This window comes from Melitaea cinxia, chromosome 17 (assembly GCF_905220565.1).
Source record: "Melitaea cinxia chromosome 17, ilMelCinx1.1, whole genome shotgun sequence".
NCBI classification, from domain to species: domain Eukaryota; kingdom Metazoa; phylum Arthropoda; class Insecta; order Lepidoptera; family Nymphalidae; genus Melitaea; species Melitaea cinxia.
In genome coordinates, this window is record NC_059410.1 from 5,836,888 (window position 1) to 5,908,976 (window position 72,089).

Below are 72,089 nucleotides of genomic sequence, written 5' to 3' on the forward strand. Positions count from 1 at the left end.
ATTATAATTAGTAGAGGTAATATAAAAAATAAAAAAATGTGCATATAGAAAATTACGAAAAAAACTTAAAACTAATTTAAACTTTAAATTGACTCATGTAATAATAATAATACAATCTAAAATAAATTGTTCAAGAATGTATTAGGAGATAATAAATTTTTTAGAGATTATTATCAACAGTTGCTATACTTATTAATGGGGTGATAATAAAATTTTCCCGCTTCAATGAATCATCATCAACGAGTGGGTAATTTTCCACTGAAATTAATGAAAGGAATTTTAGCTACATATGCCTATGCTATGTGCTATTATCCCCTCATTGTGCTATTGTTCCCTCATTAGTGCGAATATAGAACGCTATTTTTACCTACCACAGAGTGCGTGGGAACAGGAATCAGAAAAATTGTCTTCGTTGCTAAGCAACGAGGAACTATGTATGTAATCAAAGGTGGCAGTAATCGAGATCAATGCATTTTATGCATTTTTATTATTCAATATAATATGCATTTATTTTTATATAGGTCGACAAACAGGAATATGGCTCAGCTAATGGTAAGTGAGTACCATAGCTTATATACGTCTGCAACATCTGAAACATCGCAAGCGCTTAGCCGAACCTACTCCCAATCCCCTTCAGAAGCTCTGGTCACCTTACTCACCATAGGAACACAATACTGCTTGAAAGAAGTTTTATTTTGCTGTGACTTCTCTAAAGTCGAGGTACTCCCCCAGTTGGGCTGCTCCAGATTTTGAGCAGGATATTTCCTTCTGTGCCCTTCCTCAGTTAAATGTATATGTCTTCTGACCTCAATGTCTTGTGTACCTATTCATTTTCGATTAACAAGGTTCAAGAATTATATTGCAGGAAATTGGCAACCCTAATTATTCATGACGTAATATCGTTAAATAAGCACGAGGTTACGTGTAGCACAAGAGCATTCTAAGCCGTCTAGTTAATACGTCGGACACGAAGTAAACTTGAAATCTAGACGACCAATAGCGTTGTTAGTTATAGACAATACTATAAAGTAGAGATTTTTTTGTAATATTTGTAGCTGTTGGTCCTTTGTCTTTATAACGTCACTCGGTGTGGTAGCCGGTTGCTGAGATCCTGCCGTGAAAGAAGAAGGAGAGCCCTTTAGGACGGCTCAGGGTGAAAGTGGACAGTGGTCTGTTACTTTATTTTATAGTCTACTAGCTTTTAGCCGCGGCTTCGCTCTCATTGAATTTTTTTAAATAAAAAGTATCCAGTGTTATTTCAATACCTCTAAGAATATGTAAACAAAGTTTCATGATCATCGGTTAAGTAGTTTTCACGTGTAAGCGTAACAAACAAATTTACATTCACATATAATATAAGTAGGAATTCAAGAAGGTTATCTCTATAAAATAGCATACCCAAACAAAATGATTCATTACTGAAAGCTAGTAAGGAATTAAATAATTAATGATTAATTATCGCCGAACGTAAACTACTCGTATTGTACTACTATGTTAGTTAATTGAAATTGAATAACTACAATAAGAACTAATACGAGATTTTTCGGAATCCCACTCCCAAGGTAGTATGAGATAAAATATAGACTAATTTGTTTAAAAATCACTGATTTTTAAAATTCGAGATATAAAGTTTTCTTTTAATTTATTTAAAATAAGAATTAAAAAATTTACGTTGAAGCGTTTGTATAAATACACATTCAATTCATCATTACACTCTCAAGGTGTAGTAAGAAATTAAAAAATATAGAATTTTTTCTAGTTTCTATTAGAGGTTTATATCAGCGTATTTATATATATATATTACTATTGAGGTAATGGAATATATATTTATGTAGAGTATAGTATACTACTGTATATACTATACTGGTGCGTGCGAACAATGTCGCGGGAATCACCTAGTATCATACATCTAATAGGTCATAAAACAAAAAATTCGATAAACTAATTATTGTTTTACGACTCACAAGAAAGCATTGTAGAGCTGTAATCATAACAACGCTTACTAAAGGCCGGGTCCTTCTTCATAGCAAGACACAAAAAAAAAACGCCATCACGTTGTACTAAAGATAAATATTTGTCAATTTATTCGAGCATAATCTGAAAATTAATCTTGTTGCTTAGGATATGCCCGAGAGGTATTTTCAAGGAGATCACGATATATACAAACGGCGAAAGTAGTATGCCTATATATTCAACTATGTTTTTCTCGATAATTGGTAACGTCCTAGGTGACAGTATTTGTACACTTCCCTACCGATTTCTCTAGGCCGTGTCCTCTATGCCCAAAGGTTGTCTGGAAGAGATCGTTCTTCTAGCGATAAGACCGCCTTTGTACATTCTTCTTTATTAATAATTAGTTATTGTGTTGAATTTTGTTGTGTACAATAAAGAGTACAATTAAACTTAATTAAATTATGTAAAAGAATCATCTTTAATTTTAAATATAATATTTTTATTATAAATCCTACAAATATTACAAATCGAAAGTTTATGAACATTTTTTTAATTTTCAACCAAAAATACTAAACCTATTGTAACGAACTTTTGTACGTAGATAGTTGGAGATCCTTAATAACACATAGGGTACTTCTCATCCCAGCTTTCTTACGGGTTCGGAAATTACGCGAGTGAAACTGCGGGCGCATCTAGTAAAACATAATGAAGTGATAGCTGTTTGTCACGGAATTGTTTTATAAAAAAAAATAATCAACAAGATATAGTTTTATTTTAAACACGTTTCGATGTCGACGACAAGCTACGTAGCGTGACGTCACAATCTTGATGAATTGTATTCGCGATCTTATCAGTGTTTACGTCACGTCTTACGGAATACGGAATTTGGAGATAATTTATAAGGATTACTTAGTGACACAACTATCACGGGCATTGAGCGCTGGGCGAACGTGGGTATCGCTTTGCGCATTGTGTAGAGATAGCAAAAATAAAATACTTTTGTTCCGTACAAAAGTGAATAAAATCCATCTATAAAATGTTGAAGTAAAGTTGAAGGTTAGGGCTATTTAGCGGATATTTATCCATGTCGAAAAGAGTATAAATATAAAATATGTGTACAATATATATATGCATGCAAATATATGTTAGTGTATGTAGTGATTTTTTTATTTATTTAATGTGTTTTATGCATAATTAAAAAAAATATATGAGTATTCTGCACTCCTCTATATAAACTATAAGTGTGCGAAATTTCACACTCCTCCGTTTGCGCAATCTTCGTAAAATGGAGTACAAAATTTTTGGATATTTATTCGACTACCTGTATTGTACTTACTGGTCGATAAAACCAAAGTCTTTTTTCGTTTGTAAGTAAACACATTTACTCATAACAGCTTCGCCGTGCTGATTCTCTACAGATTACACAAAACTGAGCAGTTGAAAGCTCATCGATGCTAGTTTTAATTTCCACACCTGACAACTTATTTTGCTGAAACTATAACATTACAATTCATTTATATAAAATAAATAAATAGCTAAATGTGTTGCTAAGCGTAAAACTTGAGTACGACTCGATAAGTTCTAGTGAAATTTTGTATTAAAGTTTTTCATATATTTTGTATAGTCCTTAATGTTCTTACGGAATGTAAAACTGTAAAAAGAACGCAGAAAATTAATTTTTTTTAGAAAATGTTACGATTATTTAAAATGCAAACGTTTGACAGTTCGCGAGACAGGATGACGTCTGTCAGGTCAACTAGTTTCATAGCAAATTTAATGTATTTATTATTAAAAGCTTGTATCCCGCCCCGGCTTCGCACAAAAATTAAAAAAGAACCCTAATTTTTTTTTTTTTAATATAACAATGAAAGAATTTTTTAAATCGGTTCAATTCAATGCAAATAAACTAACAATTAAGAGCCATTTCACAATTTTACGCTCTGCAAGTTTAGGTAAATTTGGTCGCATCGCGCGAGTCGTACGAGCCGCGCGATCTTTGTGCTAGTACGTATAGTGTGACAACCAAAAGACCATCGTGATCATTTTCTGATGTATAATAAAAATTATAACTATGGTATAAAATGTTTTTTACATAATTAATTTGTTAAAAATTTCAAGTATGTTATATAACAACAGTCAATAAATTTAAAATAAAATTAAAAAAATCAATTTTATGAAACAATTTTTTTAAATTGATTTAGTTTTTTCAGTTTACGAATGAATCTAATATTTACGATATGAATAAAAAAGCATTTAATGACATCGACACCGACAAACATATTAATTAACAAATAACAAGACAAACAGATTGAAATGCCTATTTGTATTGATAGTGTGAGAAAAGAAAATTAAATTATACATTTGTTTACAGAAATTATCATTATATTATTTTACAGTCATTTTCGTAATATGTTTATTTTATTTATATTTTATTATGAAAGTATCAAATGCGTTTTATCCGCTATAACAACAGGCGCTTGGCGCGTGTAAGCGAAAGAGACGGCTGCGCAGAATTTGGCATGGACCTTACCTCTAAGAGCGCTAGCGCTCGACTGATTTACCGGGCTTGATGCGTGGCAATATATACCATCTTTTTATTATTTAATATAAAATGTATTAAAAATAATTACATCTTTTAATTATTTTTTTTGTATTCCTTAATGATGTAAGTTTACTTTGATGAAGATAGTTCGTTAAAATTTCTTAGTTTTCTAAGAGAAATATCGCATTTAAAATTGTACTTATTTGGAAAATATTCGTAACTTTAAATTTTTTTTATCGTTTAATAGAGATACAAATGGAATAAAAATCTATGATAGTGGACAACAAAATTATATTCCACATATTATGATATTTTTTTAAAATGGTTTCAACGTAGAGGTTATTGAAAAGTAGGACTTCAAAGTATACATTGCGACCGTTTACCCAGGGAGGAGGCTGATGAAAAGGTTAATAATTTTATACACATAATATAAATCAAAATTCTGATCTGACTATGGACTACAACAAAGGTTGCTCTATTATATTTCAAGAATATAAATTACATTATTGCATCCAACACTGAGATTAACGACGTCAAAATATTACAATTTCGCGGATTGTTACCGATTTTTGTGAAATGGCTCTTAAATCTTTCCTCTTTATAATATTAGTATATATAAATACTATTTTGTAGCGTCTTGAATGTACAAAGAGTAAATTCAAAGATTATCATCAAATCAAACTGATTTTACAATTGCAATATAGAGTTGATTTTTTTATCTAATATGGTGTTAAATTATTTTCGGCATTTTATAAGTATACGAAATTGATTTTGGCCTCAAATTTTAAAGATTCAAATATTATGTTTTGTTTTTAGTGATTTTGTTCATTTAAGAGTATTTAACACATACATATTGAATGGATATCTAGGAATAAGATAATTTTACAAATTTAAGGTAGTTAAATAAATTATATTTTTAAAATATTATTAGGGCAACTCATAGAAAGTGGTAGATAATTGAGTGGCAGTATTCCCTCTTGAATCGCTACTCTATCTGGACAAAAATGATACCAGCGAAGGCAGTAAGTGGTAGATCAATAGTTAATATAGCGTCGCTGCTAAAAAATTTAAGTGATTTGACTACAAATGGCACTAATATATAATTAGGGATCAGTGACTGATTATTTGCAACTCTTAGCTGAGTCAGCTTTTTCCGCAGCGGATTAGATAGCTTTATAAAGCTAATTACTTCTGAACTCTGTCTTTTGGAGCAAGTGTGTTCGACGTAGATGGCGTCGAAAAAAATCAATGAATGAGAGCAAACATTTCGAGTTCATTGCGGGAAAGCCTACCTGAATTTCTGTAACAAAAAAAGCCGTGAAGCCCGAAGGAATCGACTTCCTTCTCGCAAGGACATCCGTGCTCAAAGCACAGGGGTGCTCCGACCCAGAGACCTACAGAGTGACACGAAAATATTGATTAATATAAGTTTAAGTTGTATATCTAAAAGCTCTATGATAGTTTTTATTGTACTGCCGACAAATCTACGGCATTATAACGTGTTTAGAGATTACCCAAAATATATACAATAAAGCGTAATAAAAAGGTGAAATATTTTTTTTCTGGGAAACAATGTTTGTTTTGTTTTGATTTTGTAAAATGTGCAACTGTTTAAATATTCGTCGATACAATAGAACCTTGCTGGTCGAATATTGCTGGTCAATAACATTATTTAGGTCTACGAATTCAGAATTAGTGGTTTATTGGTTACGTTTTTACTAACGTGATGAAAATCAGTGAGCCGATTGATTCAAATAGAAACATTTTAGTAAGATTAATATAAGATTTATTTAATAGCTTATGTAGTTGGAAAGTTAGTGTTATGCCATTCAATCAAAATTTCCTTAATCAAGTAAACTTGATAAGCATTTTTGAATTTTAATTAATAGTTAGCGTCACAAATATTATATATATATATATATATATATATATATATATATATATATATATATATATGTCCTCAACGACACCCTGGGGCTTAATTTAAACCCCAAAATTCTTTTTATCATGGTTTATTACAATTTTTACAATAATTTTTGTGCAAGCTAATGTTATGCTTTACTTAACGATTTAGTGACGAAACAATGTAGGTAACTTAAAAAATATATTATTAATCTATTGAAGCAACCGACGAACGAATTACTCGCGGCGCTGTAATTCGGAACATATTATATATATATAGGTAAGATGTACATTTATTAGCATTAAAACCACTTAGCACCTCTGCGTTTGTACTGCTATTTTTTCAGTCATGTACTCGTAGACTATATTTTAAAGGTGAAAAACAGAATCACCAAAATCGCGAAATCAACGTCAGAAATAAAAGCGTGTTTTTCTTATATAACATTGATCGATATAACATAAAAGAATTTTTAAAGTCAAGATTTACGATAAAATTTCAGAATATTTTTAGAGCGACGTTCTTATTATATAAAGGAAACGTTAAATGCGTCAAAGAGCGTTAAAAAGCTCGAATAATGATAAAAGATTAACTCGTTTACTCCACCGCTGTCACCTTGGCTTGAAGAGTGAACTGATATTTTATTAACTTTCTTTTTAAAAGTAAAGGTAATTGGATTTGTCATGGATAAACTCAATTCAACTGTATCTGCTTGGCCTTTTCTAAAGCTTATTGTGTATTCATTTAAGGCAATTTAACGTTCCTTGCTAACTGTTTCGTATTTTTATAAAAATCTTTCTTTATTTTAAAAAACGTTTTTTTTTAAATGGAAAATAAGTGAACGCATTAAGCCGGTGGCTTTGTTATGAAAGTTCGTTTTTAATGGTTTTGTTATGAAATGAAGGAAATTTATATTATATCGTTAGACTAAGGGGTTTTAAGACTTTATTGTGTTTTTATATTTCTTGTATTATAAAAGAAAATAACTTAGCTATTGTTAGTAAAAAGCATTATCACTATATTTATGAATATATTTTTGTTGTAAATCGTTACACAACGAAAAAAAAAACATAAAGTAGTATTGCGAGTAATAAAGAAATTAAGTAGCCATAACGCCGATAGTCCTGGGGTTGATTGCCGCTCAGGTAGATACTTGTACATGTACATTCATTTCTGGTGTGGAGAAGTAATAGACATCTAAAACCATATCGTTTAAGTAAAATATATAAAGCTACATAAAAATATATTATAGTAATGGTAATAGTATAGGAGCTTTATTAACCTGTATCTGAACTGAAGCACAAAATTAAATTCACATACAAAGTAATAATTTTAATGAAATTTAGTAGATATCGGTCTTTTTGAAGGACTTTATTAATCTGAATATGCGTATTTAATCTGTACATAATTCAATTATCTATTTAATAAAACAAGTTTTAAGTCTAGAGATTAGAATGTTAAACATTTCGAGAAAACGATTACTTAGATTAAATATGTAATTGTTAATCCGATTGTTGACTATGAATCTATTTACATTGATATTTTACGATAAAAAATTCGTAACGCTTGTATTTCCTGAAAAAAAGAAGGCTTTTACCCTTGTAAAGTTTGTGTCAAAATATTCAATTTTTAACTCTATTATGTACCCTGTTTATAATCTAAATATAAGAAGGAAACTCTCTTATCCTTGGAATAATCACATTATTTTAAAAAATTCTAAGGATGTGAAATTGTGATCGTGTATGAAATTAGATTTTATTAATAGATGTCAGGTAAGAAAGAAGTTTAGGGAACTTCAGTGTTGTCAGTGGCAGTGTCGTTTCAGGGTTTGAATGTACAAAAATTGGTGTTTTGCAGTAATTATTAAACATTTTCAATTTCGAATCATCTGGTTAGTTATTTTAGAAACATGCCGTTGGAAATATTTGGCGTAAGAATTCACGCTTGAGAGTTAACGAAAGAAAAAAAATTATCACTCACAGACACGTACAACTATTATGTTTTCTTATTTAACGTGTCATTTTATACGATTTCTGAAGTAAAACTTACGCATGTTGCGCGCTTGGGGCTGAAGCTGGGAATGCGTAACGGAGCGTTATGAAAAGTGTGATCAGGTGAGGCGAACGGAAGTTGGGAGGAAGATATAAGTTAGAGAACATAGAAAGAGAGAGAGTTACGTTTCGTATGAGTTGTAGGAAATAAAAAAGTTTTACTTCAGTCGTGTGGTCTAAAGTGTGGTATTAATTCTGACACAAACCTTTAATCTGCGTAATAAAAAAGTCCCAAAGAATAATAACAATCAACAACAATATTAACTAATATAACTATTAACTTGGAGTAGCAGTGCTAAAATTTTTTTTAATGAGATAACACCTCGCCTTATTGCCTCCACTGGTGACAAGAGGGCTGGTGCATTTTTTGCCCAGAGAATCGGCATAGCGATACAACGGGGAAATGCTGCCAGCATTCTTGGCACAATTCCACGCGGACATGATTTATACCTATACTATCTGTAAATATAGTTCTTAAGTTGTGAATTGTAAATATGTATAATATTTTACATAGCTGAAAAAAACTAATAAAATACTATTAATAGTACAACAAATATTTTATCTAAGAGATGAAAGTAAAATTTTTAGTAACACAAGTACCTATTATACATATTTATTTTGTGTTAGATTTAGATCAAGTTATTGCCCCATCGGGGTCGACGTACAAGTGCTCTCGGGAATAACTCGTGACGCATCTCCGAACGGCTTGGAATCTAGAATTTAATAAGCCATAATCATTTGTATGATATATTGTTAAATGAATAATAAATAATAATAATATTAATAATAATAATATTAATAATAATAATATTAAAAATTATTAAAGAAAAAAAATATTATTATTATTATTTTATTTTATTTTATTTATATTAATATTATTATTTTATTTTATTTAAATGAAAAACGATATGCACATGGACGTTGTTGCAGTTGATAGGGGCTTTACTCCGCTGTCCTTAGGCAAAGAGAAATGGCGTAAGCCTATAGTAATGCGTACCGTTGACCGCGTGGCCGTATGGAAGAGCAAGGAATTACATGGCCGGTTCTACAAAGTTCTGACAGACCCAGATGTAGACCAGCCCAGCTCTATATCCTGGTTACAACACGGGAACCTCTTCGGAGAAACCGAAGGTTTTGTCTGTGCAATTATGGACGAAGTTATTAAGACGAATAACTACCGGAAACATATCATGAAAGATGGAACTCCAGACATATGCCGAGCTTGCCATAAGCCTGGAGAATCCATTAGACATGTTGTTTCCGGTTGTAGTCATCTTGCTAACGGTGAGTACTTGCATAGACATAACCAAGTAGCCAGGATTATACACCAACAACTTGCAATTCGGTACGGCCTCGTTGAAAATGAGTTGCCTTATTATAGGTATAGCCCAACGCCATTTCTTGAGAATGGTCGTGCATTGCTCTACTGGGATCGATCTATTGTCACTGACAGGTTTATTGCAGCCAATAAACCTGATATAGTGCTAGTAGACCGATCAGCGCGCCGAGCAATTATTGTTGACATTACAGTTCCACATGACGATAATCTCGTAAAGGCCGAAAAAGAAAAATTAAGTAAATATTTAGACCTTGCCCACGAGATTACCGGCATGTGGAATGTAGACTCAACAATAATTGTTCCTATTGTTGTATCGGTTAATGGTCTATTAGCGAAGAGTTTCGACCAACACCTTAAGAAACTCTCACTTGACTGTTGGATCAAGGGTCAGATACAAAAGGCAGTGTTGCTTGAAACGGCCCGCATTGTGAGGAGGTTCCTCAGCCTGGAACCTTAACTACCGGTGGCCTGGGCCTCAACCTGCCATCGGAGGACTACTATTTTTATATTTTTAAATATTTTTATTTGTCTTTTTTATAAATATATTTAAAAATGTAATCATAAGAAAATATACTGAATAAAAGAAATAATATTAATAATAATAATATTAATAATAATAATATTAATAATAATTATGTTTCCATGGAAAGAGACAAAGGATCTGACGTGCAAGCTACAAGTGTTCGTCAACAAATGTCTAAGATTATCAGCAACGAGGCCGAACACTATCAGCAACGAGGATCTATGGAATCGATGCCACCAAATCCCGATCAAGTAAGAAATTGCTCAGCTGAAGTGGAAGTGGATAGGGCACACCCTCCGAAGACCAGAGGACAGCGCCGCCAGGGTCGCGTTCACGTGGAGGCCGCGTGGGAGCAGGAGGTGGGACCGACCGGCGCACACGTGGCAGCGAACTATCGACGCCGAGCTGCGAACGACCGCGCTTAGTTGGAGGGACGCGGAGCGAGTGGCACAGGACAGGAGCGGCTGGAGACGTCTCAAGAGTACTGTACTGTATAGGATAGCAACAACAACAACAATGTTGCTTAGATTCAAAGCACTCATTATTTAATCGTTGTAGCAAGTTCTTTGTGAAACTTTGCTTCATAAAAATAACTTTATTAAAATCAGTGTGCAGTAATTGTTGTGTTGCTAGGAGGACTACTCTTGCGTCAATATCACATAAATCAAAATTGTTTGTTGACAATTAGCTATAAATACACTTAATAAACCCACAAAAACCAATAACCTATCGTTATTCTTAAAAAAAAGACCTATTATTCATCTTTGAGCGTGGGTTATCACCATCAGAAACTGCTTCATATGTGATTTTTTTCGTACGCTTTTTTTGCTATGTGTTATACAGCACGTTTCAGAAATCTTTGTCATAAGTAAAAAGTTAATATCATATTAAAAAAATATATAGATACCCTCTTATCGACTATATTTATAGCCTATATTAATACTGGACTCATGTGTGAAACAATAACCGTTATATCAAGTATCATTTTAACGCTCTGCGATTTATAAAATGGTTCAACTTTAGTTGCAAGCGATAAAGCGTACTCAGAATATTTTTGGCCAACATTTAAGCACAGTTCTACGTCAGTACGAATGCACGCAATAAGGTGCGTCTTTCTCTCTTCCCACTTGTTTACATCATGATACAAATACAGATATATTTGAAAGAAAAGCAATGGCTTTTTTAACTGAATTGTTTTAATTGAATATCTTTAAGTGAATTTGTCCCGTATTTATATTTGTAATAAAACAGCAGTAAAAATTTTTCTGAAGGACACTCTGTTTTCTTCCGGTTTCTTCATATTTCTTAGTCTGTCAATATTTTTGTCTTCAATCTTGGAAAGAGTACTGCTTGAATTCAAATGAAATTGAGCACGATTTGCATTCATATCATGAGCTACTTGAGATACTTCAGCTATAGCATATAGGGCATTATATAGGGTATAGCATTATTTCTATTCCCGAAATTCAGTACTGTTCCAGTGGGAGAAGGAATGTGGATTCAGTAACGTGTTGTCAAGTTGATTCTATTTTTCTTCAAAATTACACATTTTGATGATTTTCAGTATTTAAATATTTCAAATTTTTCATATTCAGCTATAATTATTATATATATATATATATAAGCTTTGTAAGGAATAAGACTTTTAACACCTTTATAATTTTTTTTTTATCTCAAACTGCGTTCTCTGCGTGCTTACTTTATCCTACAGCCTCGATAAAAGGGACGGCAATCGTGAATGAAGCCGTGGGCACAGCTAGTAATAATAATGTTTTACCAATTACAGCGTCGTCAATCAGCCGTAGTTCTATTAACACCCCTCGATACAAAAACGTCAACACATCAGTCATCGTTTTTCATCAACATGATTAATACGTTATAATTGTGTTTGCTTGCAAACGAAAAAAAAAATGACTTCAAACAAATCCACCAGTAATACAACGTAGGTACACAAAAAAATAGTCAAGTAAATAATAATATATAGAGAGCTAACTCAAAAAGTACTTGTCAGATCAGTAAAATTTAAATTAAAATTTACATGACACGCACCATTTTTCGTTTAAGAATAATCAAAATCGGTCCACCCAGTCAAAAGTTCTGAGGTAACACGCATAAAAAATACAGTCGTATTGAGAACCTGCTCCTTTTTTTGAAGTCGGTTGAAACGGAAAAATATCTTTGATTTTATCGATTTACGAAACATATTTACAAAAAATATTTTTTTACAAAAGAGTTTACAAGATAAACGCATACATCTGAACACGTCTGAACTGGATTTAAACCCGTCATTTTATAAATATAGATAAATCTTTCTTAAAATACATTCTAAAAATTGTGGAACTGAATTAGATGAATGGTTTGAGGGAAAAAAAATCAGAGAAATACTTAGGGAGGTAGGATATAAAATCTGGAGCAGCCCGACTGTGGAAGTACCTTGACCTTACAGAAGATCACAGCTTAATAGCACTGCTTACAAGCAGTGTTGTGTTCCTGTGGTGACCACAGCTATTGGAAGGGATTATGGGTAGGGTTGGCAACGCACCTGCCTATATTAAATAGTTTCAGCATTTCAAATAGTCATAATAAGATGACTCTTACTATCTTTCTAAATGTATATATTTTAAATGTAAAAAATCTATACATTTGGATGGATAATTTGGATAGTAAGGCGAGTAAAATATTCAATATATTGTGATAAATATTTTAAGGGCTTTAACGCAATAATTCTTCTGCTAAAGTGATATTAAAAGCAATAAAGTGTAGGTATAAGGCATGCAGTCTAGTGTGAAGGGATCTTAACAATTCTCGGTTTCGGTAGCTGTCCATAAGACTGTAAAAGATCTCCCATTCACTGTTATTCATGTGCAATGTCATGATATAAAGGGCTCGGATAATCGAACACATTTATTTAATCGTAAAATTATTGCAATGATAACCCTTAAAATTATTGTATTAATGCTTCCACTTAAGTCCATAAACTATGGACGATGTGCTGTATATTTTTTATATCGATTAGGTACTTGATTTAACCATCGCTTACTCGTAGTTTAGATGGACAGCTTCTTAGTTTACTGCATCGGATTGGTATGTTGATTTTAAAATTAAATTAGTTGAAATGTGTTTTAGGGTACTATAATTTCCCTACTATGAGTAACGATCGCTATGGCTATATGTGTCTATGGTAAGAATTGGGACTGACGATCTATAAAATCATCTCCCAGCCTGGAAACAAAATTTTCTATCAATTCCGATATTGTCCCAAGTGAATATTGAACCAGCGTCCACAGGTATGTATTTAGGCAACTACGTGCACCATTACACGGTTATCTAAATCTTGCTAAAATAAAGTAAATTTAGCTTTTTTATTATAAGTTTTTTTTAAGTAGTGATATTCTGCGTGCTTGAGTATTCCTGCGAAAACGAATCGGAAGCCACTTGAGTTTAATGCGAAAATCGGAGACATGGTCATATTTGAGAAGACCAAATATAAATAAAGAAATAAACAAATAAATATTTACAACATACACACACGGTCGTCTGTTCCTAAATTAAGAACTTAATGCTTGTGTTATCGCTAACAGCCGACCGGTATATTTTTTTTATTTTATTTTTTATTTTTTTACATTTTTATTCGATAAACATACATATAAATAATACATATATAGATTCGGGGTGGGAATCGAACCCACAAAACCGGAACAGAAAGCAGGGTTACTACGAACTGCGCCAACGGGCTAGTCGATGAATCGAATATGTGACGTATATAAAGATTCTGAAGGTACTCTAGCTTATTTAGTTGCTCCTTGTTAATATCCAGAAAATATGTATCTGCATAGCCAAGAATAATAGGCAAAATGAATGACAGTACAGACGGAATTTTAGTAGGCCGATGAAGATAGTATTAAAGTCGACGAAGCTAGCCGATGGTTGCAAACAACTTCTTACTAAGCTCTGTTAGCTGTTGTCCAGGAGAAGAGATATTGATCTAGTGTTATTCTTAGGTTTTTGACGTTTTATCTATAATTCGGAATAGTATTATTAAACAAGACCGGTGAAACAAGTGACCAATGTATACGACTGACTAACGATACGAAATATATTTTGTGAGTTAGAAATTACGATAGAAATTTCAAAATTTTCAATTTATTGTGGTCTAATGCAACGTCACCTGCATAGTATTTCATTATCCTATTCCTTTGACTTTGACCTGCATTGTATCATATTGTATAATACTATACAACATTTATCACGTTTTAAATAATCTCTATATCAGATTTCGTTTAAATCACTGGAACCAATTTGGTTGTGAAATTTTAATGTTGACGGACAAACGACTTTCTCAAAATTATTAGCATGTATATTGCTAATTTTAATTATGTATAGATATTGCTTAAAAGGCATATCTAATCTAATTGCTAAAATTTTATTAATTACTTAAACTATTTTATATTAAGGTCATTCTATCATTTAATTACTTATTCATATTCAGACTGTAATGAAAATAATTTACAAAGTAACGTCAGTCACACTAAATTCGATTTGCTTAATTCTGTCAAATAATAACCAGTCTTAATAATAGTATGTTACAGAGTACATTTTTATCGGCAGTTGTGAATAAAAACCATTACAAAATTACATTTTTGATATACAATTTTAATTAAAATAATTACGTTGATATGGATACAATCTAATTACAATTAGAACTAAAACTTGTGTACTGCGACTAAAACTAGAATGACAATGTGTCTTTGTAGAAATGAGAGTAATATAATTTTCGTACTTTCAACAGTTTCAACCAAATTTAGGGAACTTTATCACACTAACATGCCGTAACTACTCTACCTTCTACTGTAGTTTGAAACTAAAAGTAAACCTATATTTTATTAATTTTTTTATTAAAGATGCAATTTTGTGTATAGAACATAAAATGCATTTTTATTGCTTTGGACTTAATTTTACAGATACGATATGCAAAACAAAGTAATTAATTATTATCTTAATCTTGTTATAATATTTTAGATCAATAAAAATTCAAAATATTTCCATACAGAATACCCTTTACAAATATATATTTTTGCCACAGTAAATGAAATGATAAATAATAAGTTTTCCAAAACGTTTTTATTTTATAATCCAGCGCTGTATAAGAACTTTATAAAAGCAAATTTCTAGATCTATCAATATCTGAAATCCTGAGTTATTTGTCCTATTCATCCATTAATAAATTTATAGCTTTCAATAGTGGTACGAGTATATGAGGATAGATGAATTTGATGTTATATCAATTTTGAAAAGGGTTTAACTAGTTTTCAATACAAAACAAATGTAGGGTCGAAATCTATCAAATTTTCGCTAATTCACTTAAAAGGTGAGGTTTATTCACGTTCCGTTGCGTGATCACTGAACCTTATATTGAAGCGTGTAATTATAAGGCCTATATTAGGCTGTGTCTATACTGGGCTGTTACATAAGCACATGCTAAATATGTATCGCAATATGTGTTGAATGCTAATTGATTCCATTTGCATACTAACAGTTTATTACGGTTTCGACTGTGAGGAATTAGCGGTGCTTTTATCTGCTTAGTATACAGATATCATATGTATGTGTAGTATGTAGTATATTATCCTATATTACATATATTTACTTTACCTTGATATCGAATACTTATTGTTTTTGTGTATTATACATTGATCCCTTTAAAAATGAACTAAAGTTTAAGTTTTTGGGTAATTAAAGCCAATGATAATTAAATAAACAAGTAAAAAATTTTGTTGAGTTTTTTCACTTCGAAATTGTCCTTTCTCAATATAATTATTATTCCGAATTTTATCAACATATATGCTTTAATCTAAAAAGTCGTCGATCTGTCACATGATAAAAATTTAACGCGTTTAAAGCAAGAAAAAAAACATACCCTTCACTTTCAATAAAATCACTTAAGAATAATTAATATTATTTTAATTAAGTTACTAATGTAAATTCAATTACGCAGTTAAGTATAAAAGCACTTTCTGAGAATTAATATATTAAATTATAAATACAGACGATGGTATCTTTGCGAAACTCACTCATGTGTTTATATACGGTGTGACAGCTACCAAAATATTAATTACTTTATACACGTTTCAAATGCGCTAACTTATTTGGTACTACCACACCACTATTGTACTTGGGTCGTAACTTGATGTTTTATAGCCTACACTTAGGATAAATAGAAATTTTAATTCTGTTCGCTCTTTTCTTAAAATGACACAAGGAAAATAATGCAGTATAATTTTATAACATTCTCGTGTCATGTTAGTTAACATACTCCTCCGAAACGGCTAGATCGATTTTTATGAAATTTTGTGTGCATATCGGATAGGTCTGAGAATCGGCCAACATCTATTTTTCACCCCTAATAACACATAAATATCTAGTGGTGGATCACCCCTAAATGATAGGGGTGATCCACCCCTAGATATTTTTTTTACAAAACTTTTTATTTTTATTTTATTATGGTTTGGTATTGAAAAATACATACAACCATAAATTTTCTGCCTTCTACCACCAATCATTATTTTTTAATAGCGTTTAGCGGCAAGACAACGTTTGCCGGGTCAATTAATTTTATATATAAAATTCCCGTGTCACAATGTTAGTTACCACACTCCCGAAACGGCTGAACCGATTTTTATGTAATTTTGTGTGCATATCGGGTAGGTCTGAGAATCGCCAACATCTATTTTTCATACCTCTAAGTTATAAGATTAAGGGGCTAATAACATTAATGGCAAAACAACGTTTGCGGGGTCAGCTAGTATATGTATATATGTACACTGCATTGTGTACCTGTACTAATAACTATCATAAGAAAATATAAATTATTATTTTTAAATATAATTGTGGTATAAATTTCCATGAGAACAAAATCGCAGGCATGTAAGTTGTAAGATTAATTCGAAATATAATTGCGCGGTACAGTAACAACTAGACAAACGTACATAATCAATTTTATTAGTATTTGGGGCAGCAGCTCGATCGTGTATCAATTTAATGAACATGTCCTGTCCATATCAAGATAATGACTCGCCGAGTGAGGTTAGCAGCAGTAATACATGTTTGTTTACTAGTCTTTATTGCCTTAGAAAATAATCTTTTTAATTTGATACAATTATATTTACTTTTGTCAATTTTTCATTTCTTTCTTTTTTTGGTCATACTAACGCGCTATTAAATAATAGTCTTCTATCATTTATTGTGTTAATCTTTAAGGCTTCTTTTTTGTTATGTATTTTAATCGAAATCTTCTACAATTCTGAATCAACATTTTTATAACCCATTTTAAATTATTATTTATTACCTTAGCCTTTCTGTAAATTTTGCGTTTAATTTTGAACTTTAAAATAAAATTTATATCCCATATAGTAGAAGTATGTAGACAACTGGCGATTCAGTGTCACATACTATTTTATATCTTAAATTTTTTGTAAGTTTCCCAATAAAAAAAATTGGAAACAATCGAAAATTACACGAACAAAACCACGCCGCACAGCAGTAGTACAATAACTCAACACTGTCACTATGTAAGGTGTGATTAGCCGCTCGCAAGTGTCGACAAGGTCGTCAAGCTGGACTTTAAATCACCCATATCTCGAGGCCTTTGACTCGCGTCTAACGTGCCTGGCGCGAGATAAGATCAGAATACGTAAGATTTTAATTTCTCAGATCCAATTTATTCAATCGTATTAGACATTAATAATCACCCGCGATTTATTTGTAAGCAGATAAATGGATGAAAAATTTAAAATTATTTATAGTATCTCGAAAAAATTTATATAAATAATAATGAATATATTATATCTATTTCTCTCTCCGTATTTTACATTATAATTTTATTCAGATATTTAAGCTATCTGTAATGTGTGCTAGCTAACCCTTTAAAAATTGTAGCGTTATTTTTTTCCATCAACATGTTTTTTTTATTATTCAAATCTTTCATCCAATGTGGTGCACTAGTTCGGAAGTAAAGCGATTACATAATTTTGGGCGATACCTTTTTATTTATATAAATACGTAGTTATGCCTATACTAATATGTATAAATTTAAACATAATTATAGTTTCTTAATCAACTTCTACTTTTATATTTCATGTTATCATATCGTTTTACCCTTTTCCATTTATCATTAAGGTATAATATAGCCGTACCCTCTTTTCCCGAGCGCGACTAAGGGATAACAAAGTTCCACAACCACCTTGGAACTGTTGAAGTTGACTGATAGCGGGATAACCATTCAACTGCAGGCCTTCAAATACTCAGAGCGAAGACGGGCAGCAGCGCCTTTGGTGCGATAAAGCCAGCACTGCATACACCAACTCCTCTACCCAGCGTGGTGACTATTTGCAAAAGATATGAGTACGCGCGCCAAAAATTTCGTTCCTCGATTTCCGGCAGCCTGACTATTTCCGGCTACGTTAGCCGTCGCGGTAAAGGTGCGGTGAAGGGTGCCATGAATCTCTGGGTTAGGGAAGGTCTGGTAATGGTCGATGGTACCTTACTCGAAGTTATTCAGGATTATGTCTACTTCGGCTATATCATCTAAATAGGCCAAAATAATTTCGCGAAGAAAGCCCGTAGGAGTGTAGCGACATCTATCTCGCAACATACGGAATATAGGTCTGAGAATCGGCCAACATCTATTTTTCATACTCCTCGTACCCCCAAAAGAGGATTCGGTTAGGCTGGGTGGCGTATGGTAGGCTTCATCGAGTCTTCACTATGAAGGTTTCGCTATGAAAGAAAAAAAAAATCTTCGAGCAATGCGTCCCGCCTATTTTAACATACAGTGCCGAGACGTGACACTGGCGAAGGAACTAGTCCACATGTTTCAAGTCGCTCAACGTGCAGTGAAACGGGCTATGCGTGTAATCTCAAATATAGGATCAGAAATGTGACTATCCGCGAGAGAACGAAAGTAACTTACATAGACCACTGAATCAGCAAGTTAAAGTGGCAAAGGGGTGGTCAGCTGTGTCACAGAACCGATGATCGCTGGAGCAGACGTATCCTGAACTGAAAACCGCGTGTTGGTAATCGTAGTGTGGGAAGTCCTTTGGACGATTGGACCGACGATCTACGTAAGATTGTGTCGGTGGAGGCTGGATGAGGATTATGGAAAACCGGAACCCTTAATTTTTTAATTCTACTTCTTACTGTATAGCGGCTACAAAGAAAATGAAGAATCTCTTAAGAAATTTAAAAAAAAGAAAGTAGAAAAGATAAAGTAATAAGAAAAGTAACGAACGATATAATAACTGAACTCTTTTTACACATTAACAACAATGTTAACAAAAGTTACGTTAAGACTCAACAAGCAGAACAGTAAAATGTCAACTTGTCGATTAATATGTATGTCAAGCATCGAAAATTATCAAGGATAAATTGTACGTGACATTGGCGAAATTGTCAGTGCTCATTTGGCACTATTGAAAGCCATTAACCGTAAAGAAGAAAAAGAAGATAAGAGATAAAACCGTAAAGAACACTTTACACCTAGCCACTCATTAAAATTTTAGCTAAAATATGGTATAAGGATTGTTTTTGTAAATACTATTAGGTACATATAACATGACGCCGCGTTGGCGCAGCGGTCACAGCCATGGATTGTACCTGTCTCGCTGGCGGTTGCGGGTTCGATACCCACACATGACAAACATTTGTATTGGCCATACAGGTGTTTGCCGTGGTCTGGCTGTTTGTGGAGTCTCCCCACCGTGCCTCGGAGAGCACGTTAAGCCGTCGGTCCCGGTTGTTATCATGTACATCTGATAGCGATCGTCACTCATAGTATATATCCGCCAACCCGCATTGGAGCAGTGTGGTGGATTAAGCTCTGATCCTTCTCCCAGTAGTGGGATATTACAGGCTGAAGCGATAACCCAAGCACAGCTCAGTTGCCTAGGAATAAAAAATATTTATATAAAAAAAAAATTACGTTAATCATTTCACTGATCCAATTATATTTCCAGACTTGGAAGAGGCCTATGCCCAGTAGTGGGATATTACAGGCTGAAGCGACATATAACATATACACACTACTAACATATATCTTCTCATAACATTTCCATTATTATTTCGAGAAGTGGTTCATTTTAATATTACCTACTTTTTGTTTTACGCTTTTGTTCGCATACAAAAGATTCCATACGTTTACTTCTAAAATGAATAACGATGAGGAAACAGAAATAGGACTTAATATTTTATTTATCAAGATAAAAAGTACCAACAGATTAAGATTAGAGATATCTTTATCTAATGCAGCTATAAATAACCGACGTAGATCTCGTGCTTTTTATTAGTAATGTGGATTAAAAACGTTTAAGGATTCAAAATGTTTTAATTACGCCGTAGCCGATTTTGCTTAAGTGTTTTAACTATATAAAAAGAAAAGTGATTATTGAATAAAATTATGATTCAATTACTAGATATAGTACATATGCAACTAATAATATTTATAGTTTTAATGAAGATAACAAGAAAATATTTTATAAAAATACTGTACTATTATATTTTATTTTTTATTTTTTGATTATGTCTAGTTTGCTTAAAGGTAATTTTAATTAATTTACTTAAGTTTTCTTGTGTAAAATTTGCTTTAGAAATAAATAATGGAAGAGCACACTGGTTCATTGTGGCACGGGCTTTGCCTGTCACAAGAACCAGGGAACCCATTATTGAATGTAAATATTTTTATGAATAAAGCATTATTACTATTATTATTATTGAAAAATTTGTGAAACAGAAGAATTTTTCCTATAGTCGATGTCCCGAGAACTTGTTTATTCGCTTATTTATATTTTTTGCTTTCTTGTAATTCTAAGAAATCACGTCACAAATAAGTAAAATCTTAAAAAAACATTATATAACTAAAATTTAGAAACGGTATCGCGTTATATTCTCTGTAACTGACTGTTCTGCAGCAGTCGCAGGTACGATACTCGATCATGGTAAATAGCTATTTATACCTACTTGTGTGTTTTTCGAAATTCATCACAGAATTTTATACCACTACATATGTGTACGGCGAATACATCTCGCACCCTGGTTTCGCCGACACTATCGTCCTCTTTGCGGAGACGTTGGATGAGCTAGGCCGAATGTTGGGTGCCTAAACGAGTCCTCCCGACGAGTCTTGGGTATGAACTTGGACAAAACGAAAGTGATGTTTAACAACCAAGGCATACCAAAACCGGTATCGGTGGATGGTACACTTCTCGAATTTGTTCAGGATTATGTTTACCTAGGCCTAAACCGTCCAACTAGGCCGGAAAAACTTCGAGAAGGAGGCCGATCGGAAGATTCGGTTGGGCTGGACGGCGTTTGGCAGCCTTCGTCGAGTCTTCACTTTGAAGATTCCGCAATGCTTGAAGACAAAAGTCTTCTAGCAACGCGTCCTGTCTGTATTAACATACGGAGCCGAGACGTGGACACCGACGAAGGGACTAGTCCAGAAATTTAAAGTCGCTCAACATGCAATAGAACGGGCTTTGCCTGGAATTTCTCTCAAAAATAGGATTAGAAATCATTGTTATCATTATTATTGTAAGTGATACGTTTGTAGCAGAGTGAAACAAAGGTAAACTGAGGTTAACTGTCCTGTTCTCGAGAGAGTCACTACTTTCTAATTTATTATTTGTTTAAGCGCACTTAAAAACTGCTCCTTCGAACTGAAAAAACACATGGTGTTGGATAGTCCATTTACCAAGGAAAGCTATAGGAATTTTTTCCTAAAATTAATGCGTGTGAAACCGTGGGCATAGCTAGTTTGATATAAATTAGAAGAGAAGTAATATTAATTAATAGGGTTACAGTTATGAAATAACACTACGATTAATAGGAGTAAAATAACCACAGAAAATAGGAACACGAGTTTCGTCTCAGCCTTACAAAATGTTATACAAAAGGTTTTCGGAGCAGGTTTTATTTAGTACTTTATTTGTGTAAGACACCTATTATATATAGACAGATTTACGACGCAATCAAGTAGATACGGTCAGCTAAATCACCCATACAGTAAATATTGTGTTTGTGACTGTAAGTGGGCCGTAACAGTGTTCATTGCACGTATGGGCCACATCTGGCTCATAAACATTCCATAGCAAAAGCAGTAAAAATAATTAAAGCAAATGACTAGTATTAAAACCAAGTCAACGTTGCTATGTATATTTACTGACAACAACAAAAGTGTATATAATATAACCTTATATAGCGACCGAAATATCAATTGAAATCAACGTTTTTGTAGAGTCATCGAAAATAATTCCAAGTTAATATTTACTTAAGACTATTATTTATTTTGTGATAATAAAGATATTCGACGTCTTTACTAAATCGAAAAATTCTGTGATAAAAACCTTTTTTTATGAACGTACTTGATAAAAGACTAACACGACCAAGTTGTTAGATGAGCTCACGAAAAATTATGGTACAGTTATGGTATTGTAGTAAGTATACTCCAGCATAAATAAAACACTAATTCAAATTAATGCTATAATGATGTATTTGAAGTTTGAAAACCTATACTTATTTTGGAGTACACCTACGAAGGTTCGAATTGAAAAGTCACTCCATAGTGGTGAAATGGGAGTTCAGAATTTGTATTGGGAAACAATTTAATTGATTTTATGTCATGTTCACCGTCTTAGACTTCGAAATAGCTGCCATTTTCGCAATCAACGTCACAAAAAACATAAATAACGACACCCATGTCGATTCTTGGGTTTATTTACACCATTTCACCCCCTAAGGGGTAGATTTTCGGAAAATCACGAAAGACGTATTTGCTTATTTATTTTTGGGAGTACTTATCCGAAGTTTCGAATCGAAATGTCTATTTCATATTGTTCTGCTATACAAATTTTTAACCACCATATTACCCCTTTAGGGGTTGAATTTCGAATTATCATTCCTTATTCCTTATATACATTATAAAGAGAAACTGTGCAAAATTTCAGCTTTTTAGGTCGAAGGGTTTGGGCTGGGCTTTGATGAGTGAGTCAGGACTTTTTTTATATATAAAAGAAGATTAATATATATTTGACATCAGAGAAAAAAGTCGATTGTTAAATATTTAACAGAAGGTTAAGAACTTTTTCATATCGTATCTTTACATTATATATAAATACGCAATAAATATAGGCGTTAAATAAATGTAAACAATCTCCTTTAAGAAAGTATTATGGAAAGGAAAGTACTTACCCTTCAACATTTTATTTGGACGATACATGTTCAAAGTTATTACTTCACTGAACCATTTCACACGAGGTGTCTCAGAGGTGAGAACAAAAAAAATACTGAAGATGTACGCCTTGATATCAGCACGATATCTGACGTAAGCGCGATAATGTGATAGCAGGATAAGAACATTGACAATTTCATTGATTGCGTCTGTAAGGACTCGCCGAGAGAAATTTTCCTTGTGGCCTTCTACTGTTTTACAAAGAATTAGTCCTTGAGTCTATTGATCATAAGTTATTTTGTATATACGTTACTTTTTATTAGTATTATAAATTTAATTTCTTTTCCTTTAATATACATATGTATATTATATAAAAGGCTTGTGTTAGCCTTTTATTGAAAACTAAACTATTCTCTATTTGCGTAAAATGCCAGTTATCTTTCATATTGAAATAGAACGTAAAGACTTCCCAACCGTTTCATTTTGAAGATTGTGGTTTCTTTAATTTAATTTATTAGAAATATAAAGGTAACGAAATTTATAAAGCAAAGTTTGTACCCTTGTAGCACTAGGTACTAGGCACTAGTACATTAGCAGTAGGAATATCTACTTAAATTTATACTTGAAATACATCGCTTCAGCCGGTAATATCCCACTACTGGGCATTAGACTCTTTCCCCATGTAGGAGAAGGATCAGAGCTTAATCCACCACAAACACAGTGACTCTCTACGCAGACACAAAGTGATTCTCTACGCATAGCATACGGAAATTTTTCTGTTACAGCAATTTTTCTGAAACTATCATTAATATGAATAAATCATACGACGGATCAAGCAAAAAACGGTTTTTTGAATTATTATGAGGTAAACAGAACCTAGTTTCAAAAAATGTTTTTGAAGTATAAGATTTGATTATCCCATCTGTTTTCTAGAACGCCTATTTCACAAGCACGAAGCAAAACACCTGTTCTTCAAAGAGTATACATGCGGTATATATAGTTCTTTATCTCAATACTTATAAATTATGTCGTGTTTACGGCACACCACAGCGGTTTTAGATCATGGCCACGCAGATATGCTGAAGTATACAAAATATTTAAGTGCATCTCGGAGAGGGATAGGTTAAAAAATTGTATTTAAATTTACTATTATAAATTGAGGAGGTATGGCTTGGGGTGTTGCGGCTGGTAACTAACTTTAAATTTCCCTAAAAACATATAAATATACAATCCGTGGTGGTCTTAAAATGTTAGATTCATACGAAGTTTCTTACATTATATTTTTTTGATAATCATTTAGTGCACTAATGTCATATAGTAGAAATTGTTATGTTTATGGCACACAATTTTAGTTTTCTAATCTATCTATTCGTTTGCTATTTTTGTGCCTAGCTAAAACGAATTTAGTAAACAAATAATTAAATTAATACGATTTATTTTGAAATTGGGTAATTTATATTTGTTTGAGTGTTTTCATAGTCATTGTTTCTTCTGTAAATAATTATTACATTGAGAACTAAGTTTTATTAAAAACTGAGTGAATTATCTACAACTATAATTATATTGATATTGTAATAGTACATGGTTAAGATCTTATCTTTAATAACAAGATAATCTCATGGTATAATATAAGAGTTGAGTCACATTAACTACCGAATATATTATCAAACTTATCTTTAAAATTGAGGCCAGTGTTCTGAACCATCTACATAACCATATGATGTCGACGGACACTCGAGATTATTTTTTAAATGATTTCTTATTTTGCAATTAAAAGAAGTATTTTTTTTTATTATATACATCCTACTTTACATTGGTTGCCATCGCTTTTTTTAGTCTCTCATTTCTGACGTAATAAAATATTTTGTATTGTAATATATTATAATCATTTCTGTCCTTATCGTATTTTATTTCAATTATTGTATTGTTCACTTCGCTTCAGCCTATTGCAGTCCACTGCTGGACATAGGCCTCCCCGAGTTCGCGCCAGACTTCCCGGTTCTCCGTAATCCTCATCCAGCCCCCACCGGCGACTTACGTAGATCCTCAGCACGGTAGGCGGAGGACATTACACACTGCCTTTGCCAAGACGCGGTCACCACTCCAGGATACGTCTGCTCTAACGACCATCGCTATTGCTTCCGACACATATGATCAGTTCATTTGACAGTGGACCGATCAACTTGTTAATTTTACAGGCTTTTGTATTGTTGTTCAATTTAGTTTAGATTTTTTGTTGTTTAGCTTAGATTTTTAATAGACTTTGCGTTTTATTACTTTAAGTTTAATAGTATTTTTGTAGTGATATTGTTCTATTGTAGAAAAATTTGGGAGCTAGATTAGTGAATGTGTAATTTAAATAAATTTTAATGCAAATTAATTACTAAACAAAAACCTAGTGGTCACCCAGAGGTTTTAATTCGACCATAACTAAAAATTTAAATTAAAGAAATGCAAATAAATATGACAGACAATAAAGAATTTTTTTTTAAATTTTCAATTCGACTACAGACTTTGTCAATCAACAATACGTGTATAAATATAATATACGTGTGTTTGTCAAATACATGGTAGAGTGTGTAATGTTTTTTTTATTGGAACGAAGTTCCTTACGGCAAGCTAGTCAAAATTTGCCCTTGGATATAAGGGTTTATATATACAAAATTATTTATACCTAAAATTCAGAACTAAATGAAAGATGAGAAACGTGTTGCCGATTTGGAGGCTGCTATATTTCTGATTCTCACACAGTATATTATTACATTCATGTTTCTTAAAAACAAGTCCAGGAAGTAATTAATATCTATGTTTAGTCTACGTTCTTAATATTATAAACTGCCCGGTGCCAATGCTAAGTCAGCGGAACAGTTTCGTACTAATCTAATACGGAGGGCTGGCGTGCATGCATAACTAGCTTGACTGAGAACTGAAAAAAAATGTGATACGAAAACCGTAAGAAAAATATATAACGGAAGTGACGTAATATCAGTCACACGACTGTATAATATGACGTTTGTAAAACTAAAATATTACTAGTAAACTTTTTTAAAATTATTTATGTAATTTTATACTGTCGACAAAAATAATTAAAGACGTATGTTTTTTTTATTTCACTTAACAGTTTGAATTATTATTATTATTGTTTTCTATGATTTATTTTATTTTACGGTATTTGTTATTTTCCAAAAATTAGTGTTGCCCAAATTCAGTCTTGGTCTTGCAGTCTTGGTCTTGTTCTTGCGTTTTTGCAAGACCAAGACCAAGAACAAGACCGCGTATTTTTAGCAAGACCAAGACCAAGACTGACCGTGCAAGACTTGAGCAAGAACAAGACATAGCCTGCAAGACTCTTGCGTCTTGCAGCTAAGACTTAGCGCTATTTCACTGAGTAGTTAGGTGTAACAGTTCGGTGTATAGGTAGGTACGCTTAAGAATTCTATGAGACGCAAAAAACTGTATCAAAGAATATGAAAAACTGGACCTATGCGCATTACGACTAATACCATAAACATAGCGAATAAAAAAATATCTATTAAAATCAAACTGAGTGCATGCATAGTTATGTTTTAACCATCGGCACTTTGATAATGCGGCATCAAAGGTTTTGTACTTACTTCTCAAAGAAATTTGCCGCTTTTCGGAAGTACATGGTTATGATACACGCGCCGGCGGCTTCTTTTGAAATCTAAAACAATCGTTGCCGCCACGCCGAAATCATAACATTTGACACTATTTGATTGCCGCCATAGGGCGTAGGTATACTCATGCAAAATAATTTCGAATTTTAAGAGTACCTACAGGTGTTCCAAAGAATAAATAAGTTTCAGAGTGCTTAGAATGAAAATGAATACATTATACTGATCACGCAAGTAGTATTATGATTAGGATAAAATGGTAAGGATAGGTAGTAGATGTCATATTAATTCATTCTAGTAAGTATATATTATAATATTGATTACTTATATGGTTTTAAACTAATTACTTAGGTACTATTATTGTACATTTAGTCATTATATTTCTTAAGTTTGTACAAGAAAAAATAGCAAAAAGTGTTCAAATATCACCCGTTTAATAAATATTGTAGCCACTTTTAAATATACTTGAAACGTGTAAAAAAATTCTACAAAACTAATAAAATAATATAAAAAGCGTAGGTACTTACCTACTAATAAAATAAAAAGCCTGCGATAAGAGTTTTGTATTACTTACCAGCCCGAATATCTCTGAGAGAGATGATGAGAGTAAGTATTTACTAGCTGTGCCCGCGACTTCGTCCACGAGGAATAGTAACTTTGGAGGTATAGTGACGTTCAGGACTTATTTATTTATTTTAAAACTTCTGTCATCAAACATACAAACGAACTCTTCAGCTTTATAATATTAGTATAGATGTACGCCAAAACATTCACTTATATGTAAAGAATAGTGATTGGCACTAATTCTTTACATATATTTTATTCACGCGTCGCGTCTGTACAAGTAGGTAATATTTAGTGTGTGTTTGTACGCCGCACGCGGCATTGTTTGATTTGCGGCGGCATCCTTTTCATAGAGCCGGCACGTGGCGAGGCGGCGCGGTAGAAAGCAAGGAAACGTACTATAAATAAAGGAATTATTTTAATTCCAGTCATTTCCAATTGAGCTGTGCTTCGAGTCTAACTTAATAATTGTTTTTACTAATTCTCGTTGTTTTCTAAAAACGTATCACGTGTACAATTTAATATGAGTGACGAAGATTCAAATTATTCTAGTCCGAGTAACGAGAGTTTGAGTCACAGATCTAAAAGACCCAAAAGCAAAGAGGAGTTTTTCGAAATAATTCATGCATCCCAAACTGCCTTCTGTAAATTGTGCCAACATAAAAAGATTGAAATAAAAATGAAAAACAGAAACACTTCAGGCTTAAGGAAACATCTAATATCTTTCCACAAAAAGGAATCAGAAATATTTCTTCCTGTTAAACCAAAATTAAGTGGAGATATCACAAGCTTTTTAGTAACCGCTGGAAGAAGTGGACAGGTAAGAATATTTTTTTAACAGTTAAAAGAATTTTAACTCTGCGTAGCTATTCATGCGATACTTTTAAAAACGCCATTAACTTACGTAAGTATTTTTGAGTTAGTGGTATTTTCATCTAGGGGTGCGACATATTAAGTATGTAATTATCGTCTTAAATATTTTTTATAAACACCCATATTTTCATTTAATCGGCCAGTAACAACTAAGTACTTTATTTTGGTAAATTACAGTACAGTGCAACCTTAATATAACAAATATCAATTTAACGATTTTCTCGATTTAACAACAACAAACCTCCTCCTCTTATACGCTCAAACCTAGTATGTTTTAAATAATAACACAAGATTTATTGTTTTGTTTCAGTCGGAAAACAGCAGTGACAACATCACGACAGCTACAGTTGATTGGGTGGTGAAAAAATATCTTCCCTTCTCATTTTTCGATGACGAAGCTACACAAGTATATTTTCGATGTATTTGCCCTAATATGGTGTTTCCTAAAAGGTCTACACTTAGAAGGAAAGTCAAAGAGCGATTTGAAGAGCTCCAATTGAATCTCAAGGAACGACTTCAACAATTATCATCTAAAATGTCTTTTACCATTGATGGGTGGACGTCAATTGCTGGTAGGAGTTACTACGGGGTTACTATTCATTATATAGACAACAAATGGGAGTATCAATCTGTAGTTCTTGATTTTATACCATCACGCGGTCGACATACTGGGGAAGATATTGCAACGATTTTCCATGAATGTTTATTGGAATATGGCATAATTGATAAAATACAAGGTATCACGGTCGACAACGCAACTGCAAATACCAAATTTATGTATGAACTGGGCAAACAGCTGCCGCCACACTTTGATTCAGACAATCAACATTTCCGGTGCTTTGCTCACATTTTAAACCTTGGTGTACAAGATTTATTAAAGACCTTAGCATTACACTGTGAGTCTGACACTAACGCGCAAGATCAGCAGTACGAAGACTATGCAGACGAAACTGAGGATGAGGAAGATGAAGAATCTGCACCAAATATTGCTGACTCGCGTACATCTGTAACAAAGTTACGCAGTATTTCCAGTAAAATAAAAAGAAGTGAGATATTGAAGAAGAAGTTTCAGTCTGCTTGTGAAGCAGCTGGCGTGCCATCAAATCTAAATGCCATTCTTGACTGTCCAACGAGATGGAATTCCACACATGATATGATTGGATTTGGTTTAAAAGTGAGAGCGGGCATTGACATATTGTGCAGTTCTGTCACCGAATTAAATGATTTTCAAATCACAGCTAATGAATGGCAGGTACTCGAAAAATTACATAAATTTCTAATAAACTTTAAACTTTTAAGTACAAAACTTGGTGGAGACAAATATGTTACATTACCGCTAGTCATTGTATCATTCAATCTCTTGCTAGATAAAATTGAATCCATGGTAAAACAGTTAGATGAGAAACCTAATCGATCTGAAGTGGATGAAAGGCTCATTCTAGCTTTCCAAGCAGCTCGAGACAAAATGCTTAAACATTACAAGAAGAGCAACTGGATTTATTGTACTTCTTTAATTTTAGACCCAAGGCATAAGGCTCAGACTTTTGACCTGACAATGTGGGGGAAGCAACTTAAAACAGAAAGTCTGCGCAAGTTCAATGAACTTTATGAAGAATATAAAAGTCTACACTCACTGAACAAATCTCTGGAATTACCAGAAAAAGAAAATAAAGTATGTGATGAAGATGAAGACGTAATAGACTTTGATAAACTCTATGAATGTCCCTCGACGTCATCTGGATCTTGTCTTCGAGGCTTAGTGATAGACGAGTTGGAGGAGTACCTGAGAAAACCAAGAACTGCCAGCTCGGAAGACATTTTAGATTGGTGGAGGACGCATGAGACAGAGTATCCGATTTTATCGAAAATGGCCCGTGATTTTCTCTCAATACCTGCAACTTCAGTACCTGCTGAGAGGTTATTTTCTAAAGCATCATTAGTAATTAGAAAACATAGAAATAGGTTAAGTGATGAGTCAGCCAGATGGTTACTTTGTATTAATTCTTGGTCAAAAAAATTGATATAAAGTATCATAACCTAATGATAAAGCTGTTGATTTGTGTTGTATTTCATTTTTTATTCAAATAAATGATAAATCGTAAAACTCTTTTATTAAATTTCTTATAAGTTGAGGGTTCAATCTCTTTCTAGACAGATAAGTATTGTTCTTTAAAATACAGTCAAGTTATTGTAATTAATTTGTTTTTTTACATGTTTTAGCAAATGTAAGCTTATAAATCATAAATGTTTATTAAGAAACAGTTACTTCCATGGAAAACGACATATAGGTCAGTTGATTTTTCGAATTTCTTATCAAATCTTCAGTTATTTATTAATCTGCTTGATCTTTACTATGGCTATGTTAATTCAAGCTCACAATGTTCCAATTCTAATACGTTTTTCTAAGATTTAAAGTAAACTTTAATAAATAGTAATAGACTAATAGGTAATTTATATTTTACTTATTATAATTTTAATAGGTAATTGCAAGACTTGCAAGACTCTTGCTGCAAGACCAAGACCAAGACCAAGACTGGGAGCGCAAGACCAAGACCAAGACCAAGACCAGGTGTATTGGCGCAAGACCAAGACCAAGACTGGCTAAGTCTCGTCTTGTTCTTGCATTTGGGCAACACTATCCAAAATACTAAATTTCCTAAATACTTTTATGTACTTAATTAAAAACTAATCAACAAAATTAAAAAAAAAATCAAGAACTAGAAAATATATATAAAATTCAACATTTTTTTTTCAAATTGTGTTGCTTCTATACTTTCCGAAGGAACTTCGTTTCTACCTAGTGTCCCATGATACCACATAATTGATTGAATATAATTTTATGCAAAATTAAAAAAAATATTATCATTCTCTATATAAACTACTCGTATAAGTGTGCTTGTAAATAATTGTGTTTGCTCACAAACGAAAAAAAACCGACTTCAATTTCATCGACGAGTAGTAATACAACGTAGATCGACGAAAAAATAGTCAAAATCGGTACACCCAGTAAAAAGTTATTGCGGATTTTCGAGAGTTTCCCTCGATTTCTCTGGGATCCCATCATCAGATCCTGGTTTCCTTATCATGGTACTAAACTAAGGATATCTCCTTTCCAACAAAAAAAGAATTGCCAAAATCGGTACATCCAGTAGAAAGTTATGCGGTATAATACAACGTAGGTCGACGAAAAAAGCGTCAAGTAAAAACGCATTATTAGATATAACTCGAAAAGTAGTTGTTAGATCTCAAATAAATTTAAATGGGACCAATTGACACACACCACCTTTCGATTAAAAAAAATTGTCGAAATCGGTCCACCCGGTCAAAAGTTCTGAGGTAACAAACATAAAAAAAAATACAGTCGAATTGAGAACCTCCTCCTTTTTTAGAAGTCGGTTAAAAAGGGTACAAATGTTTTGCTTCACGTATTAATATATAGATGTTTGTTAATTAAGGAAATTAAATAAAAATGTTTTGATTATCATTTTCTTTCTACCTGTACCTGTACAGTAAGTAACTAAACAGCCTATAAATAAATTTTCTATAACTGGTACGTAAAATAAATCTTTTGTTTCAGACATACATGTCAAGAAATTTCTTCAAAAATAACCAGACGGGAATCACACAAAATGTCAAAAAATTCACTTGTATATGGTCCCTTGAATCTAGGACGCTTTATACGTTTATTATGTACAAGCTCTGTCTCATAATTAAATTCTTACGGAGATCAGTTTGCTATATCGACCAATTTTTACGTTTATTCGAATTATGTAGGTAAAGTCACGATATAATTTCTCATCTATGATCATGTCTAATAAAAAGGTGCGAATTGTAAAAGTTTTTTGAATACGAAGGTTCATCATCATGTCTGTGTTGTTTTTTATATCGCTAGGGTGAAAACAAACGTAGGGTCTGCTTGATGTTAAGCGGATATAGTTGCCAATTGATGTCTACAACACCAGGAGCTTTGCAAGTGCGTATATATCCTACCCTGACCTTTTCTAGGAGCTCAGCCTTCCTAAGTCGCCACAGGAAAACAATACTTGGTAAAATCAGTATTATTTATCTGTGATCTTCTGTTAGGTTGAAGTATGTTGCCAGTCAGACTAGTCCAAAATTTTGAGGAAGATATTTCTTTCTGTGCATTATCTCAAATGTTATGTTGTGTTATGTACAAAAATTAGTTTCTGGAACTTTCCGTTACTACTTTTCGAGTAATCTTTGATAACGCGTATTTATATGACAATTTTTTCGTCTACCTACGTTGTATGTGGTTGGTGACTTGATGTTGTCTTTTTAATGTTAATTAATAGTTAATATTTTTAAAGTTAACAAAATTATGTTAATGTAATTTACTACCATAGTTATAACAATGAACCTAAAACTAAAAACCTTATATATACATAACTAAAATTATTAAAAGGAGTCCCTTTAGAATTATTACTATTATTTGTCGATGTAATTGAAGTCAGTGTTTCTTTCGTTTGCGAGTAAACACAATTATAAAGATCACAACTCTCAAAAATTTCCGAAAGATTAATTTTGGTGATGCATTCACCAGCGTGGTTGTTATAACATAATTCATAGTTTAATTTTATTAAAATAATTTTATTTATGACCGTCTATTAAGCAAGTCGAACCGCTAGTTGGCGTATAAACAAATAATTTTAAAATTTCCGTTATAATCCAGACGAGAAACAACATTATCGATGTGTGGTTTTTTACGTTATCAAAATGAAAATTTTGACGAGTACAGTGTTCGATCTCTAATGTGTTTACGTTTGAAATGATTCACGAAATACAATGAAAATAGCATGCAGTAAACGACTAAGGATGTTTTATTATTTCAAGCAATAATTATTTTAGAATCGATGTCATTGGCTCCAAGCCAATACATAAGCCTCGTTTTATACGTGTCATTAATATATTTACTTCATGTGTCGATTTTTTAAATGTTATAAAGGAGATAGTTGTGTCTTAGTCCATCTATAATATATTAACTGAATTTTATTTAAAAATCAACTAGAATGTGAAAATCACATACAAGGTGAAAATTAGGTATTCAACTAAAACTAACTACAAGTTTTCAAGTTGTTTTGAAATCGTTGTTTTGTGATTGTGGAAATATCGAACTAGGCGTCAGTTTTAAATGCAAGCTTAGTACGGCACGAACAGTAAGGAGTATACTTAATATTAGCGATGAGTAAAAACAAAATGGATATTAAATATCGAGGGTGAAGAGAAAATACTTTTTACTAAACAATGTAGAAATAAGTGTCCGATCGGAAACTCAGTAACAAAAGGTGATTGATAAAAACACAGCGAAAACAAAGAAATTATGATCTAAACCAGGGGTTGCTAAACTTATTTTGTCTACTGCCCACTAAGAGAATAAATTATTTTATAGTGCTCCCTATGAGCAATCTTTTATTGAATATTAGTTGATGTTCACAAGTTGTAGTCGAGAGTCCTTATAGATTAAATGACAAATCGCCCCCCAAGCCTCTATACAACGGCACCATTTTTTTTCTAGGTCTCTTACCGCACCTTAAGTACTGCAGCGCCCAGGAGGGGGCGTTATCGCCCACTTTTGGAAACACTGATCTAAACGCAAAGCTGAATGTACTCGTATTTTAAATATGCGCCGTTTTTGTATATTACAGTTTGTTAAGGCGTAGAATAACAATCAACCAACAGATATACTGAGAAGATATAAGCTTTTAATCTTTGAATAGTCACCATGACTTAAATTTAAAACGGAATAATGTACCCCTGATAGTAGTAGCAACAAAGCTGAAATATTGATCATTTTGAGTTCCTGATATTTCGGCGCTATTGAAAGCAATGGGATATATACAATATCATATTTAGTATACTGAGAATATTTTTGTCAAATAATTATCAATTTTTTCTTAGAGCTCATTTAATACTATAAGCATCAAAATAAAAATTGGATGTTTGATAATATAAAGCAATAATTATATAAAAGATTTTAATTTCGTCTGAACCTTGATAGATATGATGGAATGTTAATTTAGTGCTGTCGATCAAAACGTAAAAATAATCTATTTTTTTAATGCGAAGCAATTGAGAAACTGACATTAAAATTAGTTACCTTTTTATGAATCATCATCATCATCATCATTACAGCCCATACAGTCCACTGCTGGACATAGGCCTCCACAAGTTTACGCCAAAAATAACGTGAACTCATTTGTTTTGCCCATAGTCACCACGCTGGGCAGGCGGGTTCGTGACCGCAGTACTGGCTTTGTCGCACCGACGACGCTGCTGCCCGTCTTCGGCCTGTGTATTTTAAAGCCAGCAGTTGGATGGTTATTCCGCCATCAGTCGGCTTTTTAAGTTCCAAGGTGGTAGCGGAACTGTGTTATCCCTTAGTCGCCTCTTACGACACCCACGGGAAGAGAGGGGGTGGCTATGTTCTTTAGTACCGTAGCCACACAGTACTTTTATGAATGGGTCATAATAATTTAGTTTTTGATCAATCTCATACATAATCGAAACATACAAAAATAAAAACGATTAGCAAAATATACATTTTTAACTTTAAGTTTTTTTTTAACAAGTAAATTGTTTAATTTACAATTTCTTAAATTTCATATTTATATAATTTTATTTTAATTTGAAAATATTGGTTTTATCGTGTATAATAAATAAAGTATATCTGTATCTTATATTAGTATAATTACTATTATATACGTCATAGTAACTAAGAGTCTGCAGTTGAACAGAATTAATGAATGGAAAAAATTATAACAAATGATTAATCTCCCGCTTAATTTAGTGGAGCCGTGAGCTACATTTTATAAATGTATTTGTCTATGTCATGAGTAACTCTATAAATTAAATTATTTTTCAATAAATTCAATTATAGACGCTTCACACTCAACGGCCCCACTAGAGTTTACTTCCATGTCAGACTTCCGGAAACACGTACAATATACATACAAGCACAAATGCACAGACCACGAATAGCATTTACAAAAGTTTTTCACGTGCGGGGATCGTACCCGAAACCGTTAGCGCAACAGCTAGTGCCGTAACCACTCCGCTAACGAGTCGCAACCTATACCAATACATAACTATTAAAAATTTCATACGATTTTCTTTTCTTAATGCGCTAACATAATTAGCACTTGTTTGTTACTTTAATATTTATGTATGTCCCTGTGGGTTTGCTCATCACGCATGGCATCATGCCATCAGGCACGTAAACCTGTCGGTCTCTGTTTTTATCGTTGACAGCCGATAGCGATCGTTACTCATGGGGTATATCCACCGACTAACTGTGGAGCAGATTGGTAGGGTAAGCTTTTCAATTCAGTTCACACATTGTATTTGAACTATTAGATCTCGATAAAAGCTTAGTATCTTTCATTTCAGAAAATTAAATATTATAACATTTGCATTTATTAACGTTTTACTGTTGGAAATATTATTTTAAATACCATATTGAAATAACGTAATTATCTTCGACGAGTCGGCTTTTATATTTTCAGATCATAAAATATGGAGATGAAATACATTTTGCAAAATATGAAAGATATTCTACCGACTGCATCCATGTTGCAAATGTAATTTAGAAGCGGGCGTTTTTAAAATTTCCCTGATGCGGCTAGAGTGGATTTACTGCTACATTATTTATTGACGTCGTGGTTAAGTTTATTCGACGTGACGTGTATCTTTATCTGCATATAAAGAACAACTTTGTGAGAGACTGCTGTGTGAACGTGATTTTTGGTTACCCTATTTTATGTATTTATCGCGACACAAACAGCATAAAATAACACATAAATACAACAAAATAGTGAGTTTTAAGTAAGCCAACGAACTTTTCATTTAAATATGTGTTAACCTTATAAAAAATACTTCGCAGTGATATGTTAAAAAAATATTTGTAATTGTGGTATTTACACGATTACCGATTGTCATCTCATCGCTAATGATCGGTTTATCCTAATGCGACTTAGCTTAGTTCACATTTTATCATAGTATTCATACACGCTTCACCCTATAATATTCCTGGTGGGGATAGGTCTATTTCCCTTTGTAGAAGAAGGATCAGAGTTTAATTCACCACGCTGCTCCAATGTGGGTTGACGGATATATCTCTAATATGAGTAACTATCGCTATCAGGTGTAATCAGTGTATCAGGTGTCAGGCTATAATGTGCTCTCTGAGGCACACTCATGAGGCACATCATAATATTCATATAAAATGTGTCAAAGTCTGTTCATTCACCTAAGTAAATTCATAGATAGATTATAGGGACCTCGTTTTCTCTTTTATTTTAATTTGAAATTTGAGATTAGTGTGTCAAGCAACTTAATTCTTCGCTAGGTACTTAAATTTAGATTTCACTTTACGTCTATCCTCAATAAAAATCGACCTAGTTTGAAGACGAGTCACATTTTTAAGTGTAAAAAAAACATTCCTAGCAATAGAATTCTATTTTAGTTTATAAATCTAACTCTTTTGTATGAATCTAAGCGTTAAATTTCTATAAAATAGTAAATATGATGATACAAATCTAATATACCTATTATAATTTTGTGTCACAATGTTTATATCTATACATATAATAAAATGGTAGGAAAGTCAAAACTGTACATTGAATACTTTTTTTAAAAGAATAGTTGGGGTGTAATCTACAATCGATACCGAAGCCAAAAATATAGTTTTAGAATTTTTGTCTGTTTGTTTGTCTATATGTATCTTCGTAATAAACTCAAAAAGTACTGCATGGATTTACTTCAAATTTGGCACAAATATTATTAGGAAGTCGGGTCAACATATAGGATACATATTATTACGCTATCACCTACGGAACGAACAGTGAACCTTTATTTCTTCAACGCATTCTGTAACAACGTGTAATCTAACGACAAATATTTGAATGTTGTTGTTATTATGTTAATAACCATGCTATAAGCTAGTTTCACACTATAAATAAAGACATTCTGTAGTATATTTAGTATCAGCATTGCACCCGTGCGAAGCCGGGGCGGGTCGCTAGTAACTACATATAATAACTTCTCCGAAACGACTCGATAGTATTTAAGAAATTTTTTGTGTATATTTGGTAGGTCTGAGGAAACGTTCTTGACTTTTTTTTATAACGCTAGAGGGTAACATGGCTCTACCATATGACAGCGCAACGTTTACGGGGTCGGGTAGCATTTATTATACATATACAAAACTCATATGTTGATCTAACTTAATTTCCACAGCAAATTATTTACAATATTTTAAAAATGGAAAATCTAGAACGAACATATGATTGTAGTATCATAATATTTAAATGGGAAACTATGTCGATGAGGTGAAAATGATACCGTCACGACTTGTCAATGTTGTTGGAACTTGCTAGCTTGCCAAACGATAGTCTATTCTTGGAACTGTCCACGTAGTCTTTTATAATCGAATTTGTTGATGTCAGCTGATGATAAAGCGGCATGTTTCTTAAATTATGAATTGATATTACGCTTAACGTAGTGAATACATTATGTTTGACATAGTCAATGCAGTATTTTAGATTATTTTTTTTTAAATATTTTTATTTTATAAGGTTAACTAAGTAGATTTGTATACTATATGTATTATTTGACAAAGTAACAAATATCTATGACATACACAAACGGTCATCTGCTCCTAAGGTAAGCAATTTAATGCTTGAGTTATAGGTAGCTGCCAGTTGATATAGCTAATTTTTTTCCGATAATTATATATAATTAAAAAATAATCGGACACAGACTCGAGGTGGGAATCGAACCCAACCCCCGGAGCAGAAAGCAGGGTTACCTACTGTAAACTGGCCAACGGGCTAGTCTAATCAAATTCATATACAATGTAAATTTAATTTAAAAGTATTTATTAATAAAAGAAAACAGAATTCAATTTTGATATAACAAAATGCCTTCAAAATATTTAAAAAAAAATTATGAAATGAGAAAACTTAAATAACAAGATTGAATTTCTTTTAAAAACTATAAAGACTATTAGAAGAGATATAGAATATTAATAAAACAAGTTAATGTATATAAAACTATAAATATATATATATATATATATATATATATATATATATATATATATATATATATATATATATATATATATATAAAACTCACTAAAACTATAAGAATGGAGACTATACATACGTTTATACGCGTACACTGGTATGTGGATTTAAAATATTTGAAATTCTTGTCATGAATATTTTACATTGCTGAAATTCGTGAGTTCAATTCTTAGTTGCCGATATTTTTAGTTTTATGTATTTTACATTTTAGAGAATATGTAAAACTATCACAGTTGTTATTTATATATTAATAACTAGCTGTGCTCGGGACTCTGTCCGCGTGGAATTGAACAAAAAAGTTATTTTTTAGTTCGCAGATTTATTAAATAAATAAGTTTCCAAAATAAAAGTAGCTATGTTACTCCTTATTATATCAGCTCAGTAAGTGAAAGTCCCGTCAAAATGGGCCCAGCCATTTCAGAGATTTACCGGAACAAACAAGAAGACAGATAGACAAAAATTGTAAAAATCTTATTTTAATATTACAAACAGGCACTCCAATTTTATTTATTTGTATCGATGTTATAATATATCAATAATGTTAAGGGTGATATATCACACCTTCCTGACGTAATTCGTAAGTGTACCCATTGATGTGCGTGATATTTACCACATCCACTGAGTATCGTAGAAGCCATATCTATAGAGCCTTGCCAAACATACTAAAACTTTGTACTAAGCGGTTAACAGTTAATACCTGGGCCGCTCGTTGTATAAAGTTTACACGGATTTCAAGTCTTAACAGTAACACGAGATGGATTGGTCGACTATAAAAAGAAAAAAATCAAATGTAGAAAATATACGACTATAATTATAAGAAATAAAATATTTATTAATTTTTGTTTGAAATAATTTAAATTCTCTACATATTATTTCCTGTTATTTTGTTTATCAAATTTTAACGAAGCGGTATGAGTGTTTTTAATAAAATCTATGAAAATTTTATTTTTACGATCGCGAGGGTGGACATCAGTATTTCAATAAAAACGTTATTAGTAAAAATCCACAAGACCAAAAAAATAAATTGAGTAGTTCATATATGTGTTATTGCGTTGTGTTCATATATGTGCCCGCGACTTCGTCCGCGTGGAATTTAACAAAAAAGTTATTGTTCATTTCGCAGGATTATAAAATAAATAAATTTTTAAAATAAAAGTAGTCTAAGTTTCTCCATATTACATCAGCTATTTGCTAGTGAAAGTCCCGTCAAAATTAGTCCAGTCGATTCAGAGATTAGCCGGAACAAACAGACAGACAGACAGACAGATAGACACAGAGACAAAAATTGTAAAAAAATGTTGTTTTGGTATCTGTACCGTATACATCCATATGCATTTGTTAAAAGCGGTCATTTTAATATTACAAACAAAGACTCCAATTTTTTTTTATAGATTTACTTATGAATATGAAAAAAGCGTATCATAATTTGATTATGCATAATTTATTGAACGTATTATCTTAAACTTTAATATCCGACCGATTATCAAACGAATTTCACCTATTTACTAGTAGATTTTAGAACGGGGTTTTGCATGCGTGTATTAACGATTTTAGCTGTTCCGGTTTCTCCTGTTAAAATATGTATCCACCCATTGATAGCGTAGCATTCTCACAAAGAATATCAAAAGCACTCGGCACAGCACAATGGAGGCAGATATTTTTTCAGGCTAATTGCATTTTTTATTCCTTGTTTCTTCCTTACTAGCTGTTTCCCGCCTGCTTCGCGTGGCATAAGTTTGTGGCTTCGCTCCGCGCGAAATAGTAATTCTTTTATTGTTTATATTAATAATGGAAAATTATCACATGTCCGCAAATAATAATTATTTGAAAAATCAAACTAAAAAATAAATTATAGTTAAAAAACTAAAAAAAAACACGCTTTTATAGCTAATCGAACTAAAAAGTAGAAAATAATTTTTAATTACAAAGAGTTTATATTACAGTAGTAACGTAGTAAGTAACGTAGTTAACTATAAAACCGTGGTTTTTTAGTTTTATTAATTATTTATTATAGTTTTATCTATAATTTATTAAAATATTACTATAGAAGTACAGATAAATAAAATATTTACAATGTCAATTCAAATATCCAAGTTGTACGAGAATTAATAACTAAAGGGGATGGTAGATTCTCTTGGGATATTTTATCTAGATTTAATACTCGCAAGCGAAGTTAGAAATTTAATTTTAATTACGACCTTTACTGAAATAGAAATAGTTAATAATAGTTTCCGTTAATAATCAAGCTCAGTTTAAGGCTAGGTATTCCTGCAAAAGTAGGCATTTAGCGCTGAGCCGGCCGCGCGTAATAATACTTCGCGCGGACACTGCGGCAGTGAACTCGCATTGCAAACGTGACCCCGCCGTCAGTGACACAGTGCAGAATTAAGCAGTAGGATAATTTTATTTGGCTTTAAAATAGAAAGGCATTTATTATGATCATTTTTTATAGTAGTAATAAATAATATCTAGTTTCGTAAATAAATGAAAGTAAAGGATTTTAGGGTTATTTATTTTACAGACTGTTTGACATAAATAGAATAAAGGGTATCAAATGAAACAAATTACATTACAAAATTTAAAATATTATTATGTATCATCTCAATAAAATAGTCTGTAATTAAATTAGTTCTCCGATGTTTATGAATTTTAAAATTACTTCATCGGCATAGGCGTAAAAATATAACAGACAGACTGACTTTTGAATTTTGTAATTGTATTTACTTAAAATAAAAAATAATTGTATTTGCTCGCAAACGAAAAAAACCGACTTCAATTACATCGACAAGTAATAAAATGTAGATCGACGAAAAAATAGTCAAGTATCTACGCGTTATCAAAGATTACTCAAATTAGTTATCAGATCTCAATAAAATTTACATGTGACCACATGATAAACATCAGCTTTCGATTAAATTAAAAATTATCAAAAGCGGTACACCCAATAAAAAGTTATGCGGATTTTCGAGAGTTTCCTTCGATTTCTCTAGGATCTCATCATTAGATCCTGGTTTTCTTATCATGGTATCAAACTAGGGTAGCAGTAAAAAGTTATGCAGTATAATACAACGTAGGTCGACGAAAAAAGCGTCAAGTAAAAACGCATTATTAGATATAACTCGAAAAGTAGTTGTTAGATCTCAAATAAATTTAACAAATGACATACACCACCTTTCGCTTTAAAAAAAATTGTCGAAATCGGTCCACCCAGTCAAAAGTTCTGAAGTCACATACATTGCAGTCGAATTGAGAACCTCTTCCTTTTTTGGAAGTCGGTTAAAAATATAATTTAGATTATTCATTTTTAGCTGTGTACGAGTGTAAGGTTTGACATGTAGCGTTGCTTAGTTTAAACTAGTATCAAAATTATTTTAAAACTCATTAAATTTTAATTAGCGTGTGCTTTGTGCCGGCATTGAATCATCAGGGTTATCAGAGCTAGGATTAGGGGGATCTATGGCAAGCTTTTCATATTCCTTTTGACTTGATATGTCTCTAATGGGCATACTCCTTGCATTTCTACTGTCTATTATTTCAGGCAGCAAGCAATTTATATAAAATGTTAATAATTTAGGTTTCATATTAGTGTTCCAAAATACATCATCCTTTTCTATCAATTGTGTGTATATTTTTTCATTCTCGCCTGCCCATATGGCCAAAAGACACTTTTGTCGTTCTGATACGTGCAACTGACCTTGTATTTGGCGATACCAGTTAATTTTTTTATTAATTGTGGTTGTTTTAGTATTTTTATTATACTTTAAAATTCGTATCTTATTTTCTTCTACTGCAGTAGAAAGTCCTTTTTTATATGCTGCAATTGGACACTTGACTTCGATAATAGTATCATGTCCAATTAAGCCGTCAGGCGTTGCCCCTATAAAAGGGTAATCTTTGTCAATAAATAAATCACAGGGTGCAATGATAACACCTTCCTGCTGTTGTAATTGCTGCAAAGCTTGTTGCTCATGCACGACTCCGTGTGCAACAGTCGTGACATGGGACAAATTTTTTCTGTTAAGTAAGTTTTTTACGAGAGGAGCTGTACTTGAGGTTACTTTTCTTTTGCATATAAGGCCTAAGTTTGAAGCAGTTACTAGGCTTTTTCTGATTTCAATCCACTCGCCGCTGTCTCTCTGCAGTATCGTAGATCTTTCTACCTTGTGTCTGTCAGATGTAACAGTTTCTAAATTTTTTAGAAATTCTTTCTTTGCTGTTTCGTATTCTTTTGGCGACATATCAGGTGCTGAACAGGTTGAACCATAGTCGTTTTGCCCATTGTTTAAGTCTTTTAGCACTCTTCGTTTCTTTACTGGGTTTTCCATATTTAATTTTCGTTTTTTTGCACGTCGTTCTTCAATTTCTTTTGCTTTACCTCCAGAAGTGTTACCTTTTAAGTAAGTTAACAGTTTGAATTGTTGATACTGCAGCTTTCGTGTTAAACGAAACAACGGCGGCTGCACACCTTCCTTGGTAGCCACCTTTTAAAGCAAAATTTATTCTTTTGCCTCCAGTAAATTTTGCTATTACGCTGTTGAAGCACTCTACCTTATTTGTGTTCACATTTTCGACCAAAATTCGTGTTTTTGAAGCTACGTTGGGCACAATTACATTGATCCTGAACAGAAAATTGAATTTATTATTTTTAAAATTGAATATATTATTAAATATGTTTATATGCGAGCGACAAAGACAAAATATGGGGAGTCGGTGTGCGAAATTCTTCGTACTCCGCGTCCGTACTATAATAAGTGAATAGTTCCATATAATATATTTATTATTCTTCTTTTTGAACCTACTGATAAAGTTAGACTGTGGTCAGTAGGTACGGATATTGAATCCGCACTAATATTAAAAATACGAGAAATAAAACTTACCATATTTTATTCGCTATTATTATTAGTTCTATTAATCAAAATTATTATAATATGAAAATATGCTTTACGCAACAGAAGGGACTCGCGCGCAAAAAATCGTCACACGTCCTACCTCGGTAACGTCCCGCTGGACAATGCGAGCGCCTCGCGCGGATCGAAAATCACTTGAAAAATGGATAAAAAATTAATAAATTTATTAAAAAAAAAAACATCGGGTGTAAACCCTCCAGTTATATATGACCTTTATTTAGGTAAGTAACTCATAATATTTAATCAGTTATTTTAAAAATAAAACCGAAAATAGAACATAATATGACCCGAAAAGAGGTAACTTTGTGAATTTATTCTATCGAGCCAAATTTATCAAATCATGTTTTCATCGGATATAATCCCTAAAGTATACCCTAAACAATATTAATTAAATTTATTAGATTACAATTTCACTGTTTACTATTTCAAAAATGAATAACTAGAAACGTGTTTTGCAGGAATACCTGAAACAGCTCCCCTTAAGTTCGATTTCTGAAAATCTATTACAAATTTAATTTAAACGGAGGATAAGATTTTTTCAAAGTTTTTACGTTTAATTTTAGAACAATAGAATAAAAAAAATTCGACCGTATTAGCGATAAAACGAATGAATGATGAATAAGTTTTTTGAGCTCCTTGCTCTATTATTAATAATCTCATTGACTTAAAAACTTGAAACGCCATTATTTGACCGCCAGATTAGAAATGTGCGTATTTTGTTTTGCCGTATTCTTATTAAAGAATATTACCTCTGAGTTGAAGAAACGGTGTAATAAAGCCAAATTCACTAATATTACTAGATTTTAATTCAACATAAGAAAAGCCACAGGCTACAGATGGATAATAATATGTCTCAGTAATTAATTTATATTATAGTGTTACGTATATTTTCGTTGCGCTAAATTAGTAACAGTCTGAAACAAACATCCGCTCCTTCAGATTACATTAATCGTTGGAATTTTAATTAAAGATCTAAGTAGTTGTGTACCTAAAAATAAAAATGTAATTTCCTCTTTTATGTATGAAGATTATTTCGCCAGGGTAGTCAATAACTAATAATTGGAACGTATATTTGGCGTTGTTATATCGAGAAAGAATACAAGTTCTATTTTTAAAGTATATGGGATCTGGTAGAAAATACACGCACAGTTTATTTAAGTCGCCTTAAAATGTTTAATCAGAGAAAGTCCTGGTAATGCCGGCTATCCTGCGTAGAGATAATGAACATACAATGTGTATTAGGAAAATAATATACATACGGTAATTTAATAAAATATGTCATAATTATTTAATTTAACTTCTTACAAAACCTTTCTTTTCGTTAGTGTTTTTAATAAAACTACTAAATAAAACTTAGTTAGGTACATTTCTTTTTAAAAGTAACCTTAATACATTTTCTAAATTTAACTCTTAGGGAGTATATGTAATAGAATTTCCTCTTGACTATCTCTCAGCTATCATGATCATTAGTTTGACATGTTGAATGGAGTTGATGTAACCCAACCGAGAACAGCGCGTTAGTTGGGATCCTTTAAGGCTAATCAAATTTTGTGGTACGCCGCACGGGACGTGTTATGAGATGTTCATTGTGCTATCTTTTGGATAATCTATTTTATCGATTTCACTTGCTCTGTAAGCTTTTTAAGTATTAAAACTGTTGAGGTATATTTTGTAAGGTATTTGTGTATCACATTTTTTAAATAACATTTAAAAATGATTTTATAGAAAAATGCTTTACTTCAATGCTTAAGTAGAGAGAAATATACGAAATATTTTAAAGAGATAAAAAAAAATATGTACGTGGTATTGAACTGTAAAAAATATTATTGTATAGCGTATGTCATTTTTTATTACTATTCTTATTGTTTTAATAAAAAACATTCATTAGATTTTAAAATATCCAACAGGCCTGTTTTATATCATGCAATTTTTGTAACGCTATCTATGTATATATGTGTATACGTCTATTTAGGTTTGGATAGCATTTAGTCCAACACTTACGGTATTTTGTTGTCAGTTTTTAATTTAATTGAGTCTAGTTAAAATCGAACCGTACACGTCCATTTTTTCCCTTTCGTTTGTATTTTTTTCATTATTTTGTAAATATTCATTGATGCTACTTAAAAAAATGATTGCCGAACATAGCTGCGTGAGATTAAACATATTTCAACATTGCAGTTTAAAATGTATTACGATATGATCTATTAATAATAATGGCATATTGTGCAATAAATTAGTTCACTAAACAATCTATTCTTAAAAGTAGGGCATTAAACAAGCACTATAAACAAATTCTGTTTTCATTCCTTTTGCTTGTGTAACATTCATTACTGGAATAATTTAAAAATAGGAAGTTTGCGCAGGCAACTTAGTGCTGTAGGAAATCAATATTATGAAGTGTAAGTACACTGTTACATTATGTATGTTAAAAATAACATAAAAAATAACATAATAAAAAATTATTGCTAGCAAAGGACTTTTTATAAAGGAAAAGATTTAGAGCTTAATCCTTCACTCGCAACTAACGTGCGGGTTGGCAAATATGTGTCACAATTTCTACTAAAATACGACATTCATCACTATGTTTTCCTTTATCGCCAAAGACGAGATGGTTTTACTTGAATGAACAGTGTGCTGCTCTGCTCTATAAAAAAATACCCAAAGCTCTAAAATAAACCATCTCATAATAAAAAGTGTGTGTACTTATGTACGTAAGAATTTATACTTCATTGGCTAGCTAATTTCACGTTGCTAAGTTCTTTTCGTGACGGTATAATAATGCTATATAGTAGTAATATATATAATAATACTTTTTTGGTAAACAATACATGTACAGAAAATGTATTATTATAAATTCTCTAATTTTTTTCTTGTTAGTGTTAGCATAAAAAGTTTCTATTACAAAATGTACATGTGACTTCATCCATTTATAACGCTCTCATGACCTCTACGTTTTCTAGCAAAAAATTCCAACAGTATCCAATACAAAATGTACGAGCATAGAACGTTCCAGCTTACGTTGGAATTTATGTCACTGAGGTTTTTAGTGGGTATTGTGCTCTGAGCTTCAATTTTAGTAATCATAAAATCAAGTAGTTGACGTAGTTAAAACTTTTCTTGATACTTAATAATCCAACTGGCTTGTCGGCGCTGCTAGTAGGGCTTTCTCTCCCAAGGTTGTAATTTCGATTCCCACTTGAAGGCATTAAGTTTCCTTAAAACAAAACGATCGTAAATAATCGTGTTTGCTGGCAAACGAAAAAAAAACCGCTGCTTTAATTACATGGACAATTAACATAACGTAGGTAGACGAAAAAATAGTCAAGTAAATACGCATCATCAAAGATTACTCCAAAAGTTGTAATCAGATCTCGATGAAATTTAAATGTGACCTCATGATAAACATCGGCTTTCGATTAAATTAATAATCATCAAAATCGGTAAACCCAGTAAAAAGTTATACGAATTTTCGAGGGTTTCCTTCGATTTCTCTGGGATCCCATCATCAGATTCTGGTTTCCTTATCATGGTATTACACTTAAGATATCTCTTTTCCAAGAAAAAAGAATAATCAAAATCGATTCATAAACGACGAAGTTATCCCCAAACATCATCATTATCATTACAGCCTATACAGTCCACTGCTGGGCATAGGGCTCCACAATTTATGCCAAAAATGACGTGAACTCATTTGTTTTGCCCATAGTCTCCACGCTGGGCAGGCGGGTTGGTGACCGCAGGGCTGGCTTTTTCGCACCGAAGACGCTGCTGCCCGTCTTCGGCCTGTGTATTTCAAAGCCAGCAGTTGGATGGTTATCCCGCCACCGATCGGCTTTTTAAGTTCCAAGGTGGTAGCGGAACTGTGTTATCTCTTAGTCGCCTCTTACGACACCCACGGGAAGAGAGGGGGTGGCTATATTCTTTAGTACCGTAGCCACACAGTACGTCCCCGAACATAAATTTAAAAAAATATATAGGTCGAATTGAGTAACCTCCTCCTTTTTTGAAGTTGGTTAAAAATGACAATAATGTTGAAATAAATGAACGGTTAATATATTCTATATTGTGTGATTGAGTACTGTGTATCATACAAGTTTTCTGAGCTATTTGTAATAGTTAGGAATGTAATAGTTAGGAAAAATGATTCGCAATTTATTGATGGGTGTAAGATGACTCATGAAGTATATTACACGTGTGTAATCAATCTCGAGTCAGTGTTATTGACATACTGTATCGACCGCCATTATATTATTTATTATATGTTTTTAGTGACAGCATTTGCCGGAAAAATGTTAACAAAAAATTTCTAGTATACTTTTTATAACATACGCACTCAGTTGTCTATTATTTTAAAGGCTATTTATTGTCTGTGTTGTGTATGTATATAAATGTTAGAGCCTATACCGGAAAGCAAGGTCATTGATAACTGTACCAAGGGAACAGTGAAACCCAATTTGATTATTTATAATACTGTGTGAATGACACATAATTGCATCAATCCTTATAATCCATTGAAGTTAATTGATATAAATTATCACATAATAAACGTTTTATGTACGTTATGAATTCCTAAACAAATTTGACACATTGGAGTTGCAAACCCGGATATTAAACGCGCGATTATTCGGTTAAAATTCGCGTGTCACTGATTGCTCTCGGTTATACTTTATTTCGTCAACATATAAATAAAAATAATTGAATCACTAAATGCGTTGATAAGCTCTAAACCCAAGAATTACTGGACCAGTTCTGACCCTTTATTGAGTTTCTTTATACTTTGTAGAAAGGTTCTTATAGAATAAAAATTTAAGAAAATTTCGCAGAAATTGGGAATATTTCCTAAAACGTCAAGATAATGTCCGTTTGGTCAGCAAGTTAGAAATAAAAATATACAATGTTTAAGGAATATCCAAAAGTAGCTTTACACTTTAGCTTCAACGAGAAATACTTTATAAGCAAGACACTTACATTGTACGACATACCGCTTTATCAAACAGTAAAGTTTGAATGTGGAGGTATACTTTTTTATGTGATCATAAAAGGAAGAGCTAATATAATCGTGTAATCATAAATTACCTTCAACATTACACACAATAGGATAAAAATCAACTAATATATAAACAATAAATGTGGCAGTTACTTATAGTCTAAGATACGAACTAGATATGACTTTCATCCAACTGCTTCAGTCAGTCAGTCAGTTAGTCAGTTCAGGCTATTGCAGTCCAATGCTGGACATAGGCCTCACCAAGTTTGCGCCAGACATCCCGGTTTTTCGCAATCCTCATCCAGCCTATACCGGAAATCTTACGTAGATCGTCCAAACTGCATAATGGATAAAAATTGTTTTATATTTACTTTAGCATAGATAGGTCAGCCTGTGATATCCTACTGCTGGGCATAGGTGAGAAGGATCAGAGCATAATCCACCACGCTGTTCCACTGTGGTTTGGATGCGGTTGGTAGCAGATATATTCTCGTAGTAGAGCAACACGTAGTATAAACTCGATGACAACCGATCGACAGCTTAACGTGCTTTCCGAGGTACGGTGGGGAGTCCCACAGGGCCAAACAACCAGAACCGAAATAAATATTTGTATAAGCACGAAGCGAACGTGCAACAAGTAAAATGGTTGGACATGGGATTAAAATGTAAGCAGGTGCAGGATATTAATAAGATTTTCTCTTGAGATACCTTTGTTGTTCGGGGATGATTTTTTGAAATTCGCGGTGTTTAGGCACCGCTGAAATGGCACATGAACCATTACACCGGAGCGGTCGTCTACTTTACTATGTTAAAGGTAAAGCACGAAAGATTTATTATGGCTATAGTATATTCGGCAACAGCCATTTAAACCAGACTTTTAGCAGGCAACCCTGTGTTATCGTAATGACATTGAAACATCGTTAATTTGATGTAACATTTATATATTAAACATGTTTCGGGTAAGTAACTATTATCAATATACATTTTATACAGGTTTTATACTGTAGGTAGGTATTAAATTAATTATTTAAACTCGTAGGTGAATTTTTAACTAAGCCGGGTCTGAATTTTTTAGTCATCACTTTCGCGAATTTTTTTCTAACCTGCTAAAATAAATATAAAATAATTTTCATCCATTATGCAGCAGGGTGAAGTTCGTCTCTAGTTTGGATCTCCTACTATCAAAATGATTTATAATTGGGAAATTTTTCAAAATCATCAAGAAATTGAGAAAACGCTGAATGGCTACGGTAGTAAAGAATATAGCCACCCCCTCTCTTCCCGTGGGTGTCGTATGAGGCGACTAAGGGATAATACAGTTCCACTACCACCTTGGAATTTATAAAGCCGACCTATGGCGGGATAACCATCCAACTGATGGCTTTGAAATACATAGGCCGAAGATAGGCAGCAGCGTCTTCGGTGTGACAAAGCCAGCCCTGCGGTCACCAACCCGTCTGCCTAGCGTGGTAACTATGGGCAAAACACATGAGTTCACGACATTTTTGGGCGCGAATTTGTGGAGGCATATGTCCAGTAGTGGACTATGATAGGCTGAAATGATGATGATGATGATAATTGAGAAAAAAACCGGAAAAAAGGCGAGAACTACTAGCTTAGCTTTTTTTAAAAAAAATCCTAAAGCAAGAGCCTACCTTGCATCCATTTTAGAAATGACGCTTTGATTTGAAAATGATGTACTAAGAATTTTCACGGAATCTAAAAAAGTCCAGTATTTCGGTTATTTCAATTTGATATTCGAATTTTATGGTATGGTATAATTGTTTCTTGCACGTCGGAGGATTAGCAGACTGATAATGGTGTAGCTATTAGTCCACACTATGCTCAATGCATAGTATATAGTTGTGCAATAAAGTTTAAATTAACAAAGTTAAAAATATAGATTGAACTGTTAAATTATAAGTGTTGTGATCGAGTCAGTGGGTAGAGCAGTGCAATTCAAACTAAGCCCATCGCGTCGTTACAAAGTTATTTTTATTGACAAAGATAAAGTTGCCACTTTCCAACTTAATGCTGTTAAAGAAATTTTTCAATACTTTTTTCCAGTACTTGGAAAAGTAATATTTGAGCATTGCTTTAGAAAAATCTCTTTCCTTGATTGTTCAAAGTAGTTTGTGCTCACAAAGAATATAATTCGCAATCTTTTTTATAAATAAATGCTAAATATTTAAATATTTTGTTGCTGTTTGTTTAAATTGATTGTTTTATTATATAAGGAAAAATATAATTGAGGATAGATATGCGGGGAATTTTGTCGATGACGTTATTAATGAATTATTTATTATTACAGTCATTAAGTATGCACTTTTACAATTTATTTTGTTCTTTACGAAAAATTTACAAAGCATTCTACTCATAATACAAATTATACTATTTATAGACTAGCCCGTTGGCGCAGTTTATAGCGACCCTGCATTCTGCTCGCTATTTATTTTATTTATTTCACTGGATAGGAAACAGTAAAAAATGTATCCCGACTGGAGAAGTACCTCATCCTTACAAAAGACCGCAGCCAAATTACACTACAAAGCGAAGCGATTACCATCTGGCAGACCTTACCTTGATTAATCTCTAGTGCTAAAAATAAACCCTACTTTTCTTGATTTTTTTACACCTAATCGTTGTTAATATAAACTTATGCAATATGCATTATTTGTACCGAAAATAAAATTGGAGCAATGATAAGGTTTTCGATCAAATGCAGAAAGTACCGACAATGTAAAGAATTCAATTACAAAATATATAGTAAGCATGTATGTATTATATTAACATTATCAAAGGCTCAGTTTGATCAAATGATTGTAAGACTAACCTTGTAATTACGCACGCAGTTTATCAGTTCCATATCCAACATGAGTTATGGGCAAAAATCAATAAAGTCTTGTTTGCTTAGATAACGCCCTTGTAGAGATATGACGGCCTACGCAGAGCTACCGTTCCATATCTTTATTATTACTGATGCAACGTGTATAAAACCGATGACTTGAAAGGTAACTTCCCCTTTTAATTCTTTATACCAATCGATAAGATATTCGCTTTTTTATAACTTATCGTATTGCCTATAATCCATACTTTATATTAATAATAAACAAATTTCATTATACTTTATGTTCAAGGCCGTATGCACACATTTAATTTTTTTACGTAATAAACAAATTTTGTGTGTGTGGGTTGCAAATATAAGGAATTAAAGTTCACGCAGATTACAATATAGAATGAATGAAATTATGTGTAATTGCAAAATTATCTTCTCGTTCATTATATTATAAAGTAGTTACTTTTGCATATATTTAGCAGAAGTGAAAAACAAATAAAAGTGATAGAAATCAATTTATATCATCATAGGTATATAATCATGCGACCACATATAATTAATCGATAATGATCATGATTATACGCTAATTACGCACAATCACTCACTCACTCGTGTATTTAAAGTAATTATTGTAATTACTAGCCAAACCAGGACACACTTTGTTCGTATGTGTAATATCAGAGGCAGATCTTGCTTTTGCGCTATCCTTAATTGTACTCTACTCCTGTTGGTCGTAGTATGATGTAGTATAGGCGTTGGCCTTCCTTGATGAATGGACTATCTCTAGTAATGGCAGATTTTTACAAACTCTCTATTTATTTCGCTCTAAATTGATATTCGAGACATTATACTCCATCGTAACAATGGCCTCGAATGTATCTATTCTTATTAAAATAGATTTGAACAAAGCTTTTAATCTGTATCAGAAATAAGACAGTTCCATTGACCTAATTATCACGTAATAAACACATAACACTTTGACAGGACAATAGGCCATTGTGAAATATTGTGAGCACTTAGTCCCTCGCTGACAACAGGCTAAAGCATGGGGTATCAATTACCCATTGTAGGTTGTTTACGCTTCATACGAGTTGTTATGACTTCGAAAAACATTTTCAAGATAAAAATTGGTAGCACGTGCAAGAGACAATTATACCTATTTCAATATTGTATTCGAGATATTGACTAAATTTTGTTTCTGATTTAAAATATGTGATATTTTCATATTTGTAGTTGTATGGAGTAATGGAAGTATAAGGATGAATATTGAGATTTCATTGCAAATTTCTATCTTACCTGAACCTTGAAGACTTCAGTTTCTTGTCAAATCTTTTTAACTAAATTAACGTTCCGAGTCGGTGAAATCCTTACTTCAACTACAATTAATTATAAAAATAAAAAACTTTTTAAAATTGCGATTTAAAAGTGCTTTTGTACTCGAATAAAGAATTTTTTTGTTGAATCTTTGTTGATTTACTGAACTGGATTTTAGGTCAATCTATTCGGTCCTATTAGGACCAAATTATTAATTCAATTATTTCACCATTCAAACTTAAAAACAAAATACTTGTTATTATAAAACTGAGATTAGGTTTAAAGAACTTAACTATTATATAACTGTCCATATTGACTTAGGACTTCTAACTCGATTCTGTACAAATAGACTAACACACGTCAATATTATTTCCACAAACAAGTCGACGTGGAGAGGACAAAACGATATTCTCTGAAATTGTGTTCCTTTGAAGATACAAATCTTTCAGACGTTACTGCCAATTGTAACAGTAAGTATTCAAGTCTTTTTTAAATATAAATTTAAAAAAGAAATATTAATTTCTAGCCAATATATTTCCATTTAAATAATTTTAGAAGCTATTTTAAAATAAAGTAATATCTAAGATCCAGTCTAAATATCACTTTTGTATTTTTTTACCGACTCTGACAACAATTTCGATTTACTACAAAAAATGCGGATATAGCAGGTAATATGTTGCTCACTGAGCCTTCCGAAAGGGTAACAATCTCAACCTTGCACAGGATCAATACTGCTATCGAGTAGTTCTATGTTATACTGGTGAATAAGATAACCCAAGCTCCATAGGATGGGCTGTATGCTGTGTGTACAGCGCGGGTAAGCCCCTCAACGCACTTGTCCATCAGTACGTTAATCACAAACCATCAGGTGGATCGTACGCTCGTACATACATAAATAGATATCAATTGTAAAAGCAAAAATTTGGTATTAACAAAATAGTTTTGTCGATACAATCTATTGTAAAATAAAGTATTCTTTGTCAGTGATACTTTATACATACCGAAAATTATGTTTTGGGTAGAAATAAAAAGGCTGTTCTAAGGTAACACTTGAATCAAAATGAACTTATATAAAAAGTTCTCTATAAACTGAACGTGCATCGCTGGTCATCCATTTATTAAAGCAGTGTTTTTTTTTCTATTTTGAGGATATTCGAAGATACTAGAAAAAACATTTTAAGAACTTTGAAGAAGTTTGTACGGTATAAACGTTACATTACGACTCTTAGAAGTGGGACAGCTACAGTAAATGTCAAATAAACTGACAAAAATAGTAACAGAGGTGATACAATGCGGTATGTCTATTGTTTTACAACTTTTCTTTAAATTTGTTGATTGTATTTTCTTAAGATAGATCTAACCTGTGCCAAGACAAAAATAAAAATGGCAGAAATATATCTTCTATAGAAACTCGAGGAGCGTTTGTTACAACGATGGAAACCCATTTTAACTTAATTACTTAAGTCTAATAAATCGCCATAAACCTTCACCAGAAATTAATTACTGAATTATGCGATTTTAAATACAATTATAAAAAGAAAAATACTCAAAATAATTAAGAAAATGTTCATAAATAAAATGTTGATATTAAGCTCGGTTTTTTAGAAGATGATGAAATAGATTCCCTGAATATTTACCGCTGATTCTTCGACCGCAGACTACTACTGTTTCAAGAGCCAATAAACTGGATTGAGAGGTTAAAAATGTAAAAGTGTTTTGATCCAAAATAAAGAATTTATTTAGTATTATTATTATGTACTCTTAGCTTAGGTACGTGACCATTGTCATGAAAAATGATTTGACATTTTGTCTTTTGAAAATGCTTTAACTTTTTTACAGATTCTTAAGTACTGATTACGTACTTTTATCATATTCAGAACGTAAAAAAAAAACAATATTAAATATTAATGATCTTAATTGACACCAATAACAAAAATTAAGCGAGATTTATAAGTTTTTAGTATTAAAAAGTTATCGCATAAGTCCTTTTTTGTAGCTGAATAATAAATCCATCAGCTAGGTTAAATCGCAGAGCACGCTTAATATAATGAAGTCTAACCTTCACTAATTTGTGTATATATATTTTTATATTATACAATTAATTGTGATTGTACATACTGTTATATTTAATAATGACATTAAATAAAATTAATGTCGCTATGACGAAAACATAGAAAATATCTAGAATTTTTTAAATACATAGATAGCGTTTATGATATCGTAGTGCTTATAAATAATGCAATGCTTAAAATTCACAGTAAATAACGCGTAGAAGTAAATACGTCGCACTATTCAGTACTTATTCATATTGCAGTTAGTAATGTAGGTATGTGAAAGCAAAATGGCCAAAAAAAAATTCACTCGACAGTAAAAATTTTAATGAGTATAAAATAACCTGTAAACGTGAAATAAACTTTTTAAATATTAAATAAATAAATGACCTTTATATGTAATTATGTAATATTAACAAAGGGAAAGAGAGAGACGATGTGTTTTTTTTTTTTTTTAACTTTAATGCAACACTGAATAATAAGAAGAAAAAATGAAAGGAAAAATATATTTTAGAATTTGTTCAGAAAGCTAAAAGCAAAAACGTAAGACAGCGCCAGTGCTCATGAAGTTCTGTAAGTAATTTAAAACATTTTCAAACAACTTTTGCGGTAAATAGTGAATACATTTTTAAATATTTCCTAGTTTTAAAGTCCTTTGTAATAATAAAAGTGATACATCGAAGAGTATTTTCTGAAGGTTAGTAAAACTTATAAATTTAGGTTTTGCTATCCCACGTACAAAAATAAACATGTTGGTACATACCGAAATGTTCCTTAAAATCCACATCCATTACGATTTACACAAATCCTAAAATCCATACAACACACGAGTAGGATATATATTTAACACTAAATACACTATCACTTAGCGTCACATTGTCTATGATTAATACATGTACCCAAAAAATACCGTTACGATAAGAAGATTAAAAAAAAAGTCGTGGTGATTTATTTGATAATAGCTGAGTAACTTATATTAGCGTTAGTTACGGCCAAACTGAATCAGTGACGAATTTCACTAGTCACTCGACACATAGATGTCGATAAAAATATAACATCGCAAACTACAAACTGTAACGTAACAAGTCGACAGCTTTTGCAATTGTTAGCTAGAATATCACCCGTCCCTGATATCGTGTCGAATAATGCATGTCTAAACAAAACGATTCTTAACAAATGGCTGTTTATCATATTTCACACACAGGTTATCGCGAGCCTTGTTTGTTTGAATAATTGAAATAATATACAGTGTAGCTATACGTAATCGAATGTCCAGATCGTGGATTTTGAAACGTAACTGTCGTGAAACGGAAGTTCAGTTCCTTCCAAATGTTAATGTTATAAAAGATAAAAATACACCGCTTTATAACTCGCACTATCTCACATTAGATTTTTATATAAATGCGCATAAAAATTCTGGAACTATTCTCAGAAATGGAACTAAAATGTTTATCACCGTGACTACGATTTAATTAATTACGGTTTTTTATGATATCGATGTTCAGTATGTATCGATCGGTAGGCGCGTCGTTTGTATTGAACAAGACTGGAGGTCGAACGATAAGCGCGCGCGCATGTCACTACCACGCACATACGAGATACATTACAACGATTTGTATGTATTTGTAATATGTATGCGATTGTGGTTTATGTAATTATTCGTCAACGTTAAGGGAAATTGTTTTTGTATTTTCGTGCCGCAAGGTTGAGTCAATGAATAAGCATTAAAAATATGGATCGTATTTTCATATTAAGCGTTAAAAATATTTCAGCGTGGCGAACAACATAACAAATAAGATAAGGACAGAGCTGAATTTAAAATAAATATTTGCAAGTATTTATTTGATTTGCATATTTATATATTACTAGACGTCATAGTGAAAATAAATAGGTGATACGATACTTGCAAAATATAATTAATTACACATATATAGAAAAGTTATGATTTATAAATGTGTGATTTCTTGTGTTATAATTCTTATCAAATAACTGCTGTGGTATTTGCAATAAAGTATTTCATATCCACCGCGTGCGATGAAATAAATAAAATTTATTTTAATTACATATCACTGGCGGTTGTTTTTAAATCTAACGAACATGTAATGTGGATCGTTGCCAAATCGTGTTTTGCAGATTATAATCTACTTAAGAAAAACTATAGCATGGTTTAAAGATAATAAAACGTTAATTTACATGGTATTTACAGATAATAATAAATGTTGTTATCAAAACATAAAATACGATATACTATGAAACACGTTCTAGAAACTCATAGTTGCAAAAGCCGAAAATTTACTAACCGTGTAACAGTGATTCTTCTTTAATAACAAAAACAATATGACATTACTCTGACATAGATTATAGTAGTAATAAAGATGTATCGCTTAGTGGTGACTTAATAATTAAAAATTGTATATTTCATTAGTATGTAATATTCACGTCTTGTTTAACTCAGAGTAACTGTTGAGTTTCTTGTCGATCTACTAGAACTATAATTAACAAAGTAAAAATTATTTTGTACTTCGTAAAATTCACGTGCTTTTGAAGCCTATTCGAATAAAGAACGTTTTGATTTTACTTGATTTAAAGCTTTTTTGGTTTAATCGTCTAAAAATGTATATAAGTGGTCATGGTCTACGTGGACCTTGCAACGAACAATAACATTTTCATCTTATTTCTTAAATAATATTTGTTGATAAGTTTTATTTATTTATTTGATGTAAGGTGTGTAATAAATATACGGAGCGATCTAATCAATAATTATCACTATAATTTGTAAGCAATTGTGTTTGACATCCAATGTAATTTGTAAACCTTTGTATCTACATTTGGTAAAAGTGTCTTAGTCAAACATTTAATCTTAATAAAACTAATTTCGTTTTGATCACAAATAATAGCTTTTCGTAGGTTCTACGTGTTGTTTCCACTGGGACATCTCTTTAATTTTATATAAACTTTTGTAAAAACCTTTTCTTACTGGAGCTCTTGTGGTCAATTTAGATTTCATTCATTTTTGGAATTAGTTGCATTATATTGTTACAAAGACTGTATATCTTTTTTCCAAATGTAATATATCTGAACAACAATACAAATCGATACAGTCTCAATAAAGCGAAACATAAAGATACCCCCTTTTCATTTCCTTTTGGTCTTTTCTAAACAAATAGACGAACATTTAGGACTGAAATTAAGTTTACTAGGAAGGCAATAAATTATTCTGTCTCTTAGTGAATATACATACGTGCTTCAATTTGTCACATTTGTCACTTTACTTATAATTACGTTACTTTTCACTCTTTTCCTTCTATACCGTACAGATAATTTTAGACGTTTGAAATATCCTATTAATGATTGATTTGCCATAAGCGATACTCTGCCCGGTCGTATCAAAAGAAGTATTTCCTAGACTTCCTAGACTAGACTAGGTTTACCTTCACGACTTATTATATAGAAACAACTGATAAAAACTATATTGTAAATAAAAATGTTGTATACATAGTTTCTTATGTGGCAGATTATTGAATGTCTTGCATTCCCTGCTACGGCGTAGATGTATTAAAATATACAATACAATATATACTACATACAAATATACACACTATATACTTACGTTTAATATTAATACTCAATTATTTTAAAATTGTTACCTTTATTAGATTTTAAAGTAAAACTTCTCCATGCACACTTGACTTTGGGATTAAGCTGGTAAATGCGTGACGAGAGCGTTACGAAAAGTATGATCAGGCAAGGCGAACGTGAGTTAAGAGGAAGATGAAGTTAGTGAAGATAGAAAATTTTAAATTAATAATCTATAATTAAAATAATATATTCATTTACATAATAAACAATTTTATGTCGTGTTAGCAGAAAGATCATCAGAAGGAAGTGATGAGGATGGTTATTAAGATTATAAGAATTATATAATAATTATTTAATTTTTAAGTTCTAAATTTTTTTAAACTTAATCTAATTTTATTTTCATCATTTCAGCCTATTGCAGCCCACTGCTGGACATAGGCCCCCACAAATTCGCGCCAAAAATGGCGTGAACTCATGTGTGCTGCCCATAGTCACCACGCTGGGCAGGCGGGTTGGTGACTGCAGGGCTGGCTTTGTCGCACCGAAGACGCTGCTGCCCGTCTTCGGCCTGTATATTTCAGAACCAGTAGTTGGATGATTATCCCGCCATCAGTCCAATGTGGCTTTATAAGTTCCAAGGTGGTAGTGGAACATTGTTATCCCTTAGAAGCCTCTTACGACACCCACGGGAAGGGAGGGGGTTTTAGTAAATTATTTTATTTATTAATTAATTGTTTTATATGTAAAAGTAATTTAATTTTCTCTATAGTAAATTTTAGAAGCATTCAATATAAACGGGCTTTTACAATTTCAAAAGAAGAACGTTGATCAAACAAAGATCCATCTCACTCTGCTAATATCGAAAATGTACGAGAGACACACTCGGTCCTCGTTTATTTAAAAAAAAAGAGACTAGTAATTCAAGACTAAGAATTATTAGATTAAGATTCGGGCTTCAGCAACAGACCACTAATACATTAACATTTTTTCCACAAAGCGCTTAAACCATTGAAGTGAGAAATTTGAAATTCGAACAGTAGGATTAGTGATGTGAAAGAGTACTAATGGACATTTTACTCTTTTTTTTAAATGCAGACAAATCCGTGCAAATCCATGATACGTACTAGTGATGTAACAGCGAAAACGATGTATTTTAGGGAAACATAGACAAAATATCGAAATCATTCCTTTTTTTAAAGACTTTTTGTCTGTCTATTTTAGAAACATTTGATAACGTAAATAACAAATAGAAATGTTGTTGAATGAAGAGTATTTTTTTAAGTATTGACCTACTGTGACAAATATGTGATGTTGAATATTCTAAAAAGAATTTTCGACTGAACTTAATATTTTCTGAAATAGATATGTAAATAGTACAAGGTTTTATATATGTAAATTGTATGTATATCGGATTATTGCGTAAGAATATGTCACTCGGATTACGCACGGAGTAAAACTGTACATTTTGTTTGGTACGCTTAACGCGATTAGATAGCGTGTGACACCGTGAAGCGGTTTAGCATAATCGTTGGATACATTTTACGTAAATCATCATATTTAGCCTTCCATCTTGCACAATTATGTTGATCATTCTATAATTTTAGATTTTACCCGTCACTCCGATCTTTGAGAATTTCGGGATAAAAAGCTAGCCTATATCTGTTAACCTAACCGTTAACCTAAGGTTCAGTCAAACGGATGCATATATTTTTTACTATTTTATTTGTAGTCTGTAAACAATTTTTGTGTGTCAACGATTAATACTTTTTTTACGATTACAGTCCATTTTGGTTAAGATGTAAATGCAAATACGTTCTTAATCAAATTATTTAATTTCTTTACTAGGTCAAGGTTTTTACCTAACTTAAGACCTAACCCATAAATACTACTTCTACAGTCTTCAAAATTTTGAGTTTGTAACTTTAAACGATCAATCTCTTGCACGTTTTTAACCGACTTCCAAAAAAGGAGGAGGTTCTCAATTCGACTGTATTTTTTTTTTATGTATGTATGTTACATCAGAACTTTTGACCGGGTAGACCGATTTTGACAAATTTTGTTTTAATCGAAAGGTTGTGTGTGCCAATTGGTCCCATTTAAATTTATTTGAGATCTAACAACTACTTTTCGAGTTATATCTAATAATGCGTTTTTACTTGACCCTTTTGTCGTCGACCTACGTTGTATTATACCGCATAACTTTCTACTGGATGTACTGATTTTGATAATTCTTTTTTTGTTGGAAATGAGATATCCCTAGTTTGATATCATGATAAGGAAACCAGGATCTGATGATGTAATCCCAGAGAAATCGAGAGAAACTCTCGAAAATCCGTAATAACTTTTTACTGGGTGTACCGATTTTGATAATTTTTAATTTAATCGAAAGCTGATGTTTATCGTGTGGTCACATATAAATTTTATCGAGATCTTTTTACTACTTTTTGAGTAATCTTTGATAACGCGTAGTTGCTTGACTATTTTTTCGTCGATCTACGTTGTATTACTTGTCGATGTAATTGAAGTCGGTTTCTTTTTCGTTTGCGAGCAAACACAATTATTTCTATTCTAGTCTTGTGAAAGCCAACCTAATTAAAAAAAAAATATATATATATATATATATATATATAATATATATATATAAAATATCCCTATAACTTTTGTGTAAAGGCATGGCCTATCTACGCTCGAAACTTTTTTTTTATACCGGGAAGATATGGATATTTGCTTTGTAAATGGATGTAGTGATTTGTATGTTTCCGAATACTGAAGTAGACGTCTAAATGAACAGATAATACAAAATTTTTGACGTTATAAACTATTTTTATTCATTATTTTCTTATCTATAAAATTATCTTAATTATCTTTAAAAAAATTCATGGATTGTTTACTAATATATATATATATATATATATATATATATATATATATATATATATATATATATATATATATATATATATATATATATATATATATATACACATTCTTTTCTAATTTATACAGAAGTATATCTACTTCAATGTTTCATATCCTTTTTCAGGTCACCTGGTAGAAAGGCTGTAAGGCTGCCATAAGTCCGTCATTTATGCAACACGTTAAATATAATTATATAGTTGTGTGATTAACTAAACAAATAAATATTATTTATATACTAGCTATACGTAAATATTATTTCTTACTATTTAGTTAAAACAATTATTCATCGTTTACGGAAATTCGTTTCATGTTATTGAGTACAGCTTATGTACGGCTTCATTGGGAATCAGAACTGCAATTCAATGATCAAATACTCTCAGCATTCATGCCACTATCCGAAGCGGACTTATTTATAATATAATTAAAATATAATTTTAATTAAAAATAAAACAGTTTGCATACATACCAATCACTAAATTATAACCAATCAACCAACAAGACATTATTTAAATATTTCAATTATTATATTTTTATCTTAAATATGTACTGAATAACTTTATGAATATAGATTTAACCTTTACCTTAATACCTCTGTATTTACATCAAACACATTACATTTTTTATAAACTACTTATAGCTAAATACATTATTATCTATTTAGGTGAATACCGCATGTAGATACTCAACAACATTTCTCGTAACAACTTTATTTCAAAGACCTAATAAATTCACTAAAGTAATACCGAAAAACGTGGTACGAAATGACGAAAACACGACAAAGTTAAGTATACCTGACCTAGTTTGGTGGGACAAGAATAAAATAGAAATATTTAAATTAGTAGCGTCTGAGTCGTGCGTTCGTCATACTTCGATAATGATAATAGCTCTGATAACGTGGAAGGATATTGTCACCATGTTAACAGCTTGTTTGTGGCAGTACTGGAACGTAAAATGGGTTTCTGTTTATTGTGAATAAATTTATTTTATTGAGGTAGTTCAGAGCAGAATATATCCTCCTCAATCTGGAGCAATCCAAATCTGGAGCAGCCCGTCTGGGGAACTACCTCCTACTACTCTCCTATACAAAAGATCACAACTAAATTATTTATTGTTATTTTGTTTAATAATCAATCAAACACAATATGTGTAAAATAACAATTATAAGACGCAAAAGAAAACCACTAATGTTTATACAACCCTACAAGATACAGGTTACATTTAGCTTCAATAGGTAAATGGATGACTGTTAAACTAATAACAACAACTCATATGGTAAAGTGTTAATTCGCCTACCTAAAAAAAAAATTAAAATGTATGTACACATTTACCGTCAGAAACAAAAATTCACTTAAGTATCTCAAATAAAATGTTGAAATATGTATAATTTTCTCTTGAACGTGCTACCAATTTTTATCTTGAAAATATATTTCGAAGTCATAACAACTCGTATGAAGCGTAAATAACCTATAATGGGTAATTGATACCCCATGCTTTAGCCTGTCGTAACGAGGGACTAGTGCTCGCAATATTTCACAATGGCTCATTGTCCTGTCAAATTCTTGTGTTTTTATTACGTGATAATTAGGTCACTGTAACTGTCTTATATCCCATACTGTATAAAGCTTTGTTCAGGTCCACACACATTTACAGATTTTTTTATAAAATAAGCATAGTTATGTTTGAGTGTGACCGAATATGAGAGAGAGAGACGCTAAAATTGTAAATTTATCTAATATATAGAATTCTCGTGGCGCGGTGTTTGTAGTTAAACTCCTCCGAAACGGCTAGACCGATTCTCATGAAATTTTGTGTGCATATTGGGTAGGTCTGTGAATCGAACAACATCTATTTTTCATCCCCCTAAATTTTAAGGGTAGTCCGCCCCTAAATTTTGTTTTTTTTAATTTTTAGACAAATTATTTATTCTTTATTTTATTATGATTTGGCGTTAAAAAATACATACAACCCTAAATTTTTACCCTTCTACCACCAACCCCTATTTTTAAATAGCGTTTAGCGGTAAGACAACGTTCGCCGAGTCAGCTGGTAATATATAAACATAATTTTAAAGTTATAGTAGTAAATATTATTATTTACTGACTAATAACATGATGCGAAAGTGGTTTTGAAGCCAACTTAATATAATACATTTTTTTAAACATGGAATCGATAAATAATTGACTACGGGTTTTTGTTTAATAATGCGGGTTCGAAACAACTTTATGCAAGTAACAGTATTACAAGCATACGATTTGGCTAACTCTGATCCACTGCGAGTTTGCGGATAAATTGATCCTATATGAGTAACGATCGATCAAGCGTCTATAGTAACAACTACGGTCTACGGCTTTGCGTGTTCTCCGAGGCACAGCAGTGACACACAAGAGCATACCAGATATAGCTTTTTGTAAAAATACAAATATCGGCCCGAGCAGAATAAAAAATATACCACGTTTTTGGTCGTCGGTACGTCAGCGTTCCTCACATTTAAACAATGTCAACAACTTAACACTGAAACGCCACGTGCCATTCGCTTAGCGTTATTGACCGTATGGTTTCAATTTTTCAAACACAAGAGCTAATAGTTTAATAAATTAATCTGAATCGTTTTACTTCTGTCTCACAGACAACCCGCTACTTTGTGTACTGAAATTTGAAAAAAAAAAGCGCTTAATAATTTATATTACAACAAGAAGTTATATTATACCATAATTCATGAAAAGACAGCATATTAACAATAAGTTATATTATACTATCACGGGTCTGCCACAAATAGTTTTAAAGATATGATGCTTTAGAAGAAGAATATTTACTACGTAACAGAATCTTACTGACATCGACAATTATTTATTTTATTTATAGAAAAAAGTACAATTAATGTGATAAGCAGTGCAACAAAAGATATATACAATTTAACAGTGCACTGTGTTTCTAGAATAATACATATTATAACAGGTATTAATTAAGCTAATTTATATTTTACATAAACTTAAAAAACTGAAGTTTAAATACGGTAAATGATATTAATTGATTAAATAAACATTGAATTCCTTGTATTTTACCTCTAAGAAAAAAAGAAGAATATTATTATCAAACATGTTGCAAATTATTTTATGCCGATTGTAATTAATTTAAATAATCAAGTACGTCGAGTACTAAATACTTGTCATCAAATAATTCTAAAATTAAGACAGCCTTTCACCCTATATATCCAATGCCATCAAATAATCACATTTGTAGTAAAAGAGCTAATTAATCTTCAAGCCATAGCTATTAATTAGCCTACTGAAGTTCCAACACCACATAATTATGTCAAATTTATCAACGTTTCCGGAAAACGAAAAAACTGTACTTTAATCTATACTGTTACATTAATTCTTACTTTGTTCTTTATTCTATAACCTTTGATTGAACGATGCTCGTTTTCGGTTAGCTGGAATGCCGCATCTTTTCGATTTTCTGATGTATGGTATCAAATTTTCAAAATCGTCAAAAAACGACTTACATTTCGTTAAAATTACATTTAGGATAAGATAGATAACAAATCAATAACAAAAAAAAAAAAAGAAAACTTCTCATTCTTGAATCCAACAAAACTAGAACTATGCATAAACGCAGTAGCACTCAGAGAATACCGTGTTACATAAACATAAACTACCCAGTTCATTGACATGTTAATCACATGATCTAAGAGGCTTGGACGTATATGACGTCACATGCACTTATTAGGAACGTTTGCATTGACTCACAGTGTAAAATACTCGTATGTAATACAAATGAGTTGATACTTGTGTGCTGGCTGTTTCCGCGATTTCTTTCGTAAGTAGCCAATGTAGTAATCGTTTAATAGTTTGACTATTTTACAGTGCACGGATAAACTATACATTTTTTTGTTGTATTGTTTTTCACATTACTTTAATTTTCATTTCTTTCTTTAAATAATAAGTAAATACACTACGTACATTTTCATTAACTATCTAACAAAGTATTATTGAATAAAATGTTTAAGCTTTAAAGTGTCCTATCTTGTAGTACGGACTCAAATCATGTCAAACTTTAATAGTTATTCATATTGTAGTTTCGGTGAGATGCGCGTCCATGGCAGACCATCTAAAATTCTGGACCATAGTATAGATGTAGGATTTTTTTTAATTTTATTTTAAATTATCATCGACGTTTAGACTTGAACATGTTACAGTTATTGTAAGTATAATTATGAAGTCCTTAAATATAACTATTGCAACGTAACAGGCAGCTGTTGCTCTTTTTTAATATTTAACATAGTCCAAAAAATTGATGCCTCAGAAACGTAGATATTTTCTGTTAGTTACTGAAAACATTAATACCGAAAACGTTCTAATACACCCACGATGTGCCTATCACGCCTCTCACGGGCACACAGCCTTCTGCTTTTACATTTCGTGTTTTTTACCTCGATAAAAGAAAAATATCAGAAAACCTTAAAAAGTAAACATTTTGCATAGTTGCAAGGTTTTTTTTTTTACTAAGCTTGCCGCCAGCCATTTCTCATTTTTATTGTTTATGTATATCATGTATATTACTGACTAGTTTGTGCCAATAAGATAATCTATAGTTAATTCCAGTGATAACATTATGGATATGTAATGTTTTTTAAAACCGAAGTAGAGCTTAGAGATTTATCGAATAAAGAATGTGATTCAATTATATAATAAAATTTATACAAAAGTTATGGTAAATGTATTTTTTCGTAAGTAAATAACATAGCTTAATGTACGAGTATATTCATATATCCTTAAAAACTATTTTAAGAATGTAAAATGTTTTAAAGTAATTGCAAAATAAATATAGAAAGCTATATATAAAATAAAATAAAAAATTATTATAAAGACACTAATTTGAATTTACTAAAAATACTTGAAGATTAACTAATTTAAAAGCCTTCATCACACTATAGAGTTTAAGCACCTTACTTCATAACCTATTTTCTATTATAGAATCTTGTATAGATAAATACTAAAGGCGACTATACCTACATAATGTAGTATCTCTCTTCACTTACAAAATCTGCAAACTATTGACAAGTTTCACAACTTCTTAAGTCACTCACTCGCAAGCTTTTAAGCTCTATTAATTCCACTCAATAAATGACCTGAATACTATCGATGGGTTTACGTAACTTTAATCTTTCTGTATTATATTGAAGGCTTTATTTTATGTAAAATAATTTAAGAAAATATTTTATTCCAAGAAAAGAAAAGTCCTTGATTGTGAAGAGTATCGCTTTGATATTAGAGTGAAAAAGCGGTTTTAACCCGGTTTTTAAGGGCAATGGCGTGATTCTGTTTTATAAAACACATCACAATAGCCAGTAAGCTATTGTCACTGTAATGTTTAGTGTTAATATTGATAGGTCGTCTTAACGATAATATAGTGATTCACTTGAGGGGCAAGATGATATGATGTAGCAGTTAAGGATTTGAAGTTAACAAATACCTACAGTTTATAAGTGACGTGATATATTTTTTTTAATTTTTTTTTTATATTTCGATAGTGCAGAAAAACTTATTTGTTTTTACTTTAATTATTTTAGTTAATATATTTTGGATAGAATTAGTCGATAATTAGAAATATCGGTATACTCAAATACTCAAAGAAACGGTGTTTTGTAATTATTTTTGTTTATTATTATATTTAACTACATTTTAAAATTATAAGTAATATTTAATGTTAATTTATTACAATTTCTTTTAAAATAACACAACAAATAAATACTGTTTTATAATAATAAATAGTTATTTCAAATAGAAAATTTACGTTCATTTTTCGAATCAAAAATTATATTTTTTCAAATGAGTTTACGTGGCATCTTATTATTAGTGATTCTAATTTATCTTATACTATTAAACGAGCAATTCTTGTATGTATTATATATATATATATTATATATATAATCTGAATCTCGGAAACGGATCCAACGATTTTCATGAAATTTAGTATGCATGGAATTTCGAGGGAGATAAATAAATCTAGCTATGATTCATTTTTAGAAAATATCGTTAGAATACACAGGTAATTTTCGCAAATGTCATTAAAGTTGTAATAGCTCAGGTAGGAAATCGGCCAGTCGCGACCGACCGAAACGACCATGGTTCAAATCCTCGACCGTTTGTTATTTTTTCTTTTTGGAACGAAGTTCCTTACGGCAGGCTTGACATTTGGCTGGCGACCGAACTGAATTTATTTATTTTTTTTTATTTTCATTTAATAATGTATGTAAAATCGAAAAATATTATTTATATTTTATCATTATTATTTTTATTTTTGATTTTTTAAATATATTTATATTTTTTATCATTGTCGGTAGAAAAATATTATTCATATTTTATAATACCGAGCTAATCTCGGTCACTCAGGTACTATTCTTTCATGTACGTATCTTAATATAATAAATAAATAATAATTTAATTTTCAGGTTCACTCTTTAAAAAACGATAGCCCCGTGGCATAAAAAATTGTGAGGAATGGAATCGTGTGTAATATTAACGCTAACCATTGCCGCGACCTGGCCTGAGACTAAATATTCGTTACTTACAAAAGACTGCGAGAAAGTAACGAATATATTTTAATATTACAGTACTTGTTCTTAAAAAGTAAACTCCAGTCGGATGACGAATCAGACATTTACACTTTTTCCACAAATATTGTAAAATAAATATAGCACAACAAAGTATAAATTTTAATAGGGTCAATTTTTATCAACAATATTATCAGTAAAATTAATTTTATTGTTCGAGACAAAAAAAAATATCACGGACAAAACACAGGCAGAAGGAAAATTATGAGAAATAATGACCGGACGTCGGAGTACACTTGGAAAGCAACCTAATTGGGGTGATATAAAAACGAGCATAATTCAGTTTCTTTATTTATACAGATGCTACAAATATTCTGGCAAATTCGACAGGTATTTGGATTTTAATTTGTTTTTATCTTACCAATTACAATAACTGTTTTTTTTTTGTTTTGTATATTTTTTTTTATAAAGAGTAAATAGATTTGGTAAAAAGGAAAAAATAATCGATCTTTATCTTATACAATTTGATACGGTTAGTAGTGATTTTCGTCTTAGTTCTCTATAAGTCGTACAAATACACATTAGGTAACAGTAGGTAATACTCACGTTATAATAAATACTATTTTTACCACTATAATCACTATACTATCACACTACTATCGATCTAATGTTTTATGAGTCTGTGGTACAAACAGAATCTCATGTAACGGAATACACATTTACACTTACTCTACATCATGCCATTGTTAAGTAGACAGATGTAGAGAAGCGACGTTTTAATTAACTTCGAAGGATTATTGTAATATTACAAACATTAAAAGCACACATAGTTTTGTTGGTATTATGTTACGTATTCACATCGGTTCATCTTACAATGAAGAATGCAAAAGTTTGTGAGGGTGAATATATAGATGTTACATACTGTTTGACGTAAAGGCTATTGAACTAATTGTGTTAAAACTTGATATGTAGATATTTGGTGATCTAGAATACACATAGGCTATTTTTTATCCTGAAATTCCTATCAATAAAATTGGAGGGAAACCGCGAGGAACGGCTAGTGACATTATAAAAGCGACAGCTTTTGTTTTGTTTTGTTAAACATTTCCGGGTGGCAATTTTTTAAAAATGAAATAATTGAGCGATTGTGTTGTTGGAAACTTAATTTTTTTTAACAAAGGTAACCTCGATATTTAAAATATCATCCAGTCAGATATCATCCAGCAGTGAAACAACATATTAACTCGTTCGTTCGTGCACACCAAAAATTTAAGATGTACACAGTAAAAATGTTTAAGAGAGAAATTCACAAAAGGCGGTCCCTAATGCTAAAAGTAACACTTACTCCAGGCAACCTTAGGTAACTGTGAAATTAAAGTACGAATACAACAAACCGTTCGGGTAATTAAAAAAAATGAGACAAAACTCTCAACTCAGTTGTAGAGTCAGATAGAATAATTTTAGTTTGAACTAGATATATTCCTTAATTTGGTCTAAAAGTAACAGAAAAACTAAAGCTAGAAGTTGAGATTGAAGATATGATTAAGTATGCAATTTTTCTGCCCTTGTAACTAAAATCCACGCGTATTTTTTATACCAGTAGGGCGGCGAATGCGTACGGCTCACCGGATGCTAACCGTTCGAAGTTTCAGTACGACATGTTACACCAATAGGTACATAAACTGTTTAGTTCTCCTGGCTAAAGAACTACCTAAACAACTTGACAGCCTTATCTTCCTACACCTACTTACTACAGAATAATAAAAAATTGGATGCTTGCAATGCGTTTGTTGTGTCGTTATAAAAAATTTGATATACAACATACTCTCATAAAAGAGTGAAAATTTCCCAAACCACTTTTCTGACGCAAACTGTTTATGAGACGTAGGTTTTTGTTCTCTCAGTATCCGGGCTTTCTGTTATCTTAAAACTTTGATACATTTAAAATAAAAGTAAAATAGATTTTCTAAGAAAACCAACCTCCATTTTATATTCATTTTCCTTCAGGGAAGTATTTTAACATAACACTTGACCTTATTGAGGTGATATTTGACAGGTCCATTCCAAAAATAACATTGGTAATCTAAAATAAATATTTTTATCTCCATCACTATCATGAATATAATTTTTTTTTCGATATTGTCAATATTTTCTCGTACCTTTTAGTATTTTCAATATTAGGAGACACTTCTGAAACTATTATACTTGACGTAAATATTTTTACGTGTTTATCTTAAGAGGGTCTAGTAAAATTTACCTCACTGCGAAATATTACCTACAAAAACAAAAATAATATTTTGTACTTTTTACAATCGATTTAAGAATATTTTATGCTTTGTAGAACACTTTTTGAAAATTATTTGAAACTTACAAATCCAAATGTTTTTTTTGAAACTGCGATCTTTTGCGACTTTGCCTTTGCGATCCAAGTCAAGCCTATATTATTGCTTAAATAATATACTTTTAAAGTAATATATCACGATAGTGATTACATAATTTGTATAATTACGTTAAACACTATAAAATACATAAATCAAGTTAGTGTTACAACTTGAAGGTAACTTAGCTAACTGAGATGGCTAGGTTCTGTACAAACTAACTTACTTCGAGTTATATTCTCATGTACAGTTGACAGTTGACGCACACTTGTTAATCACTAACTATTTCATTCTAATTGTCCGAAGTGTTTCTTGTATGAATATGTATTCGAGTTTATTTACTTATTTAAGAACTATTCACATTCTAAGTTTTTTCTATTCGTTTTTCGTACCTTCTTTAAGTAAGAGAAATGTGCTTTCGTTAGGTTAGGTTAATGTTTTTAGCTATAGTGTTTTATTATTCATAATAGTATAATCATTGTGACTCAAAATTTCATAACACATTACTATTACTAAATCCGTGGTTAATATTAGACGATATGCTCGTTTAATATTTAATGTATCGTAGTACATATACAATGCTTGTTTAAAAGCCTGATTATCAAGAATTATATATTAAATTTATATAGGCCATAAAATGTACATTACGAATTTTGAAATGAAACAATACGAAAACAAATGAAACCACGATAGCGTAAAGGTATCAAGTAAAACTTTTCACCACTACTACGAGAAGTTTTAATTATAGTAGAGTAAACTATATATTAATAATCGTTCTGTGGGTTCTTTAAAATGATGTTTTGAAATAAAGGTAAATAACTTTATAAAAATTATCTTTATAACTTTTTACATCGTTTTGTTTATGAAAAAGAATAAATATTCTATCATGTCATCTAGTATTTTCAATGTCTGCTAATACAGAAAATGTATGAAATTAGCAGTTACTATTAATTTTGTATATAAGGTTAATTATTATCGAAAACGATTCAAGGGTACATCCTTAAACTTTGAAATAGTACTATGGTTAAATTACATGTACCCTAAATTAGTTTAAAAGTTTTAATTACGTTAAAAATTCATTTTCTATGTACCTACACGTCGAAAAGTTTGGCGCGAATCCGTGAAGACGTTGGCGAGATTGACGGCGTGCTTATAACTATTTTATTTTACTCTGATTAATACGAGTAGGTGGTATAATATCATGAATAAATAGGAAGGAGAAGAAAAATGTCAAGTTCTTAAAACTGCAAAGCCAGTGTTCCGTGCAAAACGTCTTTATTTACATACCAAAATCTCCAATCTTTCTTATTCTTTATTAAATAAAATCAATTTTTTATTATTTATTATTTTTTTTTATTTATTTTTTTCCCTCTACTTAATAGAATGACGTACATTTAATTCATGAATCATATACTGAATCATGTTTGAGTAGGGGTAAGTTTCCGTGTTTCACGTTAATATTAAAATAATTTATATAAAATATATTAAAATCTACCTCTTGTACTACATATTCTTAATTTGTTTATATTATTATTATTTTGTATTTGCATATTGTGGTGTAAAATAAAGAGTAAAAAAATAAATAAAAAAATAAAAATAATGTGTAAATAAGTAATCTATTAACAAATTTTATGAAAGCATCTGTTCTATTGACTAATGACTTGAGTAGCCGTTTCTTATTTCTACAGTAAATTAAAACAGTTAATTTGTACTGTTATATAACCTTATATAACCTGTAAATTAATTTTAGGCAAAGGCTTTTTATAAATTAATGTCACTATCTGCCATGTTGTTCAGACTAAGAAAAAGCGCTGTAATTTCTCATCAGTTTAAGCACAGTACAGATAAAATTAAATA

The 72,089-nt window shown here is 31.6% G+C and overlaps 1 long non-coding RNA gene across 1 annotated transcript; it reads left to right on the top strand.

Annotated features, from left to right (window-relative positions):
- The first annotated feature begins 19,291 nt into the window (after positions 1–19,291).
- Positions 19,292–41,203, top strand: LOC123661617. The gene is made up of 3 exons (XR_006744366.1): positions 19,292–19,302; positions 25,759–25,765; positions 40,957–41,203. It is a non-coding gene; the product is annotated as an uncharacterized LOC123661617 (long non-coding RNA).
- Positions 41,204–72,089: the final 30,886 nt, after the last annotated feature.